At 37.8% G+C, this 72,089-nt stretch overlaps 2 long non-coding RNA genes and 1 pseudogene across 3 annotated transcripts in view; 2 read left to right on the top strand and 1 right to left on the bottom strand.

The window, feature by feature from the left end:
* LOC119871185 overlaps nt 1-18,708 on the bottom strand; it is a 29,585-nt gene extending 10,877 nt beyond the window's left edge. Inside the window, exons 1-2 of one of the 2 annotated variants that reach the window (XR_005356892.1) lie at nt 18,594-18,708; nt 12,412-12,609 (exon numbers count right to left, since the gene is read on the bottom strand). This is a non-coding gene — a long non-coding RNA (uncharacterized LOC119871185). The remainder of the gene's footprint in view (nt 1-12,411; nt 12,610-18,593) is intronic. The other variant, XR_005356893.1, reaches the window with a different exon arrangement.
* A 3,415-nt stretch (nt 18,709-22,123) lies between these two features.
* Nucleotides 22,124-23,158, top strand: LOC100685027 (annotated as a pseudogene).
* An 8,132-nt stretch (nt 23,159-31,290) lies between these two features.
* Nucleotides 31,291-68,788, top strand: LOC102156517. Its single transcript, XR_005356330.1, has 4 exons — nt 31,291-31,449; nt 66,597-66,690; nt 67,647-67,700; nt 67,799-68,788. It is a non-coding gene; the product is annotated as an uncharacterized LOC102156517 (long non-coding RNA).
* The last annotated feature ends 3,301 nt before the right edge of the window (nt 68,789-72,089 follow it).

Here is a 72,089-nt window from a genome sequence, read left to right as displayed (position 1 = left end):
CATTTATATCTTTCATCCATTTTCAGTTTATCTTTGTGTATGGTGTAAGAGAATGGTCTATTTTCATTCTTCTGCATGTGGATGTCCAATTTTCCCAGCACCATTTACTGAAGAGACTGTCCTTTTTCCAGTGGGTATTCTTTCCTGTTTTGTCAAACATTAGCTGGCCATAGAGTTGAGGGCCTATTTCTGGGTTCTCTATTCTGTTCCTTTGATCTATGTGTCTGTTTTTGTGCCAGTACCACACTCTCTTGAAGGTCACAGCTTTGTAGTACAACTTGAAATCTGGCATTGTGATGCCCCTGCTTTTGTTTTCATTATTCCCCTAGCTTTTAAGGGTCATTACTGATTCCATACAAATCTTAAAATGATTTGTTCCAACTCTCTGAAGAAAATCCATGGTATTTTGATAGGGATTGTATTAAATGTGTAAATTGCCCTGGGTAACATTGACATTTTCACAATATTAATTCTTCCAATCCATGAGCACATCTCTTTGTGTCTTCCTCAATTTCTTGTTCTATAGTTTTTAGGGTATAGATCCTTTACCTCTTAGGTTAGGTTTATTCCTGGGTATCTTATGCTTTTGGGTGCAGTTGTAAATGCGATCAACTCCTTAATTCCTCTTTCATCAGTCTCATTGTTAGGGTATGGAAATGCCAATGATTCTGGACATTGATTTGTATCCTGCCATACTGTTGAATTGCTGCATGAGTTCTAGCAATCTTGGGATGGAGTGTTTTGGGTTTTCTATGTGGAATAGCATGCCATCCATGAAGAGGGAGAGTTTGACTTCTTCTTTGCCAATTTGAATGCCTTTTATTTCTTTTTGTTGCCTGATTGCTGAGGCTAGGACTTCTAGTACTATGTTGAATAGCAGTGGTGAGAATGAACATCCTGTCACGTTCCTGATCTTAGGGGAAAGGCTCCCAGTGCTTCCCCATTGAGAATGGTATTTGCTGTGGGCTTTTGGTAGATGGCTTTTAAGATGCTGAGGAATGTTATCTCTAGCCCTACACTCTGAAGAGTTTTGATCAGAAATGGATGCGGTATTTTGTCAAATGCTTTCTCTGCATCTGTTGAGAAGATCGTATATTCTTGTTTTATCTCTTATAGATATGATCTATCACGTTGATTACTTTACAAGTGTTGAACCAGCCTTGCATCCTGCAGATAAATCCCACTTGGTGATGGTGAATAATCTTTTTAATGTACTGTTGGATCCTATTGGCTGGTATCTTGTTGAGAATTTTTGCATCTGTGTTCTTCAGGGATGTTGGTCTATAATTCTCCTTTTTGGTGGGGTCTTTGTCTGGTTTTGGAATTAAGGTAATGCTGGCCACATAGAACGCGTTTGGAAGTATTCCATCTCTTTCTATCTTTCCGAACACCTTTAGTAGAATAGGTATGGTTTCTTCTCTCAATGTTTGACAGAATTCTCCTGGGAAGCCATCTGGCCCTGGACCTTGTGTCTTAGGAGGTTTTTGATGACTGCTTCAATTTCCTCCCTAGTTATTAGCCAGTTAAGGTTTTCTATTTCTTCCTGTTCCAGTTTTGGTAGTTTGTTGTTTTCCAGAAATGCGTCTATTTCTTCTAGATTGCCTAATTTATTGGCGTATAGATGCTCATAATATGTTTTTAAAATCATTTGTATTTCTTTGGTATGGGTTGTGATCTTCCCTTTGCATTCGTGTATTTATTAATTTGAGTCTTTTTTCTTTTCTGTTTAATAAGGCAGACTAATGGTTTATCTATCTTATTAATTCTTTCAAAGAACCAACTCCCAGTTTTGTTGATCTGTTCTACAGTTCTTCTGGTCTCTATTTCATTGAGTTCTGCTCGAACCTTTATTAACTCTCTTATTCTGTTTGGTGTAGGTTTTATTTGCTGTTCTTTCTCCAGTTCCTTTAGGTGCAATGTTAGCTTGTGTATTTGAGTTTTTTCCAATTTTTGAGGGATGCTTCTATTGTGATATATTTCCCTCTTAGGTCTGCTTTTGCTGTATCCCAAAGATTTTGAATGGTTATATCTTCATTCCCATTAGTTTCCATGAATCTTTTAAATTCTTCTCTAATTTCCTGTTTGACCCATTTATCTTTTAGTAGGATGCTCTTTAACCTCCACGTGTTTGAATTTCTTCCAAATTTCCTCTTGTGATTGAGTTCAAGTTTCAAAGAATTATGGTCTGAGAATATGCAGGGGACAATCCCAATCTTTTGGTATTGGTTAAAACCTGATTTATGGCCCAGTATGCTGTCTATTCTGAGAAAGTTCCATGTGCACTTAAGAAGAATGTGTATTCTGTTGCATTTGGATGTAAAGTTCTGTAAATATCTGTGAAATCCCTCTGGTCCAGTGTATCATTTAAAGCTCCTGTTTCTTTGGAGATGTTGTGCTTAGAAGATCTGTCATTTGCAGAAAGTGCCGTGTTGAAGTCTCTCAGTATTAGTGTATTATTATGTTAAGTATGTCTTTACTTTGGCTTTTAACTGATTATTATAATTGGCAGCTCCCACATTAGGGACATAAATATTGTTGATTGTTATGTCCTCTTGTTGGATAGGTCCTTTAAGTATGATATAGTGTTCCTCTTCATCTCTTACTATAGTCTTTGGGATAAACTTTAATTTATTTGATATGAGGATTGCTACACCAGTTTTCTTTTGATGACCATTTGAATGGTAAATGGTTCTCCAACCTTTCAGTTCCAGCCTGTAATTGTCCTTAGCTCTAAAATGAGTCTCTTATAGATGGCAAATAAATGGGTCTTGCTTTTCTATCCAGTCTAAAACTCTGCATTTTTTGATGGAATCATTTAGCTCATTCACGTTCAGAGTTACTACTGAAAGATATGAATTTAGTGTCATCATAATACCCATTCAGTCTCTGTTTTTATGGATTATTTCTTTGGGCGTCCTCTTTCTTTTACAAAGTCGCCTTTAATATTTCTTGCAGAGCTGGTTTGGTGGTCACATATTCTTTCAGTTTCTGCCTATCTTGGAAGCTCTTTATCTCTCCTTCTAATCTGAATGAGAGCCTTGCTGGATAAAGCATTTTTGGCTGCATGTTCTTCTCATTTAGGACCCTGAATATATCCTGCCAGCCCTTTCTGGTCTGCCAGGTCTCTGCGGAGAGGTCTGCTTTTAATCTAATATTTCTCCCCATATAAGTTAGGGATCTCATGTCTCTTGCTGCTTTAAGGATTTTCTCTTTATCTTTGGAATTTGCAAGTTTCATTATTAAATGTCAAGGTGTTGAAGGGTTTTTATTGATTTTAGGAGGGGACCTCTCTATCTCCTGGATCTGAATGCCTGTTTCCCTCCCCAAATTAGAGAAGTTCTGAGCTATGATTTGTTCAAATGTGTTTTCTGATCCTCTGTCCCTTTTGGCACCCTCTAGAATCCCAATTATATGAGATTTTTCCTTCTGAGGCTGTCATTTATTTCCCTTAACCTTTCCTCAGGGTCTTTTCATGGTTTTTCTCTTTTTTCCTCAGCTCCCTTCCTAGCCATCTACTTGTTTTCTATGTCACTCCCTCTGTCTTCTACTTCATTAACCCTCATCTTTGCGACCTCCAGTTTGTATTGCATCTCATTTAATTGATTTTTAATTTCAGCCTGATTAGATCTAAATTCTGCAATCATGAAGTCTCTTGAATCCTTTATGCCTTTTTCCAGAGCCACTAGTAGCTTTATGATTGTACTTCTGAATTGGCTTTCTGACATTGAATTATGATCCAAATTCTGTAACTCTGTGGGAGAGAGGACTGTTTCTGATTCTTTCTTTTGTGGTGACTTCTTCTTTCTCGTTATTTTGCTCATTGCAGAGTGGCTGTATGAGCAGGCTGCATCAAGAATATCAACCAGGACTTAAGCAAATTTCACCCTAGATATTTCTCCTGAGTTCAGAGACCAGAAATGGAAAACAAAGATCAGAACAAAATAAAACAAAAGGAACACTGAAGTGAAAAACAAATTTTAAAACAAAGTAGTAAAAAATAAAAGGCTAGTAATCCTAAAGAAGAAGAGAAAAAAAAAGAAAAAAGAGAATAAAAAGGCAGGGGGGACTGGGAGATGGTCATGGTGAAGAAGTTGTAGTGGAGGGAAAATGTAGTCTACCTGAGGGTTCTAGAGGATGATCTTCTTTTTTATGAGTATATTAAGTTCTGTATATTAGAAGATGCTCAGGTCCAAATTTATATAAACCAATAATACTTGTGAGGGCCTCAACATTGACCACCAAAGCATAAATGAGATAAAAGAGGGTGGCAGAATAGGAATGAGGAATGTCACAGAATGAACCAGCATAGTATATCAGTTGGTTATGGGTGCATGCTGTTCATGTTTTAGAAGGTATTAACTTCTGCCATTGTAGAACAAAATGAAGCAGAGAATACAAAAAAACCCAAAACCAAGGAAACATATCTTGTATATCTCCCCAAATTAAGTTAGGTATTTTGAAGGGAGTCTGGTAGTGGAAAATATATCTAGGACCTGTAATTGTAGAAATATGAAAGTCAAAAAGGAAGAATCTTAAAAATGAAGACGTGGTAAAATATTGTAGTTAAGGTGGGAAAAGAGAAAACAATTGGAAATTTACAATGTGATATAAAAACGAGTTGTATTGGAAAAAGGAAGAAAAAAAAAAAAGAAGGGGTACCCACTGGTTCTATATACTGTAAATCTCTCAACTTCCTCTGGAACTTTCCAGTGCTGTTTGTTGAAGAACTTGCTTTTTCCCTGTTCTTGGAGCTGGTCTTCTGGGGTTTGGGGCCTACTGTCTGGATCTCAGGTGTGTGCACCTGGGGGAGGTGCCTGGCCCCCCACTGGGTGCCAGGCTCAGTGGGAGCTGTTTACCCCATGAGGCCCCTGTTCCTGGGCAGCCCCGCTCCATCCCAGGCACAGAGTGACACCAGGAGGAACAACAACACTGGCGGGGGCCAAGTCTCAGGCTCTGGAGTCAGCTCCCGCAGTAACTACCACAGTGTCCCAGTCCACACTGGCCTGGATGCTCTGGGGGTAGAGGGCGCTGATCTGCACAGCTTGGGGGCACCCAGTACTCTCCCCACCTCTGCCTGTCCCTGGGAAATGCAGGAGCTTGGGCTGTGTCCCCCGGCGCTCTGGGATCTGGGGCCTGTGCTGCTGGAATCATGCTCCCAGGCTGTGGCTTCTGAAGGCAGCAGGGTGCAGCTCCCTCTGCCTGAGCCACCACCTGAGCTTCTCCTGAGGCCCCGCAGGGCTCGCTCCAGCCCTTTCTCGAGCTCCGCGGGGTGTGGGGCGCTCCCCCCCAGGCACACTGCCTCTTATTACTGACTCCAGGAACCTGGAGGCTACACTGCCCCTCCTGCGGTTCTCCCCGAGTTCCCTGCTGAGCGCCTTTCTGGGAAGAATCTGGTATGGATTTTTCAAGTTCCTGCTTCTCTGGCGCTGGGCTTTCGTGTCCCTGGGAGACTTTTGCCCAGGCCTTAGTCTGGCTCCTCACAGGGGCCCCTCCCCCACTTGATTCTTTTTTATTTTTTTCTACCTTCCTACCTTGTTATAAGCACAAACTCTTCTTTCTGTAGCCTTCCAGCCGTTTTCTCTTTATTTTATTTATTTATTTTTAAAAAGATTTTATTTATTTATTCATGGGAGATACAGAGAGTAAGAGAGGCAGAGACACAGGCAGAGGGAGAAGCAGGCTCCATGCAGGGAGCCCGATGTGGGACATGATTCTGCGTCTCCAGGGTCACCCTCTGGGCCAAAGGCAGCGCTAAACTGTTGAGCCACCCAGGCTGCCCTGTTTTCTCTTTAAATCTCAGGTCGAATTCATAGGTTTTCAGGATGATTTGAAAGTTATCTAGGTAAGTTGGTGGGGACAGGTGACTTGTGGATCCTTCTCCTCTGCCATCTTGCCCTGCCCTCAACCAAGTATTTTTTATAAAAATAATGTTTTAACAGACCTCACTTTTTAGAGCAGTTTTAGGTTCAAAGGAAAACTGAAAAAAAGGTATAAATTTCCCATATACTCCCTCCCCACCATATACATAGCTTCCTCCACCATGAACATCCTCAACATGTGGTATATTCATTACAATTGATAAACCTAAACTGACACATCATTATCATCCAGACTCTATACTTTATATTAGTGTTCACTCTCAGTGTTGTATACTCTATGGGTTTGCACGATTATATAATGACATGTGTCCACCATTAGTATCATACAGAGTAGGTTTTTTTTTTTTCCAGAGTAGTTTCAATGACCTAAAAATCTTTTGTGCTCTGACTGTCCATTCCTCCTTCTTGTTTTCTATTAACTTTTAATGGTAGTCTTTGTATATAATTATTAATTTTGTATATAATTTTCTTTTTTCTTTCTTTCTTTCTTTCTTTTTCTTTTTTTCTTTCTTTCTTTCTTTCTTTCTTTCTTTCTTTCTTTGGTGAGGCTGTAGTTTCTTATTCTTTTGTCGATTTCTTTCTTCTGTTCTTTCTTTCTTTCTTCCTTCCTTCCTTCCTTCTTTCTTTTATTTTTTTGAGAGAGAGATGGCAAGGGAGAGCAGGAGGTGGAGAGAGGGAAAGAGGAAAAGGGAGAGAGAGAATCTTTAGGAGGCTCCAGGCTCAGTGCAGAGCTCAACATGGGGCTCAATCTCATAACCCTGAAATCATGACCTGAGAAAAAATCAAGAGTTCCATGTTTAATCAACTGAGCTACCCAGGCACTCCTATATATAATTTTCTAATAAACCCACTTAGTAAAGGGTTTTATTTCTTTTTTTGTTGTAACTGATTTCTCTTTAACTCTATAAGTATGTAATCATATCATTTGTAAATAATGATAATTTTGCCACTTACATTCCAATATTTTCACATCATTTATTCCTCTTATGAAATTGTTTTGACTAGAACATTCAGAAAAAGTAATAAACAATAGTGGTGAAATTACACATTCTTGCTGTACCTCTGTCTCAAAATTGAGTGATTTTAGGAGAGCATTTAACGAAAGGACTAATTATTAAAAGTGTAAGCAGAGATTTGGCAAAACATCAAGAGAAGATGGAGTGCTCTGGGCCAGTAAAAGTGAGAGAGCCTTTGTCTTTCAGAACAGAAATGGGGCAAGGAGAGCAGTGCTCACTCCCACAGGGAGTGCTCTAGGAAGAAGACCACCTATGTAGCAGTATCAAGATCTTCCTTTGTTTTAATTAAACATTACAGAAAGATAAACAGAATAGGGTAATATACTTGCCACCCATGATGAACAACTGTTAACATTTTGACATGATTCATTCAAATTCAACAAAAATTCCTTTACAGATATATTGCAATCCACCTCTCTTTGTTTGTTTCTTCCCAGGACAAATTCTTCCTTTCTGCTCCAGAGATATTCACTATCACACATTTTTGTGAATTTATACTTTTCACATAATATAGATATGGAGCAATACCTATGGAAAAGGTTTTTGGAACACTGAAGAAATGTTTTTTTAACCACTGATTGCCATTGTTTTAGAATATATCAATTGAGAAAAACCCTTATTTTAAAAATGGTTTCATCAGGAGCAGGAACATGAGGATAAAAGTAGCCAGGAGTCAAGGATCCATGTGGTTAGGCTCACCTCTATTACTATACATATGGTTAGGCTCACTTCTGTGACTAGGAGGTTGGTGGGCAAGTCGCTTAACCTATGTCCTCTGAATTCAATTTCTTTACTTTTAATGTGTTTGTAAAAAATTTCAGGCTTTGTGATCCATACAGTCTCTATCTCAACCACCCAGCTCTATTATTATAGTACAAAATCACCCATAAATATGTAAATGAGCAAGTGTGGCTGCTTTTTAATAACATTTTGTTATGATCATTGAAATTTGAATTCATATAATGTTCACATGCCAGAAAATATTATTCTTCTTTCTATTTATTTCAATCATTGAAAAAGGTAAAATCCATTCTTAGATCTGGACAAAAATAGATACTTGACCAGAATTAGCTCATGGGTCATAGTTTGCTGAAATCGTGCTCCCAGTAGTTTAGCAATAGTTAATATTGTTTACATATTTTGTAAATAAATAACATTATTTACATTTGAATGTAAAATATGACACTTCTTCAATTCTAAATATATCAGTACACATCTCCTAAGGATAAAGATAGTCTCCTGCTTAACTGCAATGTCATAATCATAACTAAAGAATTAACACTAATTCTCAAATATTACCTAATTTTTGGACCATCTTGAGTTTGACTTAGTGTGTCCAAGATGTCTTCCAGTATGTTTTTTCTTGTTAAGCATCTATTCAAAGTTTACTCATTACATTGCATTATTTTTTATTTTTTATTATTTTTTTTATTATTACATTGCATTTTAATGAATCTCTAGTCTTTTTAAAATAGCCCATGCTTTTCCTCCATGATTTTTAGCTTTGAAAAGTCTGAAAGTACCATTTCTGTGTCCAATATTCTGCATTTGTAGATTATTTTTTCTTGTGGGATTTTTTAAAAAAGATTTTATTTATTTTGAGAGAGAGAGAGTGAACATGAGAGAGATCAAACAGAGGGAGGGGCAGAGGGAGAGGTTAGAAGCAGACTCCCCACTGAGCAGGGAGCCTGATGTGTGACTTGACCCCAGAAACCTGGGTCATGACCTGAGCTGAAGGGAGATGCTTAACTGACTGAGCCACCCAGGTGCCCTCTTGTGGGATCTTCTCATGTTTTCTGTGAACTGATAGTTAAAGCTAGGTGATTACTTTAGATTCAGGGTAAACTTTTGTCAAGAGTACTTCATAGGTGATGCTGTGTGCTTCACATTCATTAGGAAGCAAATAACACCTGTTGTCCCCGGTGGTGACTAGCAGATTCTCTGTCATAAAGATACATTGTCCTTTCGCAATCAGCAAGGACTCTCTGTGGAGACTGTTGGGCACCTTCAAATATCTCGTTTTTCAACTGCCATTTCTCTAATGGCTTGGGTATTCAGTGATTCTCATCTGAATCAGTCATTACATTGAAAAATTGCTTATTTTAATTGCTCTGTAGATTGAAGGGATATTCATTTCAAAAGGACATACAGGAATCACCACTACTTGGTAGAAACTCTTTCTAAAATAAGTTAATGTGAAACATTGTTTTGGCCTTACTTAGTGAGGATAGCTGTGCAGGAACTGAAGGTGGTAAAAGACAGAGGACAAATGATAAGCCATGCCCACAAATTGGTTTTATAAAAGATTTGAGACATTTGTAAGCAGTACCCACCTTCTTTCTGCTATCACCATGACAACATAAGTGAGCCCGGCTAGAACCTTCCAATGGCAATTCCTATACTTAAGCTCCCAGTCCTATTGAGAAGAATATCCTTGATGTTTATTATATTCAGATTAAATATAAATGTCAGGGGAGCTGGAGGAGGGATGACATGTCAAGATGTATACTGTGGACCTTGTGTTTCACCAAGGATGGCCTCATTGCCACTTTTTCATTATTTAAAACAGTAAGGTTGGGATCCCTGGGTGGCGCAGTGGTTTAGCGCCTGCCTTTGGCCCACGGCGCGATCCTGGAGACCCGGGATCGAGTCCCACGTCAGGCTCCCGGTGCATGGAGCCTGCTTCTCCCTCTGCCTGTGTCTCTGCCTCTCTCTCTCTCTCTCTGTGACTATCATAAATAAATAAAAATTAAAAAAAAAATTTAAAACAGTAAGGTTATTGTTTGGTACAATAGCTAATACCTTGTTTTTTTAAAGTGGTTTTTTGTTGTTTGGCACTGTACTTAATTTGATGGTGTTCACGTAAAAAAAAGAAATGATTTACCTTTTTGGAGAAATCAAGCATCTAAACATAGAAAAGGAAAGTCTGAAAGACTTCTGGTCTTTCTGAAACAATGACACACTTTTACCTATGCATCCCACAAGAACAGCTAAAATCCCACCCCTGGTCATTATATATAAAATAAGCATAAAACTCAGAAAAGTGGAGAGTAAAAGGCAACCTGCTGGGAACCTCAAGACTATGAAATGTCATACCTTTGAGCTTCTTTTTGCCTCATATATGCTGGACTGTATTCTGGAGAAGTCAATAACCCAGAAATGTCAATGAGCACAGACAACAGAAGCTCCAAGAAAAGCTTGCTTACCTCTACTTAAAAGGCCAGGAAAGGGACAGTCTAGGAAGACAGATAATTTTAGAAAAAACTCCAGACACACACCACAGGAAAACCACAGCCTCATGGTAGTGTCAACTCTCTAGTGGGGAAAGATCTCCCACAGCCAGTGGTATCCTGATCCTGAGTTTTGATACTATACTCTTGTTATGTAAAATGCAACCATTGAGAAAAACAGGGTGAAGAATACTAAGGACCTCTCTGTGTTGCTTTGCATTGCAAATAATTGGTTAATTAATTAATTAATTAATTGATGTATAATTGATACACAATGTTATAATAGTTTCAGGTGTACAACTTAGTGATTTGACAATTCTATACATTACCCAGTGTTCACCGTGATAAATATGGTTGTTATCTGTCACCCTAAAGTTCCTACAATATTATTGACTATATTCCCCATGTGGTACTTATCATGTCTCTAACTTATAATTTTTATAACTGGAAGTTTGTACCTCTTAGTCCCCTTTATCTATTTCCCCCATCCCCGACACCGCCTCCCTTCTGGCAACCACCAGTTTATTCTTTGTATTTATGATTCTATTTTTTTTATTTCAAAATGAAAAGTTAAATTAAAAATGCCAACTGTTGGATGATATTTTTCTTTTTTCATCTGGGTGCTTTGTAGTTACTTTAGTGTACATTGACCAGGTTCAGTGTCTTATGTCAAAACAATTAGAACAAATAACTGCTTGCCTATTTAATTCTGGTACAATGTCCCTAAATAGTAGCTTCAAAGGAGTGCCATTTAGAACTGGGAAAATTCATCTTTAAATGGAAGATTAGGGGAACCCTGGGTGGCTCAGTGGTTTAGTGCCTGCCTTCAGCCCAGAGCATGATCCTGGAGTCCCGGGATCGAGTCCTACATCAGGCTCCCTGCATGGAACCTGATTCTCCCTCTGCCTGTGTCTCTGCCTCTCTCTCTCTCTCTCTCTCTCTCTGTCTCTCAGGAATAAAAAAAAAATGGAAGATTTAGGAGAAACTTTGGTGGTCCTATGGAAAAGTCAGGTTACATTTATGAGTAAAGCATACAAAAGAGAAAGCTATCAAGGACAATCATAGGAAGCCATGGAAACATTTTTGTAACAAAACTCCACTTATCTCAAAAAAAAAAAAAAACCCTGATAATGTTACCCTTTCTTTATTCATTTCAATGTAATTCAATATAAAATTTAAGTAAGAACAATGGTCACCAAAAGGGACATTAATAAAGGGAGCTCTGCTTTCAACCTACAGAAATTATTTTTTTCACACTTACTTACTACTCTGAGATACATCAAAGATCAAAATAAGAAAGGTCCCCATGCCCATGAACGTTGGGGATGCTCACATCTAGGACACAGCCTGGAACCTTCTAGAAGCAAAGTAGTATAACAATGTTGGATGGAATCCAGGGTTTGCAGCCTGAAGCAGAACAAAACATAACAGCCACAAATACCAAACAGATCCCTCTTCTAGGGACTCCTAAATTTAGCACATCCCAAGACTTGACATATGCAAACATAACTTTGTGGATGGGGGTCAGTGAAGCACCAAAGATCCCCATCTAGTAATTATCTTCTTAAAATTATCTCCTTGTGGATATGTTAACATGCTTTTGGTTTTCTGTTTGCTTTTTCCAGTTTATCACCAAATGGGTTCCAGGAAACTTTGAGAATCTGTCCCTCATGCCCATCCTCCCCCGTTTCACCAACCAAAGAACAAAGATTTTCTTTTTGTAAATTACTAGGATAGGTAGAGAAGCAAAGCAAAAAGTCTACTGCATAGGAAAAGGGGGGCATTTGACATTCACTAAAATGTAACTTATTCTTCCAGGAGGAACTCACTTTGCAACAAAAGCATCTTCACAAAATAGGCAGGCAGAAGGACTGAAGAATTTAAAACCAGCCATGATTATGTTTGAGCCTCTGGGAAGTGCGTGGGTGCATTTGAGAGGCATGAATGTTACTGGCTGGCATGGCAACAACTGGACTCTGGTTTTCTTTTCCTCAATACCTGAGACAAAGGTACTGGTAGAGAGGCTGGTTTTATTTTTCTTGTCTTGACAGGGTGGGCTTTTCCTTCTTCTGAAACTGATGCTTAGCTGGGCTTGCACAGATAGAAAAAATTAGAACTTGAAAAATGTAGCATCTTGAGGAAATATGAGTAAATTCCTGAAATAGTTTCCATTTATTGAATACCAACAAAATACTATTTTATTATTTAGTATATATTGTTTCATTTTTTGCTATTGTATACATTTTATAGAAAAGGAAATAAAGACTTCAGGAAATAAGAACTCACCAAGTTCACTTAGCATGTAACCCTTGCACAAAATTGTCCACCTAAAGAAGAAATCACAGAAGTGTGCTCTTAAATAAGAGCGCATTTCTCCAGTTCCCGCTGGTGGTCCCAGCTTCAGATTCCATGATTTATTTGTTGTGTATAAGGCTTGCATGTGTGCAGTCAATATTTCAATGCCCATCTATAATGTACATAGTACTGCAGAGGAAATAAGAGAAATATAAGGCTTCCAGGGATATAAGACTTCAGCAGATAAAACAATTATAGAAAAACCATATCTCCTTGCTCTGGATTTAAAGAGAATTGTCCCCACACAAGGAAAAGTGAGCTTTTTTTTTTGGATCAATATGTTTGCTACTTAAACAAAAACATCATGGAACATGAAGTGGAATAAAACACCCTGTATTCTCTGAGATGGCACAGTTCTGGCATATTGTTTGAGCTATCACTGCACTGATGAGGTTAACCTTTTAATATCCAGCACTGTGCTGAGACACATCCATGCAGGATCTCAACCAATTTCTTGCTCAAGCATTATAGAAACTTGTTTACCCTGCAATTTTTTTTTTAATTTTGCTTTCCACTCTCATCAAGATTGCACCAAGCGGATGACTGACCTACTTTTGCTGCAGTGTTTGATTTGCTTTTAATTATAGCAATTACAGTGCCCTAATCACTGGTATCATCCCCAGGATGTTGGTTTTTTTCTTAATGTTATTGAACTCAGATTACACAGCTTTGGTGCCAGCGTGAAGCCTGCTAATGATCCAGGGATGGAGCTGGTGGTCTTAAGGATGCGTTAGAGGTCAAGAGCCTGTTTTCAAGATTTCTCCAGTGGCTGCTGGGCTGACCTCATTGTAAAGAGATGTTCCTTGGCATGCCCCAGGGAAACCTGAGTTGCCCTGATAATGTCCTGGAAAAAAAAGATTCTTTTAGGAGACCCAGCAGAGTGAGGCATTCGAGTTCTACAGAACAGAGTTTTCAGCATGAATTTGAAATCTTTTCAAAATTTAAAACATTTCTAAAAAAATGTTTTCCAGATGTCTTCTACTTCTCTCCTCTCCCTTCCTACCTTACTATTCTTAATCCTTGTCTTAGTCAGTTTAGGGAGTTGTAACAAATATACCATAGACTAAGTAGCTTAAACAGTGAACATGTATTTTTCATAGTTTCAGAGGCTGTGAAGTCCAGGATCAAGGTGCTGGTAGATCTGGTGTCTGGTGAGGGTCCTCTCTGGTTAGCAGACAGCTCTCTTCTTTTTGTAACTTCACATGGCAGAGAGTAGTGAGAGAGTAAGCTCTCTTCTGTCTCTTACAAGGCCACTCATACCATCATGAGGGGTTCATCTTCATGACCTAATTGCTTCCTACAGGCTCCATCTCTAAAAAATGCCATTGCATTGGGGGATAGGATTTCAACATATGAATTTTGGGAGAACAGAAGCATTCAGTTCAGAACAATTTCCAAATTCAAAACATCTCTTGAACGACCTCTATAAAATTGCTAATAATAATAATAATAATAATAATAGCATTTATGGAGACTAACCATATGCAAGTATAACCCCTTTCTTTTTCTTTTCTTTTTCAGGGGGCAGAGTGAGAGAGAGAGGATCTTACTTAACCAGGCTCCATGCCAAGTGCAGAGCCTGACTTAAGGCTTGATCTCACAACCCTGAGATCATGACCTGAGCTGAAATCAAGAGCTGGAGGCTTAACTGACTGAGCTACCCGGGCACATTGATAACTAACATTTCTGCAGTGCAGAGCAAGGTTCCAATTCATGTGATCTGTGGTGTCTCCAGTGAATTCTTCCTATGTAGGATGCAATCCGAGCACCCATTAGTATAAAAAGACATGTCAGGAGAGGCTCCATATTCATGAGGCTCAGTGGAGACTGGGAATCTAACGTAACAAAGCATTGCCCTTCATTGGGAAACCAGCTTCAAGTTAATTAAATTGATAGTATAGAAAAAAAGGGTGGTGATTAATGATTTTTACTCTTCTGGTTTGATGAAATATATGCAGTCAAATATAATTAATTTTCACCTTCACAATGGTGGAATGATGAGTCTGCTAGTGAGGTGTGGAATTATAGGATGCTCAGATGCTCCTTATAGAAAGGCTGAGCACAGAGCCCCACCTAACTCAAGTCATTTTTTACCTCCTCTCTGTATATGGAAGCACTAATTTACTTAGAGATTGTTGATATACTAATTACAATCACACTCACCTACTCATTAAAGTAACTCCTCCAAGGAATTTCCCCATCCTTTTAAATCTGTACTAATTGCAGGTCTATTTTTAAAGTACAGCAGAATGATAGAGAATAAGAGACCTGGGTTGGAATCCAGACTCTTCCACTTACTGACTGTAATATTAGACAAGTTATGAGCCTTTGTGAGTCTCAGTTTCTTTACCTATAAAGTGGAGATAATCATATCCTTCCCTGGTCTGAAGGCTATGAAGAAGAAATGACAGCCAATCCCCCCAACAGTGTGCTATGGTGAGTTTACAGTATAAATTTCTGGTCCATATTTTTGCATTTAATTAATCTGGATTTTGACTTTTTACTAATTTCAACTGCTCTCCTTCTAACAAATACAACCAGAACAGCATTTTTCTTTTCTTGTTTCTTGGACTATTAGTACAGTTTTCTTTCAATAAATGTCTTGTGTGCAGTGATTTTCTTGGCATGCTATTGAAGTTAGTTTAACTGTAAAATGGTGAAACTGATTTCAGAAGTGAAACCAGAGGCTTCTCTCCACATTGGTAGGTATAGAAGAATGTGTCTTCCATGGTATCTCATGAATTAATCTAATTGTAAGGAGGCTATAAGGATTTTTGTGTCTTTACTCTGCATCTTTTGTTCTTTGATACTTGGAAGAGATTTTTCTTGCCTTTTGGGGTATTTCAAGAGGACAAGCCTTAGTCTTCATAAGCAGCTCTTTTGACTACTCTATGAAGCACAGGGATTTGTCAGACATCACATGCTCATGGTTGCCTTTTAATTCAAGTGAAGGACATAGTGAGTCTTTAGGGGAGGTAAGGCAAAGTACAGAGAGATTCAAACATGAGAGGACACAATCCTACTGATAGGTGAGGAGAAACTTACTGGAGAAGGTCTGTTTGGAGCAGGACTTGAGACTGAGAAGGCTCTCAGTAGCCTGAAAGGAGAGGCTGGGAAATCCCAGCCCTGTTGAGGATCTGTATCAACAATGACACAAATGTGGAAAGCTCTGACAAATGCTCAGTCACCAGAGAAAAGTGCAAGTTCTTTGCAGCAGAGGGAAGCTGCAGAGCAGAAAAATTAGGCTGCAGGTTGAGCTGCTGCTCTCCTGTGGAGGACCTGGACTATGGGATTTAACTTGTAAGAAGTGTTGAGCCATTAACAGATTTTGAAGTTTGCCATTCTTTGGAAGACATGGGTCTTGTGGCCCAGGCATTGTGAACAATACAGCTCTGTTTCTGCTTTCCATAAGAATCAAGTTCCCAGGATTGCTGGGAGGATATAAAAGCATTGCCTATTCAGGTTTGCCATCTAAGGGATAGCTAAGCTGACACTCAAGGATGTCAGGTAAGAGATGGATGAAGTTGGTGAGACAGGTCAGGTTAGATGCAGTAGAATGTGAAAAAGTGGGAAAGAGAGACCTTAGTGATTTGCAGAGCTGAAAATAGTGTTCTTTTAACTGAATGAGATAATTTACTAACCCAGCATCACTTGTTCTAATGCTTTTTGTTGGCAGCTGGGAGGGATCTGGGTTGGCAACACTGATTTGAGACTCCTTAACAGATGAAAGTTGAAAGCAAGAAGGGATTAAGATCCTCCCAGTGAATAAGTGATTATGAGATATGGGCCTAGTGAGGAACCAATGCTACGGGGACCAGTATAGTCATAGAGGCAGGAGAAAATCTACAAACAGGAGTTGGGTGAAGACAGTGTACAGACACTCTTTACCTTCACTTCATGTTCTTTCCAGTTTGAGAAGTGAGAAAGGTAAAAGCAAAAACAGTCCAAAATTTTCCCAGAGGCCTTTGTAAGTAAGAGTATCTAGATGCATCAATGTAGCACATGGACAGCTGCAGGGAATAGAGGCTATTTTTCTCCTGCTGGCAATACTGGTAAACAGTCTGTGAATCCATGAGTGTCGGTGGTGGTTACAGTGGCTTAACTCAGCATTCCAGTGTAGTTACCAGCTTTGTTCGTTCTAAGAGGCAATTGAGGTCACTAGTGTGGCAGCTGCAACTTCCTGGTCTCTAACATTGCTGCTTTGCTGATGTACTATCAAATTCTGTATCCCAGTGAAAGACACTGACTTCTGCTCTTATAGTCCAGTCAGTGATTTTTGTTAAACAACTGATTCTCTGGATTAAAATTTTTTTTTCTTTTCAAAATACCTAGAAATTCTTTTTTTTATTTTTTTAGTTTTTTGATTTTTATTTATTTATGATAGTCACAGAGAGAGAGAGAGAGAGAGGCAGAGACACAGGCAGAGGGAGAAGCAGGCTCCATGCACGGGGAGCCCGATGTGGGACTCGATCCTGGGTCTCCAGGATCGCGCCCTGGGCCAAAGGCAGGCGCCAAACCGCTGCGCCACCCAGGGATCCCAGAAATTCTTTTTTCTTGCAAAGAACTGGGACTCATAAAGGAAATTTAGGAAGCCCAGAGAAGAGACTGTTTCAAGAAGGTGGGCGTGAGCTACTGGTATCACATGTTGCCAAGAGCTAATAAAAGTAAGAAGCAAAAGATGTCTGCTGTGTTTGGAAGTTGTTTCCTATCAAAGTGGCTCCAGGGTGCCATAGGTCAGGCAGCAGGGTCACCTAGACAGGTATGTGCCCCAGGGTAGGCTGATCATGTCATGCTCCTTCAGTGTTCCCTAATTAACATCTTTTTTTTTTCTATTAATAGATATTAACCCATATGTCAGCTCTCACCTAGGTATGTTAATTGGACTCTTCCAAAACAAAACTCCTTTTTTATGATAACATTATTAAAAGATGAAAAAAATTAATGATGACTGTTGGGGAGATAGAAGTTTTCACTGCATAACGATTTCACATGGGGGCATTTTGAGTAGACATGCTTCCTCCCCAAGGTTCTTTGTTTCCGCACCATGGATACTATGTCTACTTTGCCTTTCTCCTGCTTCAGTTCTCAAGCCATTAGGCCCCTGACTCTTCGTTTCCAGATTCTTCCTCTTCCTTTTCAAACTCTCTCCTTATTTCATGCAAAGAGATTTAGCATTGTGGAAGCATCAGTCTCCAAGCTTGTATACACCCACCATTAGTCAAAACTTTTAAGTATGCCAATTTGCTCTGACTAAATCATGTTCCCAGGATCAGTTCTCCCTAGATGCTAATGGACCATTATAATGATCAACAAAAAAAGTTTGCCTGCCAAGTGTTCAAATCCACATAAAGAATTTGTTACATTCACTGAGCAGGAGTATAAACAATATGCATTTCATTGGTTCTATAAGAAGACTCCAGTAAATACTTGTGTTCATTAATATAATATTTCTAACTTTTGCTCATTATATTTAGTGCTTCATTATAAGGAAATGGGTAATAGAGAGAAAATTAAAGTTGTTAGGACATGGAGGTCAAGGAATAAAGAGGTTAGATTTTGCATGGGTCATCCACAAACAGCGAAGTTGTCTAGGATTGACAGCATCACTGTGTGTGGAAAGGAAGGTGGTGGACCAAGGACTGATATGTTTAATAAATAAATGAGAGCACCAGGGAGATGTATGAATGGCAAGAATTTGGAGGGATAGATAGTAGAAGAGGAGAGCTTTTATATGACTAGGGAGTAGTAATAGTATGAAAATTACATTGGAGATGAAGAAAGATTTTCACGATACTTACATTTGAGAAATAAAGTTAGTGTCTAGGTTATCAATATGTAAAAGAACAGGAATCAGGGCTTGTTTAGGAAACTAGGTCAGTGGTCCAGGAACAAAACAATGAGGGATTTAAGCATGTCAGTGAGAGGGTTTGAGTAGGGGATGTCGTATCTGCTAAATTCCGTGTCAGGGATACTTCTATCTTGTAACTTTAGTGGCAGTAGGAATTGAAAGGGGGATCAAGATAAGACGGGCTATTAGTAGTAACAAACTCTGAAATCTCATAGCAGAGCACAACACAAGTTGAAGGCAAGTTCATACAAAGCCCAATGCTGACCAGAATGAGGCTTCTCCATGATCTGAATCTCGGCCAGGATTCCTCCATTTTGTTATACTGCCATCTTATTGCATTCTTCCAAGTCAAGAAAATGTGTAGAAAATTGTGTAGGCTCATAATTGCATAAGAAAGAGAAAGATCATAAGGAAAATAAGAAAAGAAAAAAAAGAAAATAGCTGTAGAGTGTTCCAAGCAGTAGAGTAAAGGGATAGGGTTGCAAGGGAGACAACTCTAAGAATACTTTTTAAGATTATTTTGACTTTTGAACTATGTATATGTGAGTGTATATGCATCAATGTGTGTGTATATATTATTTGTCCATACATACATGACATCTCCAAAAAGTTAAATCAAAGAAAAAGATAGACCCTAATATTGAACACAAATAGAAACAAATAAATCCAAATATATATCAAATTGATAAAATAGATGTAGAGAAAATTATTAAAGTAATCCTTTATGTAGTTGTCTGAACATATTTAGTAAGATATATTCTACAGGCGATGAGAACTATAAACATTTTTTAAAAGTTTATTTATTTATTTTTAAAGATTTTATTTACTTATTCATGAGAGGCACAGAGATAGAGGCAGAGACATAGGCAGAGGAAGAAGCAGGCTCCCTGTAGGGAACTTGATGCAAGACTCGATCCCAGGACCCCAGGATCATGCTCTGAGCCAAAGGCAGATGCTCAACCACTGTGCCACCCAAGTGTACCTTATTTATTTATTTTAGAGAGAGAGAGAGAGAGGGAGCATGCATGCATGTGCTGCGGGGAGGAGCAGAGAGAGAGAGAGAGGCTTAAGCAGACTCTGTGCCAAGTGCTGGAGCCTGACTCAGTGCTCAATCTCACTGCCTTGAGATCAGGACCTGAGCTGAAGCCAAGAGTCCAGTGCTAAACCAACTTTAGCATCTAGGTACCCTAAAGCTCATTTGGTATTTTTATTATTAATTTTGGTGTTGTAATATTGGTGTTTGAAATTTTTAATGAGTATTATAGGATAAAGCAAATGAATAAAAATGTTAACATTTTTAGGAACCATGATTTTCATGTAAGATTTAGAAAAATTAAATAGACAAAGTAAGATAAACTTCATACAATTAAATTTTATTTGGAGCTTTGGTGGTATAGTGGTGAGCATAGCTGCCTTCCAATTAAATTTTATTTGGAAATAGCAATATGAACTTCCCATTGTTGTTTTAAGATTTTATTTATTTCTTTGAGAGAGAGAGCAAAAGGGGGGGCAGAGGGAGAGGGAGAAGCAGGATCCCCACTGAGCAGAGAGCTTGAAGTGGGGTTGGATCCTAGTACCCTGGGATCATGAACTGATTTGAGAGCAGAAGCTTAACTGACTGAGCCAACCAGCACCCCAGCCATTTTTTAAAAAAAATATTTCTTAGTTCAGTTCACTGAACAGGCCCAGAAGCAATGACACCCCAGTGTCAATGAGTCTATGTAGATTCCCCACAGAGGAGTAACTAGGTCTCCTTTGTGAAATGCTGAGCCTAGGTTAGGTAGGGCAGGAAGAGAATAAAATGAGTCTGAAGTATCATGTTGAGCCAGAAAGTAAGGTAGGACACAAACACTCATCAAGTAGTGTCAAAAAGATGTGGGCACCAGTTTGAAAGGACTCATGCAGCAGGGAACAATTTAAACATGAAAAAAGATGAATATAATTGATAGTATCTTATGGCTGATAAATAATATTTTCCATGAAGACCGTGTGTGTATTACGTGTGCATGTATGTGTGTTTGTGAGTGTGGATACAAGTGCGCTCCCACGTGTTCTATGTTCTTTATACAATTTAACTGAAAGTCTTCCCACTGAGATGAATGGTCTACATCTCTTTCTCTTGAATCCAGATCAGTTTTTGTGGCTACTTGGACCTGGGGAAAAATGAGTGACTTCTGAAGAGAGGTCATAGAGAAGGTAAAGCTTAAAGCCTGCCTCTCTCCCTTCCTCTCCTAAAAATTGCCCTTGACCCCAGACAGTGAAGAAACCAACACAGTAATATTCAGAGAGGACTGTGTGGAGAGGAACTGAGGCTAGAAGCAACAGTCAGACATGTGCATAGTGACCCTTCAGATCATCTCAGTTCCTGTCTTTCCATCTTCCAGCTGAGATGAGCAAAGATGAACCATTCCTGCTGTGCTCTGCTCAAAGCCCTGACCCATATAACTAGTGAGAACAATAAATGGTTATTTTATGCCACTACATTCTGAGATAATTTTATGTATTTACTTTTATGACCTTTTAAAAATTGTGGTAAAATATACATGACATAAAATTTACCAGCTTAACTATTTTTAAGTATACGATTTATTGGCATTAAGTATATTTACATTGTTATGCAGTCATTACTACAATCTATTTCTAGAACTCTCTCAATTTCCCAAACTAAAACTCTGTACTCATTAAATAATAACTCTCTATTTCTCATTATCCCTGGCAACCACCATTTTACTTTCTGTCTCATGAATATCACTATTTGAAGTACCTTCTATAAGTGAAATCATACAGCATTTTTTCTTTTGTAATTGGCTAATTTCACTTAGATTAATATCTTCAAGCTACATCCATGTTGTAGCCAATGTCAGGATTTCCTTCCTTTTTTAAGACCAAATTGCATTCCATTATATATATATATATATTCCATATAAAATGGAAAATAATAAAATAATATATAAATATATATATAAAACCATTCCATTATATGTATATGTTTTCCATTGATATAATATTTTACACAGCCATAATGACTAAAACATACACCAAATGAACAGAAATTAAGGAATTCAGAATGATATTCCAAAAAAAAAGAAAGAGAAAAAAAATGAAAGCTCTTCTTGATAAAAGAACATCACCTAATCAATGCCAAAAAAAACATAGAATGTGAAAAAAAAAACATTTTGCAAATACAAATATAAAAACTGATTCTGGCAAGAATTATCAAATAGATGCTGAGATTGTTATGTGAAAGATTTTGGGGGAGCAGTGTTCATCCAATGCAAAGTATCACCCCTTCAAATCCATATGGATTTCTTTTTTTTTTTTTTAATTTTTTTTTAACTTTTTATTTATTTACGATAGGCACACAGTGAGAGAGAGAGAGGCAGAGACACAGGCAGAGGGAGAAGCAGGCTCCATGCACCGGGAGCCTGACGTGGGATTCAATCCCGGATATCCAAGATCGCGCCCTGGGCCAAAGGCAGGCACCAAACTGCTGCGCCACCCAGGGATCCCTCCATATGGATTTCAAAGAAGATGCAGTGCTAAGACTGAGAGATCAAGTAGTTACCACCTTTACTGAAAGATCAGTTAGCATCACCAATGGTGGGCAAACTGACATGTATCTTCTGAGGTACCTGTGTCACCTGTGTAGTATTTTTGCCAAAATGCTTACTCCAGAAGTATCACATATCTAGATATAACTTAGAGTTCACAGAGAAAATAAAGGAGACAGAAATATACTAGATGACACCATGAGGAAACTGGCAAATTCAGAATGTGGAACAGTCTACAAGACAATCATCCTGGAGATACGGTCGTTAGATATTCCTTTCTGCCCCTGGACGCCGCCGAGGAAGCATCGTTAAAGTCTCCCCTCCCGCGGCCGCCATGTCTAAGTCAGAGTCTCCCAAAGAGCCCGAGCAGCTGCGGAAGCTCTTCATCGGAGGTTTGAGCTTCGAAACGACCGATGAGAGTCTGAGGAGCCATTTTGAGCAATGGGGGACGCTTCCGGACTGTGTGGTAATGAGGGACCCCAACACCAAGCGCTCCAGAGGCTTTGGGTTGGTCACGTAGGCCCCCGTCGAGGAGGTGGACGCGGCCACGAACGCTGGGCCGCACAAGGTGGAAGGGAGAGTCGTGGAACCAAAGAGGGCTGTCTCCCCAGAAGATTCTCAAAGACCCGGTGCCCACTTAACTGTGAAAAAGATTTTTGTCGGTGGCATTAAAGAAGACACCGAAGAACATCATCTAAGAGATTATTTTGAACAGTGCGGGAAAATTGAAGTGATTGAGATCATGACTGACCGAGGCAGTGGCAAAAAGAGAGGTTTCGCTTTTGTGACCTTTGATGACCACGACTCTGTAGACAAGATTGTCATTCAAAAATACCACACTGTGAATGGCCACAACTGTGAAGTAAGGAAAGCCCTATCGAAGCAAGAGATGGCTAGTGCTTCCTCCAGCCAAAGAGGCCGAAGTGGTTCTGGAAACTTTGGTGCTGGTCGTGGAGGTGGTTTTGGTGGGAATGACAACTTTGGTCGTGGAGGGAACTTCAGTGGTCGAGGTGGCTTCGGTGGCAGTCGAGGTGGTGGTGGATACGGTGGCAGTGGGGATGGCTAGAACGGATTTGGTAATGACCGAAGCAACTTTGGAGGTGGCGGAAGCTATAATGATTTTGGCAATTACAACAATCAATCCTCAAATTTTGGACCCATGAAAGGAGGAAATTTTGGAGGCAGAAGCTCTGGCCCCTATGGTGGTGGAGGCCAATACTTTGCCAAACCACGAAACCAAGGTGGCTATGGCGGTTCCAGCAGCAGCAGCTATGGCAGTGGCAGGTTTTTAATTACTGACGGGAAACAAAGCTTAGCAGGAGAGGAGAGCCACAGAAGGGACAGGGAAGCTACAGGTTACAACAGATTTGTGAACTCAGCCAAGCACAGTGGTGGCAGGGCCTAGCTGCTACAAAGAAGACATGTTTTAGACAATACTCATGTGTATGGGCAAAAAACTCGAGGACTGTATTTGTGACTAATTGTATAATAGGTTATTTTAGTTTCTGTTCTGTGGAAAGTGTAAAGCATTCCAACAAAGGGTTTTAATGTAGATTTTTTTTTTTGCACCCATGCTGTTGATTGCTAAATGTAATAGTCTGATCATGACGCTGAATAAATGTGTCTTTAAAAAAAAAAAAAAAGACAACCATCCTGGACTTTGAGAAAGTCAATGACTGGATAAGTAGAGGAATGTTCTAGGTTCTAGGTTCTAAAAAACTAAAGGAGTTTAGGAGTCTGATATACACATGACCTTTGATTGGATCTTTTCTGGGAATTAGGAGGAAAAAAACTATAAAATGAATTTTGTGTATAATTTATAAAATTTAAATATGGAATGTGTATAGATAATATTACAGAATTACCTTATTCTTACATCCTAGGCTATATGGAGCTCAAATGTTGGAATACTTATAATATAATTTCAAATGAGTTTGAACACATACAAAAAATGTACATTTATTTAGCGATAAAGCAAATATGGCAAGATGTTAACAAGTGTTGAATCTAGATGAAGAGTACTTTGGTGTTTATTATACTCTTCTTTCAACTCTTTTGTATATTTGAAAAATTTTATAATAAAATACTAAAGAAATAATAACTAAATCCAGGGGTTTTGAACAATGGGTTTGAACTCTCCAACTTGTGTGTAGAGTTTTATTTATTTGGTGTATCCGAGACCTTCTTTTCATACTGATGTCTATTTGAATAGAGGTTTTCTGAATCTTGTTAGATGACCCACTATACATTTGTCTTAGACACTAGTACTCTGTATCAGACTTTTTAGGAGATAGGATTTTACAGTAGTTCTCTTTCTCTTGCTCTCTGAAGGAGAGTCTTGGGAAACATTTGATTGGATTTCTTTTCATCTGACCCTATTATCTGGTAATTTCCACGTTCAGCCTGCTTTTTGTTTACTTTCTCTCTACAACAATAAGAGCATCACTGTAATTATTTTTTGTATAGTGTACATAGTTCTAATTATGATACTTAATATCACAGAACAACATCTGTATAACAGTAAAGTACAATCGCTAGAAATTGCTGTTAACATCTAATCCTAAGGATTGAATTCAAGTTTCTTGGTTTTAAGATCAATTGGGTTTTTTTCTTTTCCCTATACTTTCATAAACCTAAGATTCATTTTGGGAGACTTACTAAAATTCAAATTCTGTGTTGTGCATCCAAAGATCTGGTTTGATAAGTCTGGGCTCAGGTTCTGAGGTCTGCATTTTTAACCAGGAGTCAGGTAATCCTCCTGCACTTTGAAAAGCACTAAAATATTTTAGTTTTGAGAGAGAGTTCATGACACAGAAGAAAATCCTAAAGAAGGTCTATGCTGATAAGCTGACTCACAAGGTCCATGGTGAGGGTTGAAGCCTATGAAGCCAGGGAGAGGAGTACAAGACATAGCACTGTTGGTCAGGAGGTTTTGCCATGAGAATGATGAGTAGATTTGGGCCAGTGTTGGATAAACATAGCCGATGGTTAGAGAAGGGATTTTCAAAATATATTGCTTGGTTTTGGGCAATGTTCAGTGCCCATAATGCAGTTGTTGAGGCAGAGTGGAGATCATCTTTATTCAAGAAGAAAAGGAAACTCTCTTCAATTTGAGTCCATTTGGGAGAGATGCTTTCACAAACAATATTTCTTTAAGCCCTAAATAACAACTAGTTAGATGTTATTATTTTTCTCATTTATAAATATAGTTCAGAGGCGTTCAATAACAATTTCAGAGTTATAACAAGTAATGGGTTTTCCATTCACTAGCAGTTCCCACTGTGCCATGTTATTCCAGAGTAGAAGCCATTGGAAACTGGAAAGCTAGGATGTGTGTTTACAAGGCACTTGTACCTAGTTGTTAGGACCCAGATCGATCTGTGTCCTTTGGTTTACTCATTTGAAAACAGGAACAAGTATCATACCTCCTTCACATTGTCATTGTGAAGATAAAATAAGACAATGCTTATGAAGCCTTGGTATTATTCTTGGCATATTTTAAATATTCAGTAAATAATAATTATTACTCTTATGTAGTTAGGAAATCTGGTGATAATGGCAGAAGGGGTGCAGAACAAGGTAATCTTTCCCTTTGATTCTTTCTTTATCATTTCAAAACTGAGACTAAAGTGGAAATAAAACCATACTGGCAAGTCTGGTATCTAGCAGTTCTTTGAAAATAGTATTCAATGTTAAGAGAAACTTGCATATCTGCCTGGTCTTTCCATCATGTCTACGAAATGCAAGGCCCCTATAAGCTGTGCATGCCCTCTTCTGTGCCTCCCAGGAGCATCTTGTAAGATGCTTGTCATGCAACAGGTTCTCAGTGCAATGACCTGTGAGCTGGTTAAAGTCAACAGAATGAAAAGTGTTTCAAGACTTCTCTACACTGGTCTCTCATTTCACATTTTCCTCCCCTCCTGTTTCATTCTTATTTTATTCCCTTTCAGAGAGACTCATTTGGACTCCTTTTGCACCTCTCTGCTACTTACTCTGCTGAAACTAATTTTTACTTCCATTCTTATACCCTTAATATAAAAGTTGCCCCCAAACTCTAGCCTTGCCAGACAGATAAATCTGATCATATAACAATGTTAGGAATATGTTGACTTCATTTAAGTCTGTGTGTGAAAAATAAATGGGGACATATTCCTAATTTTCAGTTGCTTCATTTGAGAAAATAAATAAAAACAGTTATTAATTTGAAAAGTTGGATCCTAAAGAAAAAATACAAGTGATATCTTGATGATTCAATATTGTCATTATTTATAGGCAGCTCAAACAGGAGTCTGACATGTCTTTGTAAATCTATATTAATAAAATCAATATACATAAGTATATTTTTAGTTTGATATGCAACTTAACAATACTGTATCCTTTTTACTTTTATTACTTCATTTTAGTCTCCCTGTGCTTTGCTGTCATCAAAGTACATTAGTTACTATGGCAATGACAGTGTAAGAGATGTGGAAGGCACACAGTGACACCCAAGGCTACAAATGAGACACAATTTATACACGAGATGAACACTAGAGCATAGGATATGAAATAACCAAGAAAGTGACTTCTATAAATTCCCTTTATAAATATTGTGGGTATTCTACGTGATTATCTGATAAATAAGTTTAAATTAGACCATTATTATTCAGCGTTCATTGCATAAAGCTGGCATCCATGAATGTTTTCTATTTGATTTTAACACCTCCATTTGATGCAGCATTTTCTTTGTAACCTTCCCCATCCTCTTCTCTGATGACCTTCTGTGAGATTATCTTTTGGGGTGAGATTTATGCTGTTCATTCAAACAAATGCTAAATACTTGTAGGTCAAAGACATTCATGTGGATTTTATGGCATAGAAAATATTAGTTTGATATTTGTTGTAGTGGTTGTGATTAACAGTTTAATAGTGAATTTGGCAGAAATAATGTATTATATGGAATGGTGAAGCAGGGAGACTTAAATTAACCAGATCAGATTTTTTTCCCAACCTGAGGAACACTTAACCATCCACTCCATTGTTTGCCACCTGTACAATAGGAAGGACCAAATCAGAAAAAGGGCAAACGTGCTATTTCAAACAACATGTTCCTCCCTGTCTTTTTCTCCATCTCTGCCATGATGTATAAGACATATAGGAACGAAATACCATCATTAGGGGGTGGGATATTTCCTTATGCATAGCCAAGCCATGCTATTTCCCATCAGCCCACACAGACTGAGTCTGGTACACTTTAATGAGCATCTGGAAGCTTAGAATTGTGGATTTTTTTCAGTTGCATTCAATTTCCCGCATTTGGACTTCATTCTTACATCTGCTTACATCCCTGTCTTATGGATGGATTTTCCTACATAAATGTATTTCAAACATTGCAACCTCTTTTGTTATTCATGCCCATTTGTAAGTGGTTAGAAATACTTTCCAGAGAAGACATACATATATATTAGGATTATTTTTATTATCCATAAAGGCCAGAGGAAGAAGTGAGATGCTTTGAAGAACCAAGGGCACCAAATTTCTAGTTAGAACAAGAACAGTTTCAGGAGTCAAAAATTTCAGGGCACAAGAATTGAATAAAACAGATGTTCCAAAGCAGGTAGAAAAAAATCAGATTAATAGTCACTAATATGGAAACTTCCACATTTAAAGTTCTCTAGCAGTAATGTCAAGTTAGAAGAGAGAAAATGTCAAATTGATTGTTAGAATAATATGGGAGAACAATGAACCACAATTTTGTTTAAAAGAGAAAGATCCAATAGTCAACAAGGCAAGTGGAATGTTTGAAACCAAGGTCATATAATTTTTGTCTGAAAGAAAAATACTTTCTACAGTCCCAATACCACTCCTGAGATGTAGATCTTGTACCCTCAGCTCTTAGAACACAGTATCGCCCTTTGAGTTAAGGGGAACATTTATTTTATTGCCTTCTTACATTATTTTATTCATTTTATGCATTTCCATTTAGAATATCTGTACATGAACATCAAAATTGCTTGGTTTCTCCTATTCAGGTGCTTGATGAGTTCTTTTCTAACCTTGAGCCCTCTAAGAACTTCAAGGAGAGTAGATTTTAGGTTATGTCACCACACCAATCATTCATGGGAGTTTCATCAGGAGACGTCCTGCTCCAACAGATGGCAAATTATACCTGATTACCAGCTCTTTTCCTAATCAGCTTTTTATGTGGCTGGAGAGGCTTCACTTTATTGATCCGTATGAGATGTGGGTTCAAGGAACCTGTTCAATGCTATTTCTGACAATTTCTCTAGAAATCCATAAGTGCTTCAATGGCATGTGGAAGCAGTCTGCTATAGTAGGAAGCGCTTTGGGTTTGGAGTCAGATTCAAGGTTCATCTTCTTTTACTAAGAACCTCACCCTACATAAGCCACTTCTTTCCTGAGGCTTGCCCTTTCATAAATTATCTGTGATAACTCTTGCTTTGCCTATCTCACAATAGTTGTTAGAACAAAAGACCTCAGTAGGGAACATACTTTAAAAATGTGTACTTTATAGTGTACTTATATATGCATATTTTATATAAGCATTCATTCTGGTTGTTTTTGTTTATTTTTCCTGGTGATTCTGTTTCTGTTCTCCAGGTTTCTCTGTTCTATTCCTCCAAAAGCCTCCTACTCATCTCAATTAAAACAGCATTCCCTAATGTATATACCATGGAATATTAACATGTATAACAAAATTAAAAATTGATCCCATGGTCAAATATGTCTGACATTCCATGCTAAAGAAAGTTAAGAAAGAACCTTTTACTAAATGTTTTCTGCATCTCTGGTTTGATAATATATTGTAAATCTCCAAAAGGTGAGTGTAGGATGCAGCATCCAAATGTTCCTGAGCTTATTTGCTCTTAGAAACCTCTTACTCTCCCATATTAACCTCTGCCATATTGGTCTATTCCAAGTTTCTAGAACATTCCCTATCTATTCACCCACTCTGGGCTTTTGCATTCACTCTTCCCTCAGACTAGATGCTTTGCCTCTTTTCCTTGTCTCTTTGCAGGGCTAATCTTTTGTCCTTCAGGGTGGCTCTCCCTAACTATTGGCTGCAGCAAGCCTCTGCTTCTCAGAGCAGGAGCCAGGTCATTGTTCTTTTGAACCCCTTGTTTGTCAACTTTATTGCCTCTCTCCCAGGGATCCCATTAGTCTCTTTCAGCATTGTATTGTTAGTGCTTGGGTCTTTGGTGCTTGATAAACACTTTTTTTTAAATGGGTGAATGATGAATAAATGAATGAATGAACGAATGAATGAGGTACTGGAAGATAAATTACACAAACGCATTTCCTACTAGGAGTTCCAGGACAGCTGGGAAAGCAGCTATGTGTATAACTGTCACATGAGAAGTCAGGCCTGGGTAAATGAAACTAAAGCATGCTAAATACCACAAAAGCATGGTAGTTGGAGGGGTGGGCAGAGAAGACTGTGAAGTCTGGAAAGCATCATGCAGGAGGAGGTACACATGAGTTCTAAAAGAGAACTGTACATCTGGAAAAGTGCTCTTAGGGATTCAAGAAAAGTGGAAGACATACTAAGTCTTCACTTAATAAATAAGCTATCAAAGGGTTAGAAATATGTTTAAATATTATCAGCATCCAAACTTATATGAGTAAAAATAAATTATCAGAAAACACATTTCCTACCATGTATATAACTTGAATGTCAACTGCCCTGAATCTGAAGAGAATGTTATGCCTGCCTGCTACACAATGACCAATACTTCAATATTTATCTTTTTAAGCCATTTTTCCCTTCCGTCTCTCCTCCCCTCTCTTCCTTCCTTCCTCCCTTCCTTCCTTCCTTCCTTCCTTCCTTCCTTCCTTCCTTCCTTCCTTCTTTCCCTCCCTCCTTTCTTAAAAAGCTATTATTCCTAAAAAAACAACAACAAAAAACACCAAACAAACCATTTACTTCTTACTGAATTATGTTAGCACCATTGTTGAAAAATCAACTGACCCTACACATGTAATTATATTTTGGGCCAGTGCATCACGCTGCATTAATCTACATGCCTATTCTGATGCCAATAACACACTCTCTTGATTAGTAAATCTTGAAATCTGTTAGTGTAAAATCTGGTAGTGTACCTTCTCTAATTTTGTTCTCCATCAAAATTGGCTATTCTAAGTTCTTTGCATTTTTATATGTATTCTAGGATCAGCTTAATCAATTTTTATAAAAATATATCTAGTATTTTGTTTAGCTTTGAGGTCAATGTGTAGATTCATACGTAGAGAACTGACATGTTAACCATATTTCATCTTACAATCTGTAAACAATATCTCTTGATTTCCTTTTCTTCAATCATTTCTATCAGTCATATTTTATAGTTTTAATGTGCATGTCTTAACCTCTTCCATCATATTTATCCCTTCATTGATTTTTGCATATTGACTTGTATTCTGTGATCTTGCTAAAGGCACTTATTTTGAGAGCTGTTTGTTTATTTATTTATTAAGGTAAATTCACATTTTCCCTTTCCTTATCATCTTCTAGCTTTCACCAAATCAGCCCCCAGGAGTGGCTTACCAGGCAACATTGCCACTATTCCCACTAGGAAATATTGTCCAAATATTTTCTTGACATGGTTACCGTTCTCTGCGTATGGCTGGTGTGCTGCAAGCACTGTGACCAATAAAGGTAGAGCAGGCTGTAGAGGGTAGGGCTGCAGCAGAGGCCCATTTCCGGGTCTCCCCAGGCCGGTGAAAGAACATCTAGAACTCCTAGCTCCATGTCTAGCTCTGATAAGGGAGGGTCTCAGTAAACAGTTGCTTTAATTATTATGATTATTAGAATTGTTCGTATTATTATTTTTGTTATTGTGTACATATTGAGTTTCAGGAAATCTAACAAGAAACAGAACATCATGTGTTTTTTCCTTCTTTTTAGACAGTCCTAAAACATTACTGCATTATGGTGGGCCCCTCCCTCTAATTAGGACCGCCCCACCTTGGACACATTCAGAGAAGGGGGAAGGTCAGACAATGCAAATAAAAGAAAGGCTAAATCTGGGTAGGCATCTTTCCAATTTTGCTTTCAAGTGAAGTATTTCTCCTGCAATGGTTGTCTACCTGCTATCTTTCCTTGTTGCTGTTGCATTTCTGTGTCTGTCCCCATCTGTTGTTGGGTGCAAGAGGTGTTTTAAGAACACAGCCCATGATATTTCCCACCCACAATCCTGGAGAGACTTGGAATCACTGCATCCCACAGCTCACCTTCAGGCACACAGCTTCTGTAATAGTGTGTAAGGCTTGGCCAGATATTTATAGTCTTTCTTCCCCCAAAACAAAGCCCAGCTGATTATCCATGCTAATAATTTCAAGCAGTGAAGGCTGAAGTGGTCTCCATGGTGATGATTTACGCTTGGGTCTCCTAGGAGACAATTACATGTGTGACAGACTTCAGATTCATTATACTGCCCAAAATGTGCAGTGATTTTCCTTTTACACTGAAACATGCCCAGAATTTGTAAGTTAAAATTTAATTTTTTCCAACAATTTTTTTTCCCATGGCGTAAAAAGGATGAATATTCCAAACGGTAAAGAGAGGCCTTAAAGGTAAGAAAAAACATACTGTTTCTTGCATTGTATTATAAATAACCTGAAAGAAGAAATGATGAGCCCAAGGTGAGGTATCTCTGTTAAATTTTAGGGACAGTTTGGTCCAGTAAATTAGGTTCTCTACTTAAATTTGTTATTTACTTCAATCTGATCTAATTTATAACACACAGCTCTGATTGTGACTGGGTTTTAGAACATGAGAGATTTCATACACAGTGCTTATTGACAGACTAAAGTTGCTAATCACCACTGGAGTTGCTGCTTTTCCAGTTTCATAGCCATGAAATTTCTTGGCCAAAGCACAGAAAAATGTTCTTATGGCCAAAAAACTCCATTTATCTGAAAGTCCTGACACCAGCCAAACTATAGACACAGGCCTCACAAGGTGACGCCCCAGGATTCCTATAAGGGTTCAGCACTGAACCGTAAAGGTGGGGCAGTCCCTGGAATGGTGGTGGCAAAGTACCATGTATGTCTGATCGGGAAGCCTTTTCTGTTTTTCACAAAAATAAGATCTGGTTCATCTCACATTCATCCACAAGAGGGCTACCTGTTATTATTCCTTGCTGCAAAATCACCCTGCCGCATTTTAGAAAGACAAGAAGACAGGTAGTGCTGGGGCTGATTTGGAGAGTGGATAGCAGTTCACAGTCAACGGCTCTTCTGTTTGAGCCAATACAATCCAGAACATAATTTTTAATACCTACAGCGGACCAGAGGCTTTGCAAGGACAGAGAATGACAGTTCTCTTCTTTCCAAAAAGTCTTCTTCTATTCAGAGAAACATATCAAAGCCACAAATGTAATAAAATAGGGTGACTGCTCTACAAAGGCATATTCTAAACATTTGGGAAACTCAGAGAAGGGAATGACGGATTTTACCTGAAAGGAGCCTGGGGGTGGTGTGGAAAGTCTGATGAAGGAAGAAGAATAAAGGAAAGCCTCAGAGAAAGGGTCATATTTGAACTAGTTGTCAAAGAACAGGTTTAAATTCATCTATTGCATAAGTCCAGGAAGGTGGCTATAGGAATTGATCAGATTGAGCAAAGGCACAGTGGTGCCTAAATGCCTGGCATGATAAATCAAGTATCTGGATGTCTGAAATCCACGCCATGCCCTGGGTTGCACTATTTCTTCCTACATGGCATTAGAATTCTAGTAGTCTGTCTCTTGTACTAGACTATGAGCTCCCAGAAGGCTTTTGTTTAATCACCTTTGACTGGCACATAAAATATATTCAAATATATTGAATAAAGAAATGAAATAACGAATAAATAAATGCCAATATAATTCATGAAAAAAAATAAGAAATTTCATTTGTTGATTTTAAGTTGGTCATTAGTTTCAATAGATCAGGACACAGGGCTCCAGGCTTTTTTATTATTGAGCCTATTATTTAGCATATGAAAAAAATTGGGTCATGAACCAATTACACCTCAGGGCTGGCTAGCCATTTTCCCAGTATTTTCCCTTGTTTGTTTATTTAATAGGAAATAGAGTGACCAAGTGTGTGTTGCTTGGCAACTATAACTGCTCTTTAGTTGAAATTCAATTAGGGGAACTTATATCACTGTGGTAGTATATTCACGTGATCCATGAACACATGCACACACCCACAGGAAGAACCCATTATGCCATGCTGCTTTGGCTGATTACATGCTGATGTCAATTAAAAGGGAACCCAAAGAGTATCGAGAATGCACTGCTATTTGCATCACATCTTTCTGCCATTTTCTGTAGTGAATAGATTACCTGAGATGACGCTTAGACTATTTAATTAGCTGGATTATCCAATATTCTAGCACAGCAACCCATACACAAATGGAGCAAATAAAAAAAAAATGATTTAACTGTTGGATCAAAGAGATGCCTGAGTGGCTCAGGGGTTTAATGCCTGCCTTTGGCCCAGGGCATGATTCTGGAATTGCAGGGTCGAGTCCCATATTGGGCCCCCTGCATGGAGCCTGCTTCTCCCTCTGCCTGTGTCTCTGCCTCTCTCTGTGTGTCTCTCATGAATAAATAATAAAATCTTTAAAAAAAGACCAAACTGTTGGACCAAAGCAAAATTTAAGTAAAAACATTTTTCAATAAATATAAAGCAGACCAATTTCATAGTATTCAACTCGAATAAAAATTAACATAGTGATGATGCAGACACAATATTTGTGAGTTGCAGTTGGGCATTTAGGATAGTTTTCCTTTTGTGCAATTACCAGAAAAGTCACTGCTAAGAACTTTAACCAATCTTTAAAATTTTGTGTCAATAAAATGATCCTAGTTCAATAAACCCAAAGTTAGAATGAAAACCTCCAGAAATAAAATTTCTCATTTGAATTTAACAGATTGCATATATATTTTTGTGGTATCTTGGGGAACATGGGAGAAATTATAGTTTTAAGAATAAACATCAGAATTAGAACTATCAGGAAGGGAGGAAGGAGGGAGGGATGAAGGAAGAAGAGAAGGGAGGAACGAAAGAAAAAGGAATGAGCGAAGAGTAAAAGAGTAATGATTTTAAACTACAGAAAGGATGAAAATAACTCTGTGACTCTGGTGTTTAGTGGGCTATAAGTCTAATAGGATGTTACATAGCTGTCTGGAAGATATTCTTCTGCCACATGCAAGGTCATGATAAAAACTATGTATGTGTTTCTAAGCTGGTGATGACCACTGAAGGTACTTTGTAATAACAAGAACAACTATAATAATATTGAGAGTTAACTCAATATTAAAAACAGTAAGTAACTTGTCCAGTTAGTAAGACCAAATAGAGATGTAGATTAATCCCAGACTCCCTGATTCTCTAATTCCCATTATTATCCATTGTATAAAAATAGTTCATAATTTAGATTAGAGAATCTATGAAGAAAATAGGACTTTGGTTCATGATTTTCAAAAACAAGTACCATGCATGTCTGATCCATGTGTGTTTGGAATATCTACATCTGTTAAGATGGAGTATTTTTCAAGCTGCAGATTCTTGTGTCTAGTGTCAAGCCAATGAATCAGAATCCCTGTTGACAGAACTCAGGAAACTGCATTTTAACAAGTTCTTCACTTGATGTATAAGCACACTAAAGTTTGGGAATCACTGACCTAACCAAAAATAAAGAAGTGCTGAGAATCCATTATACTAAAGGTGAGCAGTGGTACACCAGGGAAGAATAGGGAGGGACAGTCAATGTGGCCTCTCCAAGGGAGGGGGAGAGAGAGAGGGAGTCAGAGAATCTCAAGCAGACTCCCCACTGAGTGAACTCAGGACCCTGAGATCATGACCTGAACCAAAAACAAGAGTCAGATCTTAACCACTGAGCCATCCAAGTGCCCTGGCCTATTCTTATCAAGGGTACATTCTTGGATTTGATTCTATAGCTTCACCAGTTTTTAGATTTTCTCCTTTATAATGAGACACGTATTATTACTCTGCCTGAAGATCTTCTGCATTTGGGGCTGTTTCCTAACTCTGGGCCTACAGTAAATGCCAGTAACCCAGTATTACCACTTCTATGTGAATATTTTATGTTGTCACTTAAGCAAATGATTCCTCCATATAGTGGAAATAGTCACAACTAATTATTTAAATTAATGTTAATAACAAGTATACTTGTTTAGGGCATTGTATACAATTATTCAATTAAATTTGTGTGTTAAATACAGTCCCAGTTCTAAAATAGTTGCATGAGAGCACTATGAAGGCATTTTAGATAGCAAGAGAAACATTCAAACCTTCCAATTAAATGTTATTAACATTTAAACAAGGTCCACAAACAACTTGGGAACCTTGAATTTTGCTTAATGTTATTTATATGTGTGTGTGTGTGTGCATAGGTATGTGTGGTGGGGTTTTGGGAGAGGGACAATTTAAATAAATCTGTGTACTTTGTATTTTAAGTTTTTAAAGTTTTTTAAGGCTTTATTTTGGTTTCCTCCTTCAAGTACAATGATCTGCATTTCTGGGCAGTTAATGTTTCCACTGGGCAGCTGGATGTTTCTGACAAAGAGATGCAAATATTAAGAAAAAATGGAGAACATTAAAGTAAAACTAGATTTTTTTTCCATGTGGTAACTTTGATATACTTTGATATACATTTTAGATACTTAATTCTACAATTCACAATTCATTTAAACTACATCCTAAGTAATAGTAACTAAATACATTTGCGAAGTAGGACTGTTTTTGGAACTTTCTTCAATGTTGGAAATGATCTGGATCTGTGCTGCCAATATAGGAGCCACTAGTAAGATTTAGCACTTAATGTGTACCTAATGCAACAGAGGGACTGAATTTTAATTTTACTTAATGTGAATTGAAATGACCTTATGTGGCTAGTCATGGCTGCTTTGGCAGGCGCAGCTCTCCAGTGTAGACTTGTCCAAGTAGATTGTCCAGATGTTTAAGATGTTTCTCCCTTACAGCATGATATTGTTTTAAAAGTACGTATGTAAGAAGGTTAGAAATCAGTGGTGTAAAAAGTAGTTTCCTAAACAAATTTTCACAAAAGAAAATTTAACATCATATAAACTAAATGTAGCACAATTTTACACAATGCAGAGGTAAAAGTCATCTACAAATTTGAGAAATGTACCAATGTCAAGCTGTTCTGTGATTGCCATGTTGAGCCACATGACTTGAGTAAATATACTACTTTGGCTAGTAGTTGGTTTCCTCTAGTGTCTAGATTTCCTATATTCATTCTAGTAAGAGATTAATCCTGAAACAGCAAATAAGTACTTTAATTCAGGTAAGGAAGGAAAAAAAATTCCAAATTTTTTATTGTCTTTGGAATGAAGATTATTTTTGGACTCTGTTCTCTTTTACTGGATATGGCACATAAAAATATGTCATACCACTTTTTTTCTGGCTCCCACAATTTCTCATAAGGAAACTGTTGTCACTCAAATTTTTTTTTCCTATAAGTAAATTGCTATTTCTCACATTTTTCCATTTTTTTTCATTGTCCTTAGTTGGCAGAGATCTATTATAGGTCATGGAGTGGATTATTTTAGGTTCATCCTGTTTCTGATTTGTGCAGCCTCATGTTTCTCCAGGTTAATGGCTTTTGCAAACTTTGAGATGTTTTCACCCCATATGTCTTTGAGCATATTTTTAACTCCTCCCTCCCCATCCAGCCATCACTGACACTTGAGGAAGAGACTAGACTGCCTCTTTGTAATGAATGGATGGGATAGGAGTTTCAGCTCTACAGTAGACCCTGCTGATGTCACCCTGCCTAGGATTAATATAACTGCCTTTACTGCTGTCCATAAGGCTTCCATAGGGATGAGAGAAGTGTAGTGTGGTCTTATTACTACAGGGCAGTGATGAAAGTCCAGACTTCTTATATGGTTCCACTGACACAATGGTTGGGTGGGGAGGAGGTGGAAGAAGCTCATTACTATTCATCAGGGATCAACATCCCTGCTCCCCATCAGCCTTCTCTGACACTACCTCAGTGGGGATAGGATACAGGGCCCTTTGTTATACCTAGTGAGAGTGGAGGTTTAGGATCTCCACTTGGCCTTTGCTGGCCTGAGTGCATGTAGGTCTACAGTCTTTAGCTGCAGTAGAGAGGTTATTGTCTAAGAGTTATCTGTCTTACTAGGCTCCCACTTTCCTGCCACTTTGATTAGAGAGGCTTCCCTGGGAATTTGTCTGCTCCTATTGACATTTCTGGCTTACCAGCTTCTTCAGCTCTTAGTTGGGGATATATGAGGCAAAACGTCCTGGCCTAGAGAACTCACTGTTGTGTTGTTCCTTGGGTAACCTGGTTCCTAACTCTACCTTTTGCTCTCCACCTTTCAGAGTCTTTTTGTGATTATCTCATATATAATCTCCAAGGTTTTAGTTGATGGAAGGAATAGGAAAATGCATGGATACTCCATCTTCTTGGAAGTGGAAGTAATTGGTATGATTTTTTTTTAAAGTCTAAAAATGATCACATGAAGTTCTTATTATGAGCCAGGCATGCTTATGAACACATGAATATTTTATGTATATGTATATATCTTATCCTCATGATAAGCTTTTGAAGCAGCTATTTTTTTCAGCCCAGTTTTCCCAAAAAGACACTAAGCCCCAGGGAAGCTGAGTAACTCTGCAATGAAGGGTTGGTTAAGCAGGCTTGGGTAGTTACACTCTGCACACTCCAAAAAAAAGGAGTGGTCTTGCAACCATCTCTTTAGAGATGCCCTCTGGGGCCTGAGGAGAAGGGTTTTGTATGGCTCAGGCCCTGGAACAGGTTGTATCAATATGACCAGAGGGTTTACGCTAAGAATGTGACTTACATGACCATCTATTGTTGTATGCCTGAGGCATTAGGCATGCTGTGTCAGTTTCACCTATAGGGGTGCTAAAGACTGAGTGGCTGTCAGTCTTATGGTTGATGCATGCCTTTATGACTGACCTCCAATAAAAGCCCTGGACACCAAGGCTTGGGTGCACTTCCTTGGTTGGTAACACTTAGTAGATGCTATCATACATCATTGCTAGTAGAATTAAGCATTTTCTATGCAACTCCACGTGGAAAAGACAACTATTTCCCTCTGGAAACTTGTGCCTTTTTTTCTGGACCTCATCCTATGTGTATTTTCTTTTTATTGGTTTTAATCATGTCCTTCCATGGTAATAAACCATAGCTTGAGTATTCTTCTGAGTCCTATGAGTCCATCTATCAAATTGTTGAAAGTGGTCTTGGGGGCCACCAGCACAACAGTTCAAGATCTGGTAGGGGGAAAGTAAAGATTAATCTTTCTCCAGAGCCCATGCCCCTAACAGTGTGCTCACTTCTTCAATTAATGGGCTCAGGGTTAAATCATTACATCTACCATCACTTCTTTCAGATGATGTCTGACATGTAATGTGTGACAGTTAGACCAAAATCACTGGCTTCATACAAACAAATCCTTTTTCCTTCACAATGATGTTTGAAACTTATTATTCTTGCTTCCATGTGTCTCTTTTCCCTTGAAATATGAAAAATTGAAGATTTTTCTTAATTTGGAAGCAAAACAAACCTGAAAAAGAACATCATTTATGAATTTTAGGGAGGAAGACAGACTGCAGATGATATCACAATGAGAATGCTTTGAATCACCAGGACAAACCCAAGGCTTGTGGCCTTGACAGAGTGTTGAGTTTCAGCATTAAACTAATTCTCCATGCCATAGATCTCAAAATTATATTAGAAATGGACCAGAAGACAGTTCATTATTGCAGTAATTTGGATAGCGAATGTATCATCAAATCTTACATTTAGGAAAGATCATCATGATATTTAAAAAAATGCCACTTGTGTAATGTTAAGGCTGATAAAGCTTATAAAGTCGTCATAGGGCTTAGTTCTTGGTCCTTGAAAGGATTTTCTTGCCACTAACTCACCTTTGGGAACAGCTGTTACTCCTTCACCACCCACTCCACCACAAGAGCCTAAGAATCTGAGACATTTACATCCATACCTTATATGTATCCTGTGTAACCTGAACTATAGTTCAGACCAAAGAGGGCATCATTTGGGCCTGAATGTCAGTCTGACTTAGCTTTTTCCTTTTGGGCCTCCCTAGGGACTGCATTCTTCTCAGACATCAATTCCAGAAGGATCATTGGGCTATTAAAATTAATTAATATAATTTTATAATTAACTTTCATAATATTAATCTCTTAATTATCCTGTAAGCGGCAATAATGGAGCTCATAGTTCTTCTGCCCCCACCTTCATTACTTATATGTGGAAATTAGCATTTTAACATCAAGTTCTGTTTCTTTATTGAGAACTCAGTGTCTTTGAGATAATTGAAGATTGCATTTCATTAAAGGGCAAGTGAGAGAGTGGAACTTGCATCCTGGAAAGCTTGGTCCTAGATTGTTATTTTGGTAACTTGAAAGACCTACATGATCAGTGGTGTCCAAACCAGCACTCTAATTACTGCTCCTGAATTATGATCCCGAATCTATACGTTTGTCCCTCTGCTTATGACTATTTGCAGTGTATAGAAACTGACAATGTTAAAGGTTTCAGGTACCATGTGCCTTGTATTACCCTTCTGCTTTCACTGATAAAATGTGCACTGAGGACTACCTGACAGCAGGAGTGACGGTGTGCCGCTGACTCTGAGTTGCAGGACAAACCCAGAATGCTCAGTTTGGATCTATCTTCTTCCCTCCTCTGAGAAAAGGAGCACCTCCTCTCTAGTCCTCTCACCATGAGGATGACTGAGAACATGATGTCTATTCTAGGATACAGTTTGAAAAGTCCTCATGTCCACTGATTTAAGAATACTTCCAGTATTCTTCCACACTTAGTGTTGTTCTGTAAAAGGATGGTGCTTTGGTTCTCCATCTGATGTCTTTGCTTAATTCTCAGGTGGTTTAGATACTGGGTGGCTTAGAAGGACATCTTGGATGCCCAAGCCCAGTTTCTTCCACTGGCTAGTCAGCATTGGAGACTGTGTGGAAACAGAACACCAGAGCAGTCCCTACTGTGTGTAACCACTGCAAGTGAGCCACGCACCTAGATCCACAGCAAAACTTTGAACTAATAACAATAATGAATTGTTTTTTCATATCATAATCCAAAAACTATTAAAAAGTGTACTTTTCTCTCTGTTTTTTGTAATATATATCATGTTTCCAACCAGAATTTAAAATCCCAAAGGATTGCAATTATGTCTTATGCCACTTTGTGTTCTCCCCAGATCTTAAAATGGTGCTTTAACCACAGCAGACATTTGTTCAATGTTGGCAATGACTTTCCACTTGAGGTTACAAGTGTAGGTGTATGATGAGCTATTAATAAATGAAATTATATTTAGATATGTGTCATCTATCTCCCAATTCACAAAGTAAATTTCTAAATTTACTTACAAATTTACAGCCATCTCCTGTTAAACGGTGCATGGTTACCATTATCAAATCACAGTCACCAAGATAACTGTTGGCAGACATCCCTCAGGTAGTTCACTGTCTTCCCCACCAACAATTCAGAGTCATCACAGCAGAAATTATAGTTGTACCAAAGATTCAGTAGTACAATTATGAGCCTGGTTTACATGTTGTACAAAAACACAACACCCTCCCTCATTGCACCTCTTTGCCGCTTTCAACACCTTTCTGCAAGCCACTTCTGTGGCTATCTGACAGTGAAGTGCCAGCCATTGGAAGCCTCACACCCATTTACTATTTTCTCTGTTATGCCTTATTATAACCCATTCTAATTATTGCCTGGAACCATGTAAAATTGCCTATTTTTTGACCTATGAAAAGCTTGTTTCATAGTGTAAACTATTAGTAATTCAGAGTTTTCTGTAATTGAGTAATTCAGAGGCTTTTATCTAAATTACTAATTCAGATGTTGCAGTGAATCTGCAGGGATACTTGTTCTCTTGGAACATTGGTTAATCTGTGATCTCTATTATCTCTCATATCTGCTGCTCTTCTTTCCATCAAGCTTTGAGGAATGATCACTTGTGCTGATTGACTCTTCTTGTCTGCTATAATTCCTAATTTTTTTGTGTTTATATGTCTGGCTTATGGTTCATCCTGTGTTCTTCTTTGGAAATAAAACTAAAGGGTGATTCTTGTTTATACAGATAGTGAAAAACAAATATACTTTAAACATTTATTCCATAGGAAAAAAAAAAGAAAAGAACAAAGCTGTCTATAGAGAAATATTTGTCTAAAGTCTGTAAAGCTACATAAGCATAATAGAGAAAACATGATCTGGAAAATATATGCTGGGATTTTAAAAAATGTATACTTGATAACAAGGTCCTAAATGCAGTGTTTTCAGTGCCAATACCTGTGTCTCAGAAGCAATTTAAGTTCAAATCTTCCTTTGGGAAACTAAGTGTGACCAGAAGGGCAATTAATATGTGTATAGTCAGTCTTTATTATTCACAAGTTCCATATTTGCAAACTTCCTTAGCCACTGAAGTTTGTCCCCCCCAAATCTACACCCTCAGTGCCTTCATTGTCATTTGCAGACATGCACAGAGCAGCAAAAAGTTTGAGTCTGCCCATGTACATGTCCCCAACTGAGGTTAGAGTAATCTGTTTTCTTGTTTCAGCTCTCATACTGCAAACCAGTGTCCCTTTTGTATTTAGTGTAATTTTTTGTACTTTTGTCCTTTTTAGTAATTTCACTATTTAAAATGGTCCCCAAGTGTAATACTGAAGTACTGTTTAATTTTTCCAAGTACAAGAACTCTGTGATGTGTTACAGAAAAAAATCTAGATAAGCTTCCTTCAGGCATGAGTTATAGTGTTGTTGGCCATGAGTTCAATGTTAATGAATTAATAATATGTATTTAATAAAGTGTCTTTTTAAAAAAGATTTTATTTATTTATTAATGAGAGATACAGAGAGAGAGAGAGACAGAGACACCAGCAGAGGGAGAAGCAGGCTTCATGCAGGAGCCCGATGCAGGACTTGATCCGGGAACTCCGGGACCACATCCTGAGCCGGAGGCAGACAGACGCTCAACCGCTGAGCCACCCAGGTGTTCCAATAAAGTGTCTTTAAACAGATACACACTATCTGTTACATACATGGTCATTAACAAAAATGTTGTGTTGGGATGCCTGGGTAGCTCAGCGGTTGAGCATCTGCCTTTGGCTCAGAGCGTGATCTCTGGTCCAGGATTGAGTCCCACATTGGGCTCCCCCCAGGGAGACCCCAAGAATGATGGGCTTCTCCTTTATCACTTCAAGTATGTACACAGTAAAAAGAGAAATGGAAACAGAGAGTGACTCTGCTTCCAAAAATTATAAGACAAATCATAAAAAAATTCTTAGTGTTATAGTTTAAGGTAGCAAAACGGAAATACGCAAATTATAAGAAAAATAATTTCTCACTTTCCAAACTTCATCTTGATCTAAAGCAATTCTCTTTTGTTACTTTTTCAGGTGCATCCATCAGCTCTCTCTCTCTCAATCTCTCTCACAATTTGAAGAGTCTAAAGTTATGAGTATTGGGTTTTTTAGTACTTTTTGTAGATACAATAAATTATCTTTGAGAGAAATAATTAAAAACGTTTGAGTACAAAATTCCATCAATTATTTGTTTTATTTTTTATTGGAGTTCAATTTGCCAACATATAACGTAACACACAGTACTCGTCCCACCAAGTGCCCCCCTCAGCACCCATCACCCAGTCACCCCAACCCCTGACCACCTCCCTTTCCACTACCCCTTGTTCGTTTCCCAGAGTTAGGAGTCTCTCATGTTTTCTCAACCTCACTGATATTTTCACTCATTTTTCTCTCCTTTCCCTTTATTCCCTTTCATTAGTTTTTATATTTCCCAAATGAATGAGACCATATAATGTTTGTCTTTCTCCGATTGATTTATTTCTCTCAGCATAATACCCTCTAGCTCCAACCAGGTCAAAGCAAATGGTGAGTATTTGTCATTTATAATGGCTGAGTAATATTCCATTGTACACATAGACCACATCTTCTTTATCCATTCATCTTTTGATGGACACCGAGGCTCCTTCCACAGTTTGGCTATTGTGGATATTGCTGCTAGAAACATCGGGGTGCAGGTGTTCTGGTGTTTCACTGCATCTCTATCTTTGGAGTAAATTCCCAACAGTGCAATTGCTGGGTCGTAGGGCAGGTCTATTTTTAACTCTTTGAGGAACCTCCACACAGTTTTCCAGAGTGGCTGCACCAGTTCACATTCCCACCAACAGTGTAAGAGGGTTCCCTTTTCTCCACATCCTCTCCATCATTTGTTGTTTCCTGTCTTGTGAATTTTCCCCATTCTCACTGGTGTGAGGTGGTATCTCACTGTGGTTTTGATTTGTATTTCCCTGATGGCCAGTGATGCGGAGCATTTTCTCATGTGCGTGTTGGCCATGTCTATGTCTTCCTCTGTGAGATTTCTCTTCATGTCTTTTGCCCATTTCATGATTGGATTGTTTGTTTCTTTGGTGTTGAGTTTAAGAAGTTCTTTATAGATCTTGGATACTAGCCCTTTATCTGATAGGTCATTTGCAAATATCTTCTCCCATTCTGTAGGTTGCTTTTAGTCTTCTTGTCTGTTTCTTTTGCTGTGCAGAATCTTTTTATCTGGAGGACGTCCCAATAATTAATTTTTGCTTTTGTTTCTCTTGACTTCATGGATGTATCTTGCAAGAAGTTCCTGTGGCCAAGTTCAAGAAGGGTGTTGCCTGTGTTCTCCTCTAGGATTTTGATGGAATCTTGTCTCACATTTAGATCTTTCATCTGTTTTGAGTTTATCTTTGTGTATGGTGTCAGAGAATGGTCCAGTTTCATTCTTCTGCACATGGCTGTCCAATTTTCCCAGCACCATTTATTGAAGAGACTGTCTTTCTTCCAGTGGATAGTCTTTCCTCCTTTATCGAATATTAGTTGACCATAAAGTTGAGGGTCCACTTCTGGATTCTCTATTCTGTTCCATTGATCTATGTGTCTGTTTTTGTGCCAGTACCACACTGTCTTGATGACCACAGCTTTGTAGTCCAACCTGAAATCTGGCATTGTGATGCCCAGGCTCTGGTTTTCTTTTTTAATATTCCCCTGGTTATTCGGGGTCTTGTCTGATTCGAAACAAATCTTAAGATGATTTGTTCCAACTCTCTAAAGAAAGTTCATGGTATTTTGATAGGGATTGCGTTAAATGTGTAAATTTCCCTGGGTAGCATTGACGTTTTCACAATATTAATTCTTCCAATCCATGAGCATGGAGAATTTTTCCATCTTTTTGTGTCTTCCTCAATTTCTTTCAGAAGTGTTCTGTTGTTTTTAGGGTATAGATCCTTTACCTCTTTGGTTAGGTTTATTCCTAGGTATCTTGTGCTTTTTGGTGCAATTGTAAATAAGATTGATTCCTTAATTTCTCTTTTTTCAGTTTCATTGTTAGTGTAGAGAAATGCCAATGATTTCTGGGCATTGATTTTGCATCCTGCCACACTGCTGAATTGTTTGTATGAGTTCTAGCAATCTTGGGGTGGAGGCTTTTGGGTTTTCTACATACAGTATCATGTCATCTGCAAAGAGGGAGAGTTTGACTTCTTTGCCAATTTGAATGTCTTTTATTTCCTTTTGTTTTCTGATTGCTGAGGCTAGGACTTCTAGTACTATGCTGAATAGCAGTGGTAAGAGTGGACATCCCTGTCATGTTCCTGATCATAGGGAAAGGCTCCCAGTGTTTACCCATTGAGAATGATATTTGCTGTGGGCTTTTCGTAGATGGCTTTTAAGGTGCTGAAGAATGTTCTCTCTATCCCTACACTTGAAGAGTTTTGATCAGGAATGGATGCTCTATTTTGTCAAATGCTTTCTATGCATCTATTGAGAGGATCATATGGTTCTTGTTTTTCTCTTGCTGATATGATCTATCACATTGATTGCTTTACGAATGTTGAACCAACCTTGCATCCCGGGGATAAATCCCACTTGGTCATGGTGAATATTTTTCTTAATGTATTGTTCGATCCTATTGGCTAGTATCCTGTTGAGAATTTCTTCATCTGTGTTCATCAGGGATATTGGTCTATAATTCTCCTTTTTGGTGGGGTCTCCATCAATTATTTGATGTACAGTGAAGGTGATAAAACTTTGGGAGAAAAAAGGTATCTTACATTAAATATAATTTAAAAGCCGGTGTAACAATAGTACACACTTGTGCATACAATTACCTCTCGTTTCCTCATTTCCATAATCAAAGTTTGATTCTAAATTGTGCTTGTATTTGCAGACTTTAGGTTTTTCTGAATTTCTTTTGTCCATTAGCAGTTATAAAGGGTATTGTATATACAACTTTCTTTCCTTATCTAGTGCTTGAGATTTTTGACTAATTTATAACCTTTAGGTTTGACTGTATAATTTTCAAAGGGAAATCAAAGAATATCAGAGAAAATTCTATGCACATTTCTGTCAAGCTTATTGCTTTTTCATTTTTTCTTAACTGAATAACGTATTGCTACAAGTTAGACAGTTTCTCTTATATGTCAAGGACTGTGAAGGGGACATACCTGGGTGGCTCAGTGGTTGAGTGATTGCCTTTGGCTCAGGGTGTGATACCTGGTCCAGGATGGAGTCCCACATCGGGCTCCCTGCAGGGAGCCTGCTTCTCCCTCTGTCTGTGTCTCTGCCTCTCTCTCTCTCTCTGTGTCTTTCATGAATAAATAAATAAACTCTTAAAAAAAAAAAAGAACTGTAAAGGGTCTGCAATTCTATCATACTTGCAAGCTACTCACAACAATAGCAATAACCAAGATGTTAGCATTTTTGTGATAATTCCTTGAGACCTGTGCCTACTGTGTAGCATCAAGAGAGCCACATTACACCTGACCATGCAGTGGATGGCCTTACAGGAAAGGAATTCTGATCTTAAAAACTCAAACTATTTATAATGGGCAGTAAACATGACTGCCCTTTTTTTCCAGAGAAAAAGAGACTATCTCTGTCTTCCAAGGCTGTTGACTATATAAACATGCTTAAAATGGTAGTCCAGAGTGAAGGCCATCAGGGCAGTCAGCACCTTGCTCACAAGAAGAAACATAAGCAACCTATAGAGATTTGCACCTAACAAAATCCACCCATCATTTCTACACCACTGTGACTCTTGGCAAATTTTCCCATGACTACATCACTCTGTCAGCCACTCTGGTTAACCTGATTGGCAGAGACTGGGACCAAATTTGTTCAATTTGTCTCATATAGCATTTAAAGTTACACCCACTAGGACTCCAAGTAGCAGGATGATAACAACCTGCAGTATTTGTCTCAGCCATGTCCCCCACACCCCGGATCCCAGAGCTAAGAGGTGAATAAGTCCCATAAACTATCAGGGATGCCTTAGAAAGCTAGATGTCTTTCTCCTTAAGTTTCTGTATTGATCTTTCTCCTCAGCAGAAACATTAGTTCATAAGGCAGGATGTAGTACCAAGTGCAGACTCCACTTTAGCCTATAAGAAGGAAGTCTGGGGGTGGTAGTAATTCTACCATAGTAACCATGGCCCATGAGTTAAGCCTGAGCTGAATGTTTTCCAGGACTTAGAGGTCACAGAGAATTGTTATCCAATACTATATAGAATCACAGTGTGTTTTTTTTTTTAAATTATTTTTTATTTTTATTTTATTTAAATTTTTTAGGGTGAGCTTTTCAATGTTAGCACAATGATACTTGAAGATACCAACCTCAACTAACTGTGAAATTTCTACAATTTATTCCAAGAGCCTTGGAAACGTACAGTGCTCCAAGTTTCAGCGCTGACTATATTATGCATGTCCAGCTTTTTGTTTCAATAAGGAATGATAATGTCATCTCATGGAAAGCATTTCAAACAACAGCAAGAGTTTTAAAAACTCTATGAGTTAACTCCTTATGGAATTACCAGTGAAAATCAAATGAAAACAAGCCTTGCCCCAGTGGCTGTTTCCACTTGGATAAAGAAGTACGTGTCTAGAGGTATCACAACTTATTCCTCCCTTTATAGCAGAAGTGTTTCTCAACATCAGAAATACTAAAACATTCCCTTTCACTATTATTTATATTCCCCAAATGAATGAGAACATACACTGTCCTTCTCTGATTGACTTACTTCACTCAGCATAATACCCTCCAGTTCCATCCATGTTGAAGCAAATGGTGGATATTTAAGGGAAGGGAGAAGAAATGTGTGGGAAATATCAGAAAGGGAGACAGAACATAAAGACTCCTAACTCTGGGAAACGAACTAGGGGTGGTGGAAGGGGAGGAGGGCAGGGGGTGGGGGTGAAAGGGTGACGGGCACTGAGGGGGGCACTTGACGGGATGAGCACTGGGTGTTATTCTGTATGTTGGTAAATTGAACACCAATAAAAAATAAATTTATTAAAAAAAAAGAAAGAAATACTAAAACATAAAAATAAAAACATGCATCCTAGAATTGGAGGAAATGTGGAATGTGTGATTATTAGAAGCCTATTGTTCAGAAAACAATGGGACCTTAAGATTTCAAAGGTGAAAGGGAATTTAAATCATCTCAACCAAACATAACCTGACACTATTTTCTTTTCTTTACACAACCCGCATTATAAATACGTTTTAAAAAATACATTTTTAGCCAACATAACATATCATGGCATTTCAAATAACCACATGTTGTTTTAGGTTTTGAAAAGATTCTAAGAGCATTTAAATCCAGGCCAGTTGAACATTTTCTGGATCTATGTGTCTTCAATATTATTCATGGCATTCTCAATTTCCTCTTATAGGATTTTGCCAGAGAACTAAATCTGTTAATAACTAGATGATTCTGTTCTCCACCAACATAAAAGTACTAGATGAAGAAAAACAGTGTCTCTCATGTATACATAACCCATGAATATATGCAAATAGTATTTTCTTTAAAGTGCAACAGATAAAATTCATGCCTAAAAATATATTTATATCACCATTCAAATATTATCCATGCCTTATACAATATGCTTTCTGTGTACCAGTTACATATAAATAACAAAAGGGCTTCATATTATCAAAAACTACACAGATATATTGTTTCTTTTATGTGTAAACATATACATTATAAAACCAGAGCACCAAACACTCTTTCTCCTTAACAATAATTTTCATTTTTATAGTAAGATTTAATTTCATTTGGCATTTTTTAAGCCAATACTCCATTTCATCAGAAGCAGCTATAATTAATTTTCCCGTATTGAATGCCACCAAAACCAAAGTGGTTCCAAGAAGCACATACTGTTTGGGGGAAAAAGAGAAGAAAAATGATACAACTTTACATGTGAATACTAAAAATTAGTTTTTTGAGCCTTATTTTTTTCTCTTTGAAATGTTGATAAAATATTTTATGAATTGTCTTCTAATAGAAATTACAGAATCTGTAGTGTGTAGATGGAAAAAGGGTTCCCTGAAAAACATATATGTCCTAATCCCCTAGTCCCTGGGACCTGTTAGAAGGAGAAGTTGGAGGAGGAAGGAGCAGGAGAAGGAAAGGAAGAAAAAGAAAGAAAGAAGAAAGAAAGAGGAAGGAAGGGAGGGAGGAAGAGAAAGAGAAGGGAAAGGAAGGAGGGAAGGGAAAGGAAGGGAAGAGAAAAAAAAAGAAAGAGAAAGGTCTTTCCTAATATGATCAATTAAGGATCTTGTGATGGAGAAATTATTATTCTGGGTTTTTTTAGTTGTTCCTAAAGGCAATCATCTTTAGAAGAGAGGAGGAGGGAAACTTGACAAATTCACAGAAGAGAAGGTGAAAAGAAGATGAAACAGAGATTTGAATATTCTGGTCTTAAAGATTGGAGTGATGCAGCCAAAAGCCAGGGAATGCCAGCTGCCACCTTGATTTTGGCTGATTAGTGCTGATTTTGGATTTCTAGGCTCCAGAAGGATGAGAGAACCCATTTCTGTTGTCTTGAACCACAAAGTTTGTGGTAGTTTGCTATAGAAACCACCAGAAACTATATATGGGAAAGGCTAAAACTTATAAGCAAGTTCTCCTTGGAAATTAAGGATACACTCAGTGACACCTTGCTGTCTCCTGTAGTGCTCCTCTTAAATGACAGCAGAAGGTAGGCTCATTTATAAACCAGAGGTTTTGAGTTTGGGAGAAGGCAGTGGACTGAGGTCTCAGGGGCTGGTGACAGGTCTTGAGGGAGGAAGAGTGCTTCCTGGGACTTACAGAAACATCACAACCACCTTGGTTCAGGCACTGATTTTGTCATTCATGCTACTCACTGAACATCTGTTACAGGGCTGGTCCCTACTCAGGACACTGGACACAGATCACTGCAGTGGGCAAAGTCACTGCTCTTACAGAGTTTGCGTTCTGGTTGTCAGGGGCAATTAATTAAATAATTAATCATAAATATGTTAGATAAGGATAGGTGTTATAAAGGATAAAAGAGGGAAAGAATAGAGGGATCTGGGGTGGAGTGGGTGCTGGTATCCAATGGGCATTCACAGTGGGACTAGGGTAAGGAGTATTGGATAAGGAAACATCAATTCAGTGACAAGGGATTTAGCCCGTGTGTGTTTGAGAAAGAACATTCCAGAAAGAGGTGAAGGTAAATGCAGAGGACCTGAGGTTGGCATATATGTGGCCCCTAGTGCATCTTGAACACGTCAAGTGAGGAGCATGGAAGGTAGCTGGAAGATGGAGAGATCACCAAGACTAAATCCTGCAGGGCTTGAAATACATGACAGAGCCTGAGTCTTGTCTCTACAGGCAGGATTTGCAGCAGAGTAGCATATCTGATCGCTGTTTTGAAAGGGTGAGTAGGGCACGTGTAGCTGCCACACATGTCAGTGATTCTTGCTTAGTCCTGACATATCACTGTAGGTGGCTGTGGTATTTATTCCTCTACAGCCCCTGATATTCCTTCTCCCACCCCAGAGTCCGTCTTACAGGATGGAGTCACCTTCTTCTCTGAGGGTAAATTCTCTTCTCTACTGGTTTGGAAAAAAGTAGAAGGTTCTCTCTCCTCTACAACCTATGCTACCAAATGTGCCCTGCCAAGTCAGAGGGTCTGACACAAATCTGTAGGCTTTAACACACAGGCAACATCAAAGTCTTGTAGACTTGACATTTGAAGATATAATTGTCTTCTTCAGATAAGGCTTCTGCAGGGCCCATAGATTACTTATTGGTTTATGTGATCTGGAAAGCGGGGGAAGGAGGAGACAAATTGTTTATGTCTATCTTCTCAGGAATTTTCTAATTTCAAAACTGACTAGAAGAAAGGTACTTTCAATTTCTTTATGCCTACAGGTTTTCAGGGGGCAGTACAGACTGTCAAGGGCTTTCTTTAACAAGGTTGAAATGATTTTACAATCTTCTGATGAGCATTTTTCAAACTTTAAACATGTACAGAAAATACCTGCATCTTGCTAAAACACAAATTCTAACTCAAGCCTTGTGGGCCAAGATTCTACATTTCTAACACACTTCCCAGGTGATGCTGATGCTACTGATCCACATTTGAGCAGCAAGGTCCCAGTCATGGGCCACGGTCTGTTTCTGCATCAGTGGAAATTCTTTCTGAAAGTATGAGGATGCAAAGACTTAGTCAAAATTAGGTTAGCTATTATTTTGTAAGTTGTGTACTTCGTACTTTTACAATGTCTTTCTGTTAGGACCAATTTAACTGTTTCAGTGTAGGATATTTGTTTTTATTTGCTTTGGTCAATCATTTATCTATATTTTTACAATGACTACTCAACTTTGAAAAGAAGTTTTGAAAACATTTCATTCAGCAATTAATTGAAATGAAAGAATAGGTACTTTAACACGATCAATAACCTCTGATATTTATCAATGTTAAAAAGTGAGAAATGTTTCAAGTGTTCATTCTCTGATATCAGGCATACTATATGTGGGGTCTACAAATATATACATGTTTTAATTCACAAAGTTGTAAGTTAGATATTTTGCCTTAATTGAACTGGTTAAGTGGTTTTACATCACACAGCTTCATTTTTGGCTGTAGAGGGCACTATGAGCAGATGCAGCCCCTGTCAGCTTGGATACCAGATAAATAGAGCTTTCCCCCAACATTTTCTCCCATCCTTGGTTCTCACAACCTCCACTGGACATGAGACATAATCAAGAATTAAATTCTTGTTGCTGAAACCCACTGAGATTTTGGTCTTATTTGTTACATAGCATTATCTAATCTATCCTGACAAATACAGTGATTGACACATGGAAAAAGAGTATAGCAATAAACAAAATATAATTATGTGGAAAACAGTGAGGATATTGAATAAGAGTTTTAAGACAAGGCTTTCCTTATAATGCAGTGGCAAAGCATTTTTTGAAGTTTTCATCTGACTTCAGAGGAAGTTGTGTCTAGTGACCCTCGTGAACCATGTACCTAATAGATTTATAGCTCTAAAAGCTAATACATATAACATTAGTAGTGTTGTTGATTGCTGTCAGCTTTATTTGGCAAGATATTACAAGATAAAGATTAGATTTGGAAAGAATTGACCTGTATGCAAAACAGAAGTAAAAAGAAATGTAAAACATCCACAAACTCAGAACCTGGAAAGATAGACAATAATATTTTTGATCCCAAACAGTAAAAGATAAAATTTAGAAAACCTTCCAGGTCCAAATACTCAGTATAACATTTTAACCATTTAAAATGCATCCGGGAATGGATCAGAAGTAGAGTTAGCACCCAGGAAAATTTTCAATTGGATTAAAATCAAGGTAGAGGATAAATCAGAACTGTTGTGGCCTTCCCAATACATGTTAAATAAGTTCAAGGTCCTAGTCACTGAATTGGATAAACCTCTCCTTGAAGCCAAGAAACAAACAAAACAAAAAGTTCTGACTACTCACAAACACCACTCACTAGAATCAAACTGATAAGAAACTGGCTAAATTTTTGATGAGGGAACCAGGAGGCTGAGATTATTTTAGGTGTAAAATGTCCTTTGAGTGCCTAACCATCTAGATAGAACATGTAGAAGTTCTCACTGCTCTTCCTTCCACTCCCTCCCCCGCTGGACGGAGTTCATCCTCAGCAACTTCTTTACTGTGGTTGAAGAAGAAAATGGAAACAGAAGACTCTACAAGCTGAAGGCAGAAAATGAAGGAACATGAACAATCCTTTTTGGAAAGTGGAATTAAGAATTCTTTCCAAGAAAGGGAATTAAGATATACTCTCCTTTCACAGCTCAGGGACGCTCATGTCATCTGGTTAGTGGTGTTTCAGTGCTGCTCTGTACCAGTGACTATGAGCACCTATTGTTTCCCTCTCCAGAGGGTAATGTTCGATGCAGAGATCCTATCCCTGTTCTGCCACTGTAGAGTAATTCAATGGGGGAAAATACCCAGTTTTTTGTTTGTTTTAGTTCATTGGTCAAAAGGATTAAAAGGAGCCGTATTGGTACCCATTGAAGACATTTCTATGAATCCTTGAGAGCTTGATGATATACTAAGTGGGATTTGGGGTACTTAATGGAAAGGAGATGAGAGTTGGCTAGTTTTATTTGGAAAAGAAAGGGTTGATTGTAGTAGACATTAGTAGGTGTCATTCATTACTGAGTCTTCCCTCTCCCAAAGCACACTCCAATCCTTGTGATTTTAGGGGTGACCTTATAGCTAGTTTTTATTAAGGAAATGCAAAGTAAAGAAATGTATGCCTTTTGAGTGAATATAGATAAGAAACCAACTTTCTTTTCTTTAATAATAAATTTATTTTTTAATGATGTTCAATTTGCCAACATACAGAATAACACCCAGTGCTCATCCCATCAAGTGTCCCCCTCAGTGCCCGCCACCCAGTCACCACCACCCCCGCCCTCCTCCCCTTCCACCACTCTTAGTTCGTTTCCCAGAGTTAGAAGTCTTTATGTTCTGTCTCCCTTTCTGATATTTCCTACCCATGTCTTCTCCCTTCCCCTCTATTCCCTTTCGCTATTATTTATATTCCCCAAAAGAATGAGACCATATAAAGTTTGTGCTCCTCCGATTGACTTATTTCACTCAGCATAATACCCTCCAGTTCCATCCACATCGAAGCAAATGGTGGGTATTTGTCATTTCTAATGGCTGAGTAATATTCCATTGTATACATAAACCACATCTTCTTTATCCATTCATCTTTCGATGGACACCGAGGCTCCTTCCACAGTTTGGCTATTGTGGATATTGCTGCTAGAAACATTGGGGTGCAGGTGTCCCAGCGTATCATTGCATCTGAATCTTTGGGGTAAATCCCCAACAGTACAATTGCTGGGTCGTAGGGCAGGTCTATTTTTAACCCTTTGAGGAACCTCCACACAGTTTTCCAGAGTGGCTGCACCAGTTCACATTCCCACCAACAGTGTAAGAGGGTTCCCTTTTCTCCGCATCCTCTCCAACATTTGCGGTTTCCTGCCTTGTTAATTTTCCCCATTCTCACTGGTGTGAGGTGGTATCTCATTGTAGTTTTGATTTGTATTTCCCTGATGGCCAGTGATGGGGAGCATTTTCTCATGTGCTTGTTGGCCATGTCTATGTCTTCCTCTGTGAGATTTCTGTTCATGTCTTTTGCCCATTTCATGATTGGATTGTTTGCTTCTTTGCTGTTGAGTTTCATAAGTTCTTTACAGATCTTGGAAACTAGCCCTTTATCTGATATGTCATTTGCAAATATCTTCTCCCATTCTGTAGGTTGTCTTTGAGTTTTGTTGACTGTATCCTTTGCTGTGCAAAAGCTTCTTATCTTGAGGAAGTCCCAATAGTTCATATTTGCTTTTGTTTCTTTTGCCTTCGTGCATGTATCTTGCAAGAAGTTGCTGTGGCCAAGTTCAAAAAGGGTATTGCCTATGTTCTCCTCTAGGATTTTGATGAAATCTTGTCTCACATTTAGATCTTTCATCTGTTTTGAGTTTATCTTTGTGTATGGTGCAAGAGAGTGGTCTAGTTTCATTCCTCTGCATGTGGATGTCCAATTTTCCCAGCACCATTTATTGAAGAGGCTGTCTTTCTTCCAGTGGATAGTCTTTCCTCCTTTATCGAGTATTAGTTGACCATAAAGTTCAGGGTCCACTTCTGGGTTCTCTATTCTGTTTTATTGATCTATGTGTCTGTTTTTGTGCCAGTACCACACTGTCCTGATGATCACAGCTTTGTAGTACAACCTGAAATCTGGCATTGTGATGCCACCAGCTATGGTTTTCTTTTTTAAAATTCCCTTGGCTATTCAGGGTCTTTTCTGATTCCACAAAAATCTTAAGATGATTTGTTCCAACTCTCTGAAGAAAGTCCATGGTATTTTGATAGGGATTGCATTAAATGTGTAAATTGCCCTGGGTAACATTGACATTTTCACAATATTAATTCTGCCAATCCATGAGCATAGAATATTTTTCCATCTCTTTGTGTCTTCCTCAATTTCTTTCAGAAGAGTTCTATAGTTTTTAGGGTATAGATCCTTTACCTCTTTGGTTATGTTTATTCCTAGGTATCTTATGCTTTTGGGTGTAATTATAAATGGGATTGACTCCTTAATTTCTCTTCCTTCAGTCTCATTGTTAGTGTATAGAAATGCCACTGACTTCTGGGCATTGATTTTGTATCCTGCCACACTGCCAAATTGCTGTATGATTTCTAACAATCTTGGGGTGGAGTCTTTTGTGTTTTCTATGTAGAGTATCATGTCACTGGCAAAGAGGAAGAGTTTGACTTCTTTTAAGCTCTCTTCCCCAAGCCCGGCATACCCTGAAGTTTGAGTTGAGATAACAATGGAACCTCTGTTAGCCTGAGCACCCAGGTGACCATGAAATGAGCAAAGACTTCCTGTGAAAAACAAAACAAATATTATATATATATATATATATATATATATATATATATATGTATATACATGTTATACAGATACATATACATATATACAAATATTATACATATATATAATATTTTTTGTAAGTTATTTGGGTTTTGAGTTGTTTACTACTGCAGCATGACCTCCCATCTTAACCAATACATAACTTATTCATTCTAGTATCATAATAAATTGTCAATGCACACACTAAATCCCTAGGAATCTAACTTAAAATGTGAAATGTCAGAATCAGATATTTACTTCTGTAAGTCTTCATGATCTGTGACATTTATTTGCTATTGATCTCATACAGTTTTGATTTTAAATTGAATTGTTTATTATATACTCCATCCTCTTGATCATCGTGTATGTGTCTTGAGATGATTTTTTACAGTCTGCTTAAGAAAAACCTCAATACCCAAAAATGTAAGCGTCATCCTGAAGAAGAGAAAGGAATCAGGGGAATTAAATTTCCAAAAAAAATCACACTTTTTTTTACAGAAGATCTTTGAAATAGAGATAGAAACAAAACAAGTATTTGAAAAGGACAGAAATAGAACTGAGAGGGAAAATTCCTCTACTGTATTTCATAGTTTTCCACATATTGAAGTTATTGGACATATGGGTCATGCTCTAAATATTATTTCATGTATAACTTCCCCACAAGACTCTGGGATTTTTGAGGGGTGGGAGAGTGTTCATTCTTCTGTGTGTTTCCATCATGTACTGAATTCTTCATACATCACAGGCTGCCATTACTACAACAGAAAGTTACATGTATTAATAACTTGCTCCTTACCCTCACCTCATTATGTAGGAACTGTTATCCACACATCATAAATACAGAAACTTGGGCTCTAGTAAACTGGGGCATTCATCCAGATTTACACATAATAAAGTGACAGAGCCAAGACTCTTAGGAATATCTCACTTTAAATTCATATCATTTATTCATCTATGATTCAACCTAATTGAATAAATGATTACGATAATTATACAATATATTTCAATCTATAGGATAGCATGGAAAAACTAGGATATAATCTCTCTACTATAAAGATTTTAAAAAGGAGGCTCTTTGGTTGAAAATTAGCGTAAAGAATATTCCCATTAATATCAATTCCTTCATAATTTGACTTCTTCATTATGGAATCTCTCAGTGCAGGCAGAGCACTAGACCACCACTTTCAAGTGGCATCCTCCTCGTGACATCACCAGCTACTAACTTTGCCTCTGGGTCCTCACTGAGCATTCTTCCCTCAAGAGACATATCTTTTTAGGCAAGCAAAATGCCCTCCATCAAGGAATTTGGACGTGCAAATGTTTAAATCATGGCATGTAGGTCACTCACAAAAAGATGACAACTATTTCTGGTAACATTTTTAATTTATTGGGATGAGTCAAGGCTAATGCAAGGTGAACTCCTTTTACCACTATCTGCACGGCTACATTAGCTCATCCATGTGTTTTAAAATGGGCCTCTGGACAGTTAGTTGGCAATTTGGCAAATTGCTCATGTATAATGCAAGAGAAGAATGTCCAGTTTCAACTCATACCAATTCCATCTCTACTTTTCATGAATGATTTTATCACAAAATGAGTCATGTGTTTATTCAAAAAAATGAGAATGAAAAAAAAATCCAGCTATATATTAATTTCCATCATCATTATCTCAATTTGTTATGGTCATAGATTATGTAAGGGGTATTTACCTTTCACTAGATAGATTTAAATTGGTTTTTTTTTCTGATAAACTAGTATATTCACCTAAGATGTTTTTATTTTTCTCTTTTCATACTACATGTTTTATCAATCTTTGCATCTATGAGATGGGTAAATTCTTTTTCTTAGAACAGAGTCTTCCTAAGCTTTTGTGAAAAAAAAATGTGGTTTATTAGCCAGTTTATTTTCCATTCAGAATTCACATTTAAATCATTGCTTTCATGAAGTTTTACATTAGGTAATACATTACATTTTCTTTTCCTGTAAAGAAAAGAAATGCACCTAGGTGGCTCAAATAATTGTCTGATTTCAGCTTAGGTCATGATCCTGGGGTCCTGGGATGGAGCCCCACTTCAGGCTCCCTGCTCAGTGGGGAGTCTGCTTCTCTCTCTCCCTTAACCCCTCACTCTGCTCATGTTCTCTCTTGGTATCTCTCTGTCTCAAATGAATAAATAAAATCTTTTTAAAAAGTCAGTTTTCCTTTTCAGTTTCCTTCCTTCATTCATATATTTATTGGCAAACTTTCATTGAACTCTTGCTTTGGGACAGGTATGGTACTGGCATTGAGGCTACTATAGTCATAAATGACACAGATCCATTCCTGCTCTTATGGATGATTCAGGATTATATATTCTTAAAAATATAACAAGGGGAAATATATAGGGAGAAAGCCCCCACTTACCTTTCTAGGATGAAGCACAGTTAAATTTCCTCCTCAAGGTGTTACTAAAACCAAAATGTTTGTTTTGGTGCCTAAGTGAGCATGGGGTCTACACTTTATGAGGATGGCTAAGCATCTGGTACAAGATGTGCAGCACCAGGGACCCTGGGTGGCTCATCAGTTGAATGTCTGAATTTTGATTTTGGCTCAGGTCATGATTCCCGGGTTGTGAGACTGAGCCCCATGTGGAGCTCCGTAGTCAGTGAGGAGTCTGCTTGAGAGTCTCTTCCTTTCTCTCTGCCCCTCACCTACTTGTTCTCTCTCTCTCTCAAAGAAATAAATCTTTAAAAAAAAGAAAGAAAAGAAAAAAGACGTGCAGCACCAAGTTTTTGGAAGTGAGCCTGTATGGAAGGAGGCAAGCTGAGTGGCTACATCTCTGGCACCTTGTTCTCTGTGAAGTTAGCAATTTAACCACACTCACTGTTCCCATCCACTTCCACAAACCCATCTCTAGAGAGCACTATGGTGATCATTTATCCCCCAGAATCATTGTCACATAATTGAAAGAATGAGGAGAGGCTTCATGGTCTTCTAATCCACATGTGTATAGGCTGAAGTCACGCTTCTCTTTATTAAGGCCTTCCAGAAAACAACAGTAATCAGATCTTCCTTGTTTACTGAAAGTCTTTTAAGGATGATGATGATTGTGATGATACAAATAGGGAGGAAAGATCTGTATTCACTTTAAGTCATTTCTCTCTGGGGAGAAATTTTCAGAAAGATTAGTTTTTCACTTTTTATTAAACATGAGAAAATTATTACAATAATTTATGATGTGGGTTCCTCTAAAATATTCAGAGAGAAAGACTGAATTCTTCCACAGGTGAAGGTAAGAAAAGGCTAGGGTGAACAGTGGAAAGAATATTTTAGGAAGTGTGGGTGAGATTGAGAAGATGTATTGTGTCTATATGCACACACAAGAACACCTGCATGGAAGCAACTCCATTATCAAGCTGCATTATCCAGAAGCTGGAATGTGCCATCCAATTTAAGCATAATATCCAGTTGGAAACAACCTCACATGCAAACCAGTGTTCTTTTCCTCATCCTTCTATTGGTACTGGCTCCTGAATATTTGTCAATACTCTAATCCAGGTCTTCTCTAGTATCATTCTTGATTTTAGTTCACAGAGAATCTGGGCATTTAATTAACTTTTAAAGACTAATGAACATTATATATTCTGGGTACATTCAGTAGTATTTAATACTTCAATGCTGATTCCATAAACTGTTTGAAGAAGACTTATAAGCAGATAAGAATCTCATGCTTAAATACATATGCCTCTTCTAGGGGTACCTCTGGTCCTATCAATCTACCTTTCATTTCCAAAACATGCCATACATTCTTTCATTAGTAGTGCTTTGATTGCTCTGCCAGCTATCTAGAATCCTCTTCTTTCTTAGAGTGGTATTATCCAAAAACCTACCCCTTCATAATTGGTTTCATTCTACTTTTAGTGGACCAATAGTAACATATAGTAAGTATTAACTATGGTACTTTGATCAATTTCTGTCTCATTTTAGGTTATTCTTAATTGTGATGCACATTAGAATGACCAGGAAAACTTTAAAATATACAATTGTTGGGGTCAAACCCAAGATCAAATTAATCAGATTTTCTGGAAGTAGGGACAAGGCAGCAATACTGAAAACAAAATAAAGCAAAACAATGCTAGATAACCTCCCTGAGTGACATGTATACCTTGTAATATATGTAACATTGTTACATGTTTCCAGGATCAGGATAATTCATTCAAAATGTTATTAGGACAAATGCCAACACCCATGTCACCCAGTTAACTTTGAAAAGAGACAATCTAACCAACTGCTTCTTAAAAACCCTTACAATGTAATCAACAATGAGTTACTTTTAACAAAGCAGAATAGGCTCATGAAACACAATTTGTTACCATCCCTGTAATAAACATAACATAAAGTAAAGCCTTTACAATGACAGATTAGGATTCTTTTCATATATAAAGGTCATCTGAGCTACAAAACTGTATGTCTGGACATTAGAAGGGTGCATGGGATTGTGGGAAGGGCTATAACCAGCAGAAACTGGATGATCACCTAGGGTGGGAAGGAAAAGTAAGGCATAGAGACCAATATCATAAGACCCTGATGCAACCTGAGACCTAGGAGTAGCCTAGTAGCAGGTGAGGCTAAGATTCCAGCAAGGAGGAAACTTATGTTCAGGTAAGATATGGGGCAGCAATAGAAGATATGACTCCCTCCAACCATGCAAAACTTTGCTTTATGTGTAGGGTTACTAGATCAATTACAGGACACCTAATTAAATTTTAAGTTCATATAAACAGCACAATTTTTAGTATAAGTATGTCCCAAATATTGCATGGGATCTGCTGCCAGGATTTGGGAGCTTCTGGGACAAAATAAACTATTCATCTAATTCACTCCTAATGACCAATTCCTTCTTGCAGAGAATACCTTTCCTCTTCTTATATGTCCCATGTCCAGCTGGTTGTACCATCACGCAGTTGACTCCCATTCAATCAACTGAAATATTATAGGAATGTTGCTAGTAACAGATGGCCTTAAACACTTAGATTCAGGGAGTCTCGATTCAATTTCCCAGTGAAAGGAAGTCTGAATCTAAGCTTAAATCAGATCTGGCTGCATGTCTAAAATTTCCTAAGACAAATTTTTGTAATTCTAAAAAAAAAAAAAAATCCTAAAAATTCATTTGATTAATCTTTGTCCTGAATTTTCAATGTGTAAGTATGAAACAGTTACGTTGAGTGATGTACTTTTTATTATAATAGTAGTTTAACCTTTTAAACTTGAGGTCTCTTTAATCAATAGAAATTGACAGAAATGGCTTTGAACTTTCTATTGATTTAGCATTAAAATTGCCATCTTCTAAGCTCTAAGGAATCTAACTTTAACCTCCTTCAGTCATTGATAAATCATTGGCTCAATGGAGAAATGGTGGTAAAAGGAACACAGGAAGAACAAGGTGAATAAGGGATCTAGTGCCACAGAACAAGAAAGCATTTAAAGACTAATGAGATCACATAAAATGGATCCAAATGTTTTATTATAGTAGATGGAAATAAATTTAAGCAATGACTACATAGGTTCATGCAACTCAGAAAAGAGAGTGCCAGAACAAATCTTTAAAACTCATACTATTGCTTTGAAAATTGGTGTCATTTTGCTTTTTTAGTAGGAACTACAGATGAAGTAAAAAATAAGCCTGGGTGATGAAGAAAATTCTTTGTTATATGAGAAAGCAATTAATAATGATAGGAATGAGAGAAGTCATAGAATTAGAAAAATCATCATTATGGCACCATGTATTGTTTATGGGGAACTGGGTTTTCACAGAGTGCTAGCATAATCTCCCATTGACTAGTGTCAACCCACTTGTACAGGAAGGGTCATCTTGTCATCACCTTCATTCAGTTGTTGACTTCCTATCACTGACCACTAGTCAACCAGATATCCTGCACCCTGATGTCCTGCAGTACAAAGTATACAATATCACACAGAATGAATGCTGGCCAATAATGTTTTGCCTGAATTTATCAAGTATTTAGACCTAACTGCCAATGTGCAGAAACTATAGGAGCTAGAGCACTAAACTGAGAAAGACTGCAGGGACATAACCAGACAAATCCCACAGGCTGGATGTTTTTCTCAGGATATCTAGCTTGTGAATTTTTTTCTGTAAATTGGTGTCATGAATAAAGACAGGCAAAGGAGGTGTACTGTACCAAAGTAATAGGGATGTAAGAATCATTACCACAGAATTCAGTGCATAGTCATGGATTTGAATCCTAATTTGGACCAAGCAACTGTAAAGGACATTTTTCAGACAACTGAGGAAATTTGATATTGCATAGAATAAAACTTTTGACATAACAAGACATACACTGTTAGTTTAAAAATATAATCTATGGTATGATCTCATTTTGGTAAAACTATAATGGTAGAAGAACATGTACAAAGAAAAAGATCTAGAGAAATCTGCTAGTGTAGGTAGAGCCACTTCTGGGTGGCAGAGTATATCATCACTGTCTTACTTTATTGATCTCTATTTTCTAAATTTATATTGGCAGTAACAGCTTTTGAAATGACAAAATTTTTTTTAATTAAAATAAATATTCTTGATAAATAATACATATACCCACATTTTGAAAAAGGGTTAATTAATGGATTTTGCTTTCTAGAACTTTGACTTAGGGTTTAAGCAGAATGCATTCTACTAGGAGTTTCTGAATAGCTCAAATAACATGTTTCTCCTCCTTTTGATTTCACATGGTTTTGCAACCTAGCCTGGAAGAAATCCTTTCTAAATCCCTTGAGAAAACTATTTTCACTGAACTTTGATCCTACCAGAAGCAATATTTGTAAAGAGAAGCCTACTGCTTCTTTTTACAAATTCAGTCTGATGTTAGATCAAAGAAATTCAGATAAACATTGAAGAAATAAGTTTCAAGTTCAAGATAAATTCCTAATTTAAACTTCTAAAAAAGTTTTTGAAGCTTTTACATAACTATAACACAAGCTTCAGGAAAAAGAATAAAAGATAAGCTTAACAGTAACACTAATAACATTAGCAAAATTATTAAAACCTTAATGAACTTCATTAATATGTTTAACAATAAGGGGACTCTGAGGCAAAAAACCCACCTGAATTAATTCAGAGACGTGGAAGAATTATAGCTTTAAGATTTATATAAAAATTTTCACAGGAGGTAATAATTTTTTCTAGTAAAACAAGTAGTTTTGTTTTTCCAGCAGTACCTAGCACAGAGCCATACAGGGGATGATACACTCAACACATATTAAATAGATATATGCATTTCCTTCAACTGAACAAGGAGAATTTTCCATGGTGCATATTAAAGCTGTTTTACCCAACTGTTTGAAAATGGAAAAAAAAAAAAAGTGTAGTTAGGCAGTGCTCATGTCTGAAAACCACTCAGAACTACTTTTACTTTTTTATTGATTCATTGAGTTTTATTTATTTATTTATTGACTTACTATATTGAGTACTTCTTTTGGTACCATGTAGATAGCACTTAAATGTACTTGCAAGTAAGTCTTAAAGTATTCTTATTAGTTATATGTCCAGAGTACCTTACACAGAAGTACTATGGCCAGATATGTTTAGGAATTTTAAAATTTGGGACCTAAAAAGTCATTTGGTGAATATTAGCATGCATATTGCACCTTACCAGCATCTGAGAGCACCATGGAATCAAAGACTTTAATACTCTTCAGTGAAATATTGAAATATCCCAAAGTGGAATAAATAAGATCTATCAGTATCTTTCCATCATTTTGGATAAGGTCATGCTGGCTGATGAGTTTTGGTGCCAAATTTAACACAGATTTGGGTTTTCAGAGCTTTGAGGATTGTTCAAATGCTAATAAGTACTGGTATCATGGACTAGCACCATTAATCAATAATCTCTTTTAAAGTAGTTTATATTCCCTCCCTTTTCAGGCTAAAATATACTATATTTCAGTGCTTACACAAAATTGTTTTAGGACATGTTTTAAATATGTAATTGCCTTAATAATAAACAGATTTTTTCAGACTTAATTTTTGTGTATTATTTCTTTTTTCTTTCTTTCTTTCTTTGTGTGTGTGTGTGTGTGTGTATTATTTCTTGAGAAGGCTTAGAGAGATAGTGATTAGTGCAGATTCTGACCAAAGGACTCAATCGAGCCCAGATAAATTCTGGGTGGTAGAACCTTGTAGGCAACCATAACTGCTTCTGGCCTCTAACACCACAACCTCGTATTGAGGCAGAGCTGGACAGGTCTCTGGCCAGGCCAATATGCCAATTGTCATATTTCACTGCCATTTGGGAATAAATGACTATTCCACGAGTAAATAGACCATTTTGCCATTATTAATTAAAATAAATTACTGCCTTAAACAATGGCTTCCAATTGAAGAATTGAAGAATTTTTTGAAGAATAAAATAACATTTAAAGAGAGTGCAGATAGTTATATTTTAAGTAAATATCATAGATATTATACTGGTCATTGGGAGCTGAATCAGTATAAGAGTTTGCCACATGAGACAAATAGATTCACTCATTAAAATCCAAATTATGTAAACATATGCCACTTTTAGAGAGAGTTAAAACTGAGTCATATAATTCCCTGAAACTAGAAATATAAGAGGAATTATTTTCCCAAGAGTAACCTATTGACAAGGTTATCACTGCATTGTATTTCACTAATTTCAGCCTTGACTTCCTACATGGGACAAAGGAAAGAGAAGAGTAGGACTCCACAGGAACCTAGAAATAGGACAAAGAATGAATAGATAAGTTTATGGAGTTTATTGGGGAAAAGGTAACTATCTTCCACCCAGGGAGCAGGTGGAGTGGGAGGTATTTCCCCTCTGTTCTCCTCCAAAATCTCCATGTCCCCACATGAAGGTAAGAGCCTGGATGGGAGAGGAGAAAGATCCCGGGACCTCTGATCCTGTAGGGGTCTTTGGAGTAGAGGTCCTTCTCAGGGAGACATCTGTGTTTCTGCAGAGACAGGGATGATACAGGAGATGAAGCATAAAGCATGATTTGCTCTGGCATTGAATGGGTAGTGAATCTGCCTTGTATTTACTCAGGTCAGGCCTTGAAGCATATGCTTTTGAGTGAAAAGCCCTGTGTATTCTGTACCTTAAAACCTTAGTGTGATGGGCTGAATTATGTTCCCCAAAATTCATACATTGAAGTCCTAATCGCTAAATTCTCTAAAATGTGACTGTATCTGGAGATAGGGCCTTTAAAGAGCTTATTAAGTTACAATGAGGCCACTAGGGTGGACTGTAAACCAATATGACCAGTGTCCTTATAAAAATAAGAAAATTGGATAAAGACAGCAGGGATGTGTACACTGGGGAAAGACCCTGTGGCACAGTGAGAAGACATTTGCAAGATTAAGAGAAATCAGACCTGTCTGCACCTTGATCTTGGATTCTAGGCTCCAGAACCGTTAGAAAATAAATTTCTGTTGTTTAAGCCACCCGGTTTGTGGTATTTTGTTATGGCAGCCTGAGCTGAATAATATACTTAATAAAAGTTATGCAGAAGCATGATTAACCCCAATAAAATAATTATTCAAGTGGCAGGAAGCATAAATCAGAGATTTCCCCAAGAATCTCAGAAAGTAAAAAGACTTTATCTTTACTTAAAACAAGGTTTTAAAATCCCTTCTGTGGAGGGCAGGATAATATCAATCCAAAGATGTAGATGTCTTAATGCCTGAAACCTGTAAATTTTAGCTTACATGGCAAAAGGAATTTAGCAGGTATGATTAAGTTAAGAACCTTGAGATGAAGAAATCATCCTGGATTATCCAGAATGCCCCAAGGTAGTTACAAGGGTGCCAAAAATACACAACCTTTCCTGGATGGTTAAATATGTGTATGTGGTGACAGTAGGGTTTGAGAGGCAGCACACTTTTGCTTTTGAAGATGGAGAGGGAGTCAAGAGGCATGAAATGTGGTCAGCCTTTGGAAGCTGGGAAAGGTAAGGGGACAGCTCCTCTCCTAGAGTCTCCAAAAATAGTGTCCTGCCAACATCTTGATTCTAGCCTATTGAAAACCAACTTCAGATTTCTGACCTCCAGACCTATAAGATAATAAATTTGTATTGTTTCAAACCATTCGGTTTATGGTGATTGATAACACACCTCCCAATCTGTCCCCCAAGGCTTGTGATTATTTACGGGAAGGGGTGGGTGAATTTTAGTGGAGGGGATGGACTCATTTCCACACAGGCAACCCTTCCCATTGTTGGATGGCTCTTTCCTTTGGAAATCTTATTTCCCCTCCTCCTCAAATTTTCATGTCTTCTGGCATAATACAAAATTAATACAATTTCCTTTCTCAATGTGGTACAGTGAAAAGTTATAGATTTTCGATTAGAAGAGGTGGGTTTTTTTGTGTGTGTGTTAAACTCTATATCTTAGTTTATTTTCAGCAGCTGTTGTCTGGGTAACTGGCTAAGTGACTATATTTCAGTTTTCTTTTCTGTAAAATGAGGTGATAACCATTGAACCTCACAGGGTGGTTCAAAGGATTAAATGAGTTAATATATATGAATATGAATATATTAAAAGTTTGTAAAGTTTTGAGTGTTGAAAACTTAGGTTTATATATCTATTCATGTATAATTTTTCCAAGTGGCCTTTAAAAATACATATGGGCAAAAAAATAAAAAATAAAAAATAAAAATACATATGGGCAGTCTCCTAGTATCCTCTATGTTTGAGTATCTTCAGCTTCTTCAACTGCATCTAATCCACACAATTTCTAGTCCATTTGCCAATACAACTTTTTTATTTAAGTATTAGCCAATTTCTTCATGAAAAATTTTGTACAAATTAAGAATCACAGAAAATGCAGAATTATATGTTCATTTTTATTTGAAACCTCTAGTCACTTACCAAGAACTGCATCCAACTATTCTCTTGAAGGCAGAGGTTATTCTAGCAATGCTGTCACACCAAAATCGAGGGCTAGGATAGTGTCTCTATGTTTGTTGGCTTGCAGACCTGGAGAGGTAGAGGCAGCAACCATCAGAGACTTTGGCCAGCTGGAGTTCTGAGGCTGATCACAGTGTTCTTCATTGTCTGGTCCCTCTGTCTCCATTCCTGACCTTTCTCTCTCCCTTGCCAAAGGTCTAAATCATTACAGTGAAAAAGAGAGAATGTATGAAAAGAAAGTTTTTTTCTCATGGTACCTAGTAAAAAATATATAAATATGACCTACTTTTCATATCCATGCAGTGTCAAAACTATTCCTTCCCTAGTACCCTCATATTTCTTCAAGGGTACACCAGTGAAAAAAGTTAAGGCTGGTTATCACATCTATATATTTAGATGGGGGTGTCAGTGACACTGATTATTCATGTGTTGAGAAGGTTGACTGATGTTGTTAGGAACAAAAGAAATGTTTGATGCTGGGGGAGCTTTTCTAGGAAAGAGTTACAGAACAAGAGAGCTTAATCATTTTGAGGGTTGAGAAGGTGCTATTTATTCCAAGAAGATAGATACCTTTCTTAAGCTTTGGGCTTGTTTAGTTCTAATGATGGTAGTTGAGTCAGGACTGCAAAAATCACCAAAAACCCAGGGCTGATTAACTTGGAAAGGCTTCCAAGACTTCCAGCATTCCAGTCTTGACAAATGGCCTGTAGTATTGCCTTCAGTAGCAGAGTTAATGAATCTGAATATGGATAAAAGGGGAAAATTGAATCAAAAACAAATCAACAAAACATTTTAATTCACTGTATAAGCATCAAGTATATTCCTTTGTTCATAAAGTTATTTTAGTCAAATCCATTAGGTTAGAAGTAAAGATCTTGTTTCTTTTTTTTTTTTTCAAAAGCAGTTCCAAAGTTAAAATATGATTTTAAATGTCTTTCTCAGAATCAGGTAGGACCAGAGGAGGATATTCAGTGACACAGCATGAAACCATGGACTGTGTCTTCTGTACTTCAATGGCTTCACATCGAGTCACACGGTGAGCCCTCCATAGAGATGTGGACTATTTGATTGTGTGCATGTTTCAACTCTCTTCATAGATTGAAGAAACAGTAATAAACATTCAAATGCACTGCATTAAATATAGTAGGAATTATAGAAGAGTGTTCAGTGTTAACTTCTTTCCTCAAAGAATGTAAACATATAAAAACTGAAAAGACAAGCAGAAGAGTGTTAGAGAATAGCAATGCAAGAAAGACTCCAAGGTGTAATTAAGAAATGGCTACAGGTGAGGAGGTATTGCTGGGCTGACAAAGGAGGTAAATAGCTTGCTTGATTAACTCTTTACCATCACATAAAACAAATGGGTTTCTGCATCTGTAGTGGTTCACCATAAGGATCTGTGGGAACTTTGTGGATTCCACCCTGTTGGTTCAGGGTTAGAGTTAGTGCTCATACAATCTGGTTTGGATTACTTTGTTTATATCTAGCTGCCAGCACATTCTCATGAGTTTGGTTGAGGGTCTGTATATATTAGACTAATTCAGAGCCAGAATCTCTAGCAGCATCATGCAGGAAGTAGAGGACTTGGGTTCACAAGGTTCTCAGCAATAAAATGGTGTCCTTTATTGTGAAACCAGTACTTTTTGTGTTGTCCTTAAATTTACCATTTTAGGACTTTATTCCTTGCCCAAATCTCTCAAAATAGGATCAAACACTCAAAATTTTAGATTAAGATGCTGTCATTTACTAGTAATCTACATGTAAGGAGAGAGTCAGAGTGAAGGAAAAAAACACCAGCTAGTGCATACCACACTCAGGAGATCTCTTTCTCAACTACCCAGTACCTTTGAGTTACACACAGCCATTTGTATACTTTTACATAGAGCTTATATACTGAACGTGCCTGGGTCTTTGCCCAAGAGCTTCCTTTGACCCTAAGAGAGAGAGAAGTATTGCTTTTCCAGAAAATTTCTTTCTCTATACTGTGTGCAGGGATCCTCTGTGACTCAGGAGAGCTTGGAGAGATGGACCACTGACAAGGGACGAGTGAGTTGATTTTTCATTATATTTTGGGGGGAGCTTTGTGTTCATAAAAAATGTGTGCCCTACTAATATGATATCCCATGGGCACTTGTCTCTTTCAGGGGTACTGACCTTTTGACTAGACAAGCTGTTGATACACTGAAATCCATGATGTATCAAAGCCATGCAGGCCCAAACTAGAGCTTGTGTCTTAGCCTCTCCAGAAGGCATCCAAAAAGGGCCAGGAAATGTGTACATCACCAGGTCCTGTAGATGGAGAAACCAGCTCAAGTATCAATGCATTGGCTGCCTGCAGTTTGAAGAGCATTCTGGAAAAGAACAAGCATTGTGGGACTTACAGAAACAACCACAGAAACAGATAATGAGGAGGATGTGCCTGGTTCCAGGAGAGAGACCATTCCCCAGCTACTCTTGAGCTAACAGGTTTTTGTTGTTTCTACTATTTTTAATGAGAAAAGCAGAAATAAATACCAAAGTATTACACCCCTTTACACTGGAATGTAATAATTTTTTCTTTAATCTAGAAAATGATACCTAGTTCTCATTTCACAGAATGAATACATCATTCCCAATGATTCCATTGACTACCCCATGGACTAAGTGGGCTCCACTGACTTTTACAGTCAACCTTCTGTTACCCCTGAAGTCTCCCTTGAGGCTTGGTCTGTGGTCAGACAAGGCGAAGGGTGATTTATAACAAATGCTGCTTACAGAGGGATATTATTAAACCGTAAGATAATTCTTAGCTTCAAAAAAAATTGTCAAAAGAAAAGAACACTTCCCCCCAATATGTAGACTTGTTTCAATAAACATTTGTTATGCCTTTCCCATATGCTGCATGTAGAGGGAAGAGCAGACAATGCCAGTTAGAGACATTCAATGCCCTGGGAGACCCAAGATTGTTTTCCTCCAGTGAGCAACACCCACACAGAAGTGCACAAGTACAAAGAAGAATTGTGTGAGATATTTCTTATGCTATGAAAACACAATGTTTCAGAGAAAGTGTTTACATGAGAATTGCATTCTCCACAATATTACATTACATAGTTAGGAGTGTTGCATTTTTTTATGAGCAAAATATATTTTCAGGAGAATTTCCTAAGCATCAGGGAAGAAGAAGAAGAAAGAAGAAGAAGAAGAAGAAGAAGAAGAAGAAGAAGAAGAAGAAGAAGAAGAAGAAGAAGAAGAAGAAGAAGAAACCATATAGTGATCATAGTTCCAGGGGAACACAAGCGCTCTGGACTTTGCAGTGCCTACTGGAAATATCCAGCATTTGCTGTATCATTTATGCCTCTTGTAACTGGAGCAAATATAACTGTCACATTACAGCTGTGAAATGTATATAACAAATTCCCAGGGGAGAACCGAGAGTGACAAATATCTTTCTCTCCTTTGAAGTAAAATACCTGATACCTGAATGTTTCATAAATACTCCTGTAGCTGTGCAACTCATCCTGTGGCTACTGTAACATAACAATGTGTGGGTACCTTCATTGTTTTATTCTTCCCTCATTCTGGACCCTGTGTGTTGGAAACCTACCTAGTAAGACAATGCAATTTCTTCATAAACATGAGGGAATAGAAAGGGATTTATTTTTTTAAAGATTTTATTTATTTACTCATGATTTATTTATTTACTCACAGAGAGAGAGGCAGAGACACAGGCAGACAGAGGAGCAGGTTCCCTGTGGGGATCCTGATATAGGACTCAATCCCAGGTTCCCAGTTCCCAGGACCACTCCCTGAGCCAAAGGCAGATGCTCAACCACTGCGCTACCCAGGTGTCCCAGAAAGGGATTTTAATGGTGTTGGTTTACCAGGTTTCAAATGACAAAATAGAAGTCTAGTCTAGGATCACTAACTGATCAAACAAATATACAGCATCCTGTCATATGACTTCACAAAGCTGTCTAATAACAAGTCTGCATTCTGGGTCTCTTTGCAATGTTGGATGCATCCTTCCATTTTTTTCTCTTCAGAATCCCTCAACACCCTTATTTTTTATGGTAAATAGTAATCCAAAATAGCAATAACTGGGGTGCTTGCCTGGTTCAATTGGCAGAGTATGCAACTCTTGATATCTAGGTCTGAGTTTGCACCCCAAGTTGGTCATGGAGGTTACTTAAAAAATAGCAATAATAATTTTATTTTTCTTAATTGACCTAAAAAATTTTCATTAGTTTCAGGTGTACAGTATATTTGACAATTGTGTATATCACTAAAAGATTATCATAATAAATATAGTTAACATCAGTTATCACAAATAGTTATAAAATTTTTCCACAGATTAAAGTTTTAAAGATTTACTCTCTTAGTAACTTTAAAGTGTACTATATTGTTAACTGTAGTCATATTGTACATCACATCCTCAGAAGTCCTTTTTCCTTTTTTTAAATTATATGTTCATTCCAGTGTAGTTAACATACAGTGTTATATTAGTTTCAGATGTATGAAACTCTCTCTGGAAGATGGTTTGATAACAAGAGGTAAAAAGGGGACCCCAAATTTAGAGTATTCAAGTCACAGCTCCTCTGCCAACATCCAGACCAAGCATAGCTCACCTCAAAGGCAGTGCTGATGTCATAGGCCCCAGGTGGAGCCCTATTTCACTTGAAATAATTACTGGAAGGTTTTTTTGTGTAAATGGAGTTTTATAAACCTTTTTTATAGCTGGCAGAAGAAATTTCTAGGCCACTGGCACAGATGTGGCTCAGCAAGGCCACAGATAAAGAAGAGCATAAGCAATAAGACCAGCAAGAAGAAGGAAGCCATTTGCTTCAGGCAGTAATTCTTTCAGGGAAGCCAAACTGTGAAATCTCCCAAGCTGCACATAGATGAGAATTTTCTTCTTGCAAATCCCTAGCCCTAGGCCTCCTGAGTTGCTGGCAGCATAGTTTCAATTTCCATCTCTATTTAAAACATTTTTCAAAATCCTTCAGGAAATGCAGTATTCCCTACAGAAATTGCTTTACAAGTTTCTCATAAATGGAATCTTTCAAACAACCCTGGGAATCCATAGAAGAACCTAAACTTTTAGTATTGAACAGATTTATGTCTGAAATATCCTGAGGTGATAATTCTCTGAAGGTTAAGTTAACTTGGTCTAGTCTTGGCTATGCCATACAATCTTGCTGTATTTTTCTTCAAAAAAAGTTTGTTCTTTAGATGCACAAAATTCATTTTAAAGATTACTATTCTTATATAATGGGCAAATTCTATAATAAATATAGCAGAATGTGTAAGTGTCTAAAGAGAAAAAGTAAGTGAGAGGCATTTTTTTCTGTCATTATATATGATGGCCAACAGCCATTGAAACCCTTCCCTTTCAATATACTCCATCCATTTTCACGAAGAATCCTTTCAGCCAGCAGGTACACTCTCTATCTAAAGACTCCCCAAGAAAAGCCTACAATCATAATTTTCAGCCTAGCAGTCTATTATTGCTTAAATATCAATATTTCTCCTCTTTCCTCTTGAGTAAGTAACAATCACCTCAGAATAAGTGAGAAAGTATGCATAAGCAAGGATACATCACCAGGAAACAGTAAAACTAAGTGCTGCATGTTGGAAGAAAACAAGATGTTTTCATTCCTTATCATTACAGCATACTTTCAGGGCCCATACTATGTTTGTGATGAAATAAAGTATAACTGAGTTTTAGTCAAAATAATAGTTCTTACTAATATTAGTGTTAATAAGATAGAGCACCAGAGGAAGACTTATCTGAGACATGGTAACTTTGAGAAATATGTTGGAAGCCCCAAAACATAGGTTTTGGAGCTAGATTCAGCCTTTTGCAAAAACTCCAGCATTGAAAATAAACCCTCTGAAATGATGAGGGATGCTTACTCCTTTGTTTTTCCATGCAACTGACATAAATCTCTACACTAAGAGCTGCTAAGGCAGGCGGCTCTACTGGCTTGTTGCTTAGGCAAAGAGGAGTTGATAACGAGGGAGCTATGTGGGATGGATCCTAGACTGGCATTGACAGGGATCAGTACTAAGGGAGTGTATTTTCAATGTGTCACAGGGAAGTGCCAAGAAAGAACTTGCATTTCTAATAATCAATATTAGTAACTCTAGCTTTGTCTGGATGTGGAGGTAATAAGAAACTAGTGATAGAAGTTGAACAACTAAAAAAAAAAGAAGAAGAAGTTGAACAACTGTTAAAGCTTCATCCCTTAGCCATGCAGCATGTAATCATTTGAAGAACAGCATGGGCTGTGCCCCTATAATTACATCATATTCCTATATATACCACCCCAATTAAATTGTGCTCTAATAGTTGCTTATAAGGTGGCTGTCTGTAAGAAGCAAAAATGGGTTGTGATGATGATTACATTTGTGGGATTTCTATTATTTTGTGTGTGTTGAGTGGCCTTTTAACTTGTG

Source organism: Canis lupus, chromosome 3 (assembly GCF_011100685.1).
Source record: "Canis lupus familiaris isolate Mischka breed German Shepherd chromosome 3, alternate assembly UU_Cfam_GSD_1.0, whole genome shotgun sequence".
NCBI classification, from domain to species: Eukaryota; Metazoa; Chordata; class Mammalia; order Carnivora; family Canidae; genus Canis; species Canis lupus.
This window is presented reverse-complemented; position numbering and strand designations above follow the sequence as displayed.